We start from the raw sequence: 72,089 nt of genomic DNA on the forward strand, positions 1-72,089 counted from the left end.
GATATCTTTCTACTAATGAAGAGTGTACAAAGAATGATAAAGGTATCTTCCTACAAATGAAGAGTGTACTAGGAATGATGTAGATATCTGCCTACTAATAAAGATTGTACAAAGAATGATAGAGATATCTGCCTTCTAAGGAAGAGTGTACTAGGAATGATAAAGATATCTGCCTACTAATAAAGAGTGTACTATAAGAATGATAAAGATATCTTCCTACTAATGAAGAGTGTACCATAAGAATGATAAAGATATCTGCCTACTAATGAATAGTGTACTATGAATGATGAGAAATGATCTATAACTAGAATAGAGAGAAACTACTAGAGTGAATACAATTAGGGGAATGGAGGGTGTCAACACTGATTTATCTTTAACAAGTGTATTTATGCTTTAGATATTACTCAGGGTAGACATGAAGTCTGATGTAGGATAGGTAGGTTGGTAGACTTTATATATTCAGGGTAGACATGAAGTCTGATGAAGGATAGGTAGGTTGGTAGACTTTATATACTCAGGGTAGACATGAAGTCTGATGAAGGATAGATAGGTTGGTAGACTTTATATACTCAGGGTAAACATAAAGTCTGATGAAGGATAGGTAGGTTGGTAGACTTTAAATACTCAGGGTAGACATGGAGTAGGATGGAGGATAGGTAGGTTGGTAAACTTTATATAAACAGGGTAGACATTGAGTAGGATGGAGGATAGGTGGGTTGATAGACTTCATATATTCAGGGGAAACATGGATTAGGATGGAGGATAGGTAGGTTGGTAGACTTTATATATTCAGGGTAGACATTGGGAAGGATCGAGAATAGGTAGGTGGGTAGACTTTATATACTCAGGGTAAACATGGAGTAGTATGGTAGACTTTATTCATTCAGGGTAGACATGGAGTAGGATGGATATTTCTCCAAACATAGGATACAGGATTAATTTTTTTATTTCACATGTATCTGGCCGAAAATGTGACTTTTTATAAGTTTTGAATTGACACACATATTCTAAATGTGTTTATTTGTCAAATATAAAACAAAAGAGGAAATTAATTTTACCAATTGTGAAGCCATTCGTAAATGCGAACAATTTCAATTTAACAATTCAAAGGTTGACATTCTAGCAATAATTTACAGTACATTCATTATCATAAGGGTCTCGGTGCTTAAAATAACTTTTCCCAAATATTTTTTTTATTTTTTTTTTAAGTGATCAGCAGTAATTGGGATCGTCAACTTTGTGAAAGTTCACAAAAAACGCAAATTTCTAAAAATAGGTCAAAACAACCGAGCCAATACAATTTTCCATTTTTGTGTAAACTGTTTCGAGGATTCTGACGTGTTTCTAATATCAACAAATGGGGCTTTATCATATTATGTGTGTTTTTCAAATTAACCTTTAAATGACAAAAATATGAATATTTCCAATTCTAAAACCAAAAATCGATCAACGCTTTGAATTTACAGATCAAGTTGTTGTATGGTGTTAACCCTATTCCCGCTGGGGGGGGGGGGTCAATTTGACCCCCCCCTGTAGTTTTTTTTACATAACTCAAAAAGTATTGGTCTGAGGCTGTTGAAATTTTCTGACTTTTCTTACATACCCAAAAAAACCGGGCTTTAATACTAACTGCCTGAGTCCTCAGGCACACTGCCTGAATGACTGCTCTTGCCTGTAACAAACTAAATCTTTGTTTTGACCCACTTTCACTTGTCAGATTTTGATAAAATTTAGCTTTTTGGAAAGCCTTTGACATAAGGAAACGGATTGCGAAAAAAAGATTGCAAATTTTTTGCAAACAACCTGTCAAAGGAAATTTGCACATTTTTAGTTTTTCTTGATTAAAAATCAGGTTATTTAAAATTTTGCAAAAAATTTTTTCATATTTGAAATGGCATGGTCAAGGGCTTTTCAAAAATGTATAATTTTTCATTTTTTGGACAATTGTTTTTTTTTGCAAACATTTTTACTATATAATTTTGCGATAAAAAATTCAATTTTTCCAATGATGTATCATTTGTCATATTTAAACATCAAACATGGGATTTAGAGGGGGGGGGTCAAATTGACCCCCCCCCACAGCATACCCTGGTTTTCAAGTACCCCAGCAGGGATAGGGTTAATTAATGTAGAAATTGACTTGAGATTTATATTCACATTTATAATCCTATTCATTATTTAAAATTTTTGAATTGATATAATAATAATTTGAAGAAAAAAGTCGTTAATTTTACCGGGATGCAAAAGAAAGAACAATGTATCAAATGATAAACCCTAATTTTTCAAATTTTTCTTAAGGTAAATTAAATTTCTTTTTAAAGAACTGGTTTAAATTTATATTTAATTGCATAAAAAAATTTTGAGGTTTCCATGAGATTTAACGAAATTTTTGCCAACCGAAAAATCCGCTTTTATAATGGAATATGTATCTTATAATAAATATGGTCAAAGAATACAAAAGTTTGCTGTTGGTTGAAGTTTAACAAGTAGGATTCAATTTGAGGATAATCACCCAGGATATCAACTTTTAATCTCAACTTTTATTTACCCAACTTTTCTTCTTATATCAAGCTTAAAAGATGCATTTGTAAAACCAAAATACGTAAAATCGAAATCAGGATTTCATTTATTGGCAGGATTGAATATATTTTACTTAAAAGTTTTAATTTGAAAAAATAGGAAATTTTCTAAAGCATCAAGATTTATGGCCAATGTGGAATTATAAGAAGTTTTGTTAAACAAACGTTCTTCAGATCAGATAATTGGCACTTGCACTTGTAGTGGTAACAAGTTGTTACAACATGTAACAATCTGATAAAACATGTAACAATTTGTTACAACATGTAACAATCTGATACAACATGTAACAAGTTGTTACAACATGTAACAATCTGATACAACATGTAACAACTTGTTAAACATGGAAAAAGTTGTTACAACATGTAACAAGTTGTTTCGATTTGTTACAACATGTAACAATCTGATACAACATGTAACAAGTTGTTACAATATGTAACAATCTGATACAACATGTAACAAGTTGTTTCGATATGTAATAAGCTGTTACAACAAGTAACAACTAACAAGCTGTAACAACATATAACAAGTTATTACAACATGTAACAAGTTGTTACAACATGTAATAACTTGTTAAACATGGAAAAAGTTGTTACAACATGTAACAAGTTGTTACAACATGTAACAAGTTGTTACACCATGTAACAAACTGTTACAAATGTTAAAAGTTGTTTCAACATGTAATAAGTGTTTACACATGTAAAATGTTGTTACAAGTACGTTTACAACATGTAAGAAGTTGTTTTAACATGTAAAACGGTCACTACATGTAACAATTTGTTACAACATGTAACAAATTGTTAAAACATGTTACAAGTTGTTTCAACATGTAAGAAGTGATTACTACTTGTAAAAAGCTGTTTCAACATGTAATAAGTGTTTACACATGTAAATTGGTGTTTCAAATGCATGTAATAAGTGTTTACAACATGTAACAAGTTATTACAACATGTAAGAAGTGGTTACTACATGTAACAACTTCTTACAATATGTGAGAAGAAGGATTTATCATAATGTTTAAACAAATAGTTACAATGTTTGATTACTGTTACAACCTTTAAAAACTTGTTAAACCCTGTTACAACTTGTTACAAACATATATAACAACTATCTCAAGGGTCAAATTGTCAAACACTTTTTTTCAGTCCAATTCTCGCCTCATTCCGAATCTTCTTCTTTAAACACTTAAATTCACCTCATCCCCTACTTTAATTCTGTAGCCCCCCCCCCCCTCGAATCTTTTGTATGGGTTTGTACGATTGTTAAAATTTAAAATGTGAATTTGAAATTTTGTAGAAACCAATTTGAGTTTATTAAATAGTTTCCTGACAAGAAGAATTTTCAACTTTTTCTCAAAATTTGAATTAAATGTGAATTGGAAATAGTCCCGAGGGGGAATTCAGAAATCTTTTTAAAAATATATATGTATATTCTAAATCAAAATAGATATTAGCACTTTCCAGCTTTGTGTGACAATTCATTCAAATTCTTGTAATATTTCAGACATTTTATAATTTGCCCAATTGATGTAAAGGGGAAATAGGGGGGGACTACACGAGTTAGGATTTTTTGTAGAGGGGGGGGGGATTACTTGCATTTTATTAATTATTCTACCCAGGGCAAAGTAATTTAATTCTAAAGCGAGGAAAAAGAATAAAACTTTAAATCCTTACATTTTGTTTTTACTAATACAGGAAATATGTTGATTTCTTTAAAAATTTTATATAAATTTCTTTTTAGATCCTTTTTGATTGAATTGAATTTCAGGAGATAATCTTCCCAAAACCATGTTAGCTTAGTAATGCAAAAGTAACTTTGTACTTGAATTCTTCTTAAATCTTCAGTTTATTTCAAAGGAATATTCAGTATATTTCGGAGGAATATTAAATTTATTTCAGATTATTAATCAGTTTATTTCTGTGGAATATTATGTTTATTTCTGCTTAGTTCGGAGGTATATTGTGCATAGTTCGGAGATAGATTCTTCTTAGTTTGGAGGTATATTGTGCCTAGTTCGGAGGTAGATTCTGGTTATTTCGGAGGTATACTGTGCCTAGTTCGGAGGTAGATTCTGCTTATTTCGGAGGTATATTGTGCCTAGTTCGGAGGTAGATTCTGCTTATTTCGGAGGTATATTGTGCCTAGTTCGGAGGTAGATTCTGCTTATTTCGGAGGTTGTGTTGCACTGAACCCCCCTTTAAACATTTTATTATTTAACCCGGTAGTTCAGATGAAATAGGTTTGGAATTCCAAGATTGTTCCCAGGTTCAAGATTCTCAAACAGATTTAAACCAGAAATTGGCAAAATTTACAATTTTCATCTATTTGAACAATTTCCAAATTCTTACGAAATAGTTGGAGCACAGCCACACAAATCTAATGGTGAAGAACAGTTTTTCACTTAATTTTTTTGTTTTTTCCTTGTGTTGATTTTAAAATAGTTTTTTAGTAATCTATATAATAAAACAAGACACTTGTATATATATGTTGTCTAAAGCCGGCTAAACGGCTGGACCGATTGGCTGAAATTTTTTGTGGACACTCATGAGTGGCAGGGGGATGTTGTAGGCTAAAAATTCGATTTTTTTTCAAAATATTTTTTTCAAATTTTTTTCACGGACAACAGCGGGCCCTTCAGGCTTCAGCTATTTTTATATAAATAGTTACTCAAAATTATTTATTTTTATTATGAAAGTTCTAATTTAAATGGCGCCTCATTAAGAGACACAGAAAAGATGGTATTTAAATTGTGAATCACGGCAAAGAAAAGTTCCATACGCGCATAATACAATAAATTTAAATTCATAAATTTAGCAGGAGAAATCTAGTTAATAAAAGATAATCAACTCTTTTGATTTCTTAATTATTAAATTATATTGATGAACCCTTTTCAATAGTTTCATTGTTACCTTTAGAATGAAAAATTTTAAGATATTAAATTAAATATCTTTTGTCTTATTATTTCTTACAAAATATTTTCCACTCAAAACTATATCTTCTTTTCTGCAAGAGAAAATGCGTAAATCTATCCTTCTTTGCACTTTTTTTAAAAACCTTCGAATTTTCATCCCCCCCCCTCCCACAAAAAAAAACTCCAAAATTCAGAATCGGAGACTTTTGAATAGACAAGATTAAATCTGATTCTCTCTCTTTTGATGAACTCCGGTCAATCCAGTTCAAATATTTGACAAATGGGAGATCACTAAAATATATTTTGAAAAATAAAATGTTAACTAATCAATAAGCTAAATTTATGAGTTTGCTGATGAAGTTAAAGTCTTCTATGAGTATCCTTTAAAAGGTTCCAACTCTTGATTTCAATATTTGGTTTCTAAACTGTTTCTGTAATTAAGGTTTATGTTTGGTTTATAGATAAACTAAACATGAGAGTGATAAACTAAACCAACTTATCAATAAATCCGGGGTTATCTCTCAACTCCTGTTTATCTTTCATTACTCTATCTAAATACTTATCTATCTATCTAGCCATCTACCTACCTACCTAAACCAACCTATCTATCTATAAACGTATCTATCTATTTAGCTTGAACCATCTACCTACCTCAATCTACCTATCGAGCTAGCAATCAATTTATCATATATCTTTTTTTTATCTATCCAATAAGCTAAACATATCTATCTATCTAGCATACCTACCTACCTATCTAAACATACTAATATTCTATCTTCACATCCATCTATTTATTTAGCTAGTACCTACCTAGCTACCTACCTAAATCTACCTATCTATCGATAATATATATATATATCTATCTACCTATATCAATATCTTTTATATTTATCTAGTAAGCTAAACATTTCTATCAACCTGCCTACCTACTTACCTATACCTACCTAAACATAGTAATCTATCTTTATATCTAGCTTGCTAGCTAGCCACCTAACTACAGACATAGACCTACCTGTATATCTTTATATCTATCCAGGTAGTATTTTCCTACCTACCTACATGTATGTCTACCTACCTAGTGTTTAAGCTTCCTGATTTTTATACATATTTAAGATCCTTTCTTCCTTTTTTTCTCCATTTTTTTCTCTCTCTCCTTCCTTTGATATTAACCTACCTATTAATATGAAATGGGTCCAAATTTATCAAAAATTAATAATCTTAGTTTGTTGGTGATAAAATAATAAAAAAGTATTCTAAATACAATTTAAAGTAAACCTCTAAAACTTGTTTTGTATGCTCACTGTCATCTCACAAACTAATAAAAACAAAGATACTTTATTTTTAAACGACGTCAACAAAATAAGCTTTGTACTTTGTATAAATATTTAATATTACAACTGATTATATACAGGTTAGCGTTATTAAAAAAAGAAACTGAGTTTTTGCTACAAACTCTGATTTTATAATCTTCATGTTTTTGTGATCTTTACACCATCAAGGATTCAATAATATAGAAATAAGTATATTTGAATTTGTGGCAAAGGCTCGTTTCCTTTAATTGGCAAATCGGGTCTCACGCGTTTATCGCGTCCGGGAAATGTTTGGCACAAAAATTGATCGAACTAAATGATATGAAAAATTTACTGATTGCAAGTTTTGATTGGAGATTCAATTTTCTTGAAATTTTTTTTTGTAAAAATATGTTTTTTTACATTTTAAAATATCTAACATTGAATTGAAATATTAAATTGGCTTAAATGGTTGAATATATATAAATATTGAGAAAAGTTGATTTTATAAATATCGCTGGATTTTTCATAATTGGTTGAGCTTGTTTTTTTATTATTAAACTTGATAAATGGACAGATGACGACATGAAACAATATACAACAAAAACAAATATCTAAATATATTCCAAACATTACAAAGAGGGATTTTCAATCCAGGGATTTATCCCCCCCCCTCTTCACTTTATCCAGATGCATAATCTCTTTGAGAACTTGATTGCTTGGAATTCAAGGAACAAATAATGTTTTCTAACAATTCCTAGAATCAGAAAATCAGAATTTCAAGAGCGCAGAAAAACCGAACGTGTGTTGGCCCTTTGGTGCTTTCTTTTTGAAAATTAACGAAAATTTCGTCAAAGAACGGTACTAAACAAACTAAACAAACGGAAAGATAAAAATACGGACAATATGTAAATATTATTTTATAAAAGGCGAAAAATCTGTTTTGCAGGGAAAAAAGTTATTTCGTTAATCATGGTAACCATTAGCAAAAGTGTTAAAAAAGTACAAACTCGCCCAGTTCTAATTTTCCGGAAAAATAACCCCAGTCTGATTTAAACACCAGGCCCAGAAAACGCTCGATTTTATCAAATATCCAGATCTTAAATTCCTTTTTTTCTGACCAGGTAAACATTTCTCATCATTATAAATACGACTGTTTTGAAAACCAAAGTTTTAAAAAGACTAACTGTTAAAAAAAATGGCTGCCCTGGAAAGGTTTAAACTGTATCGTGTTATCTCATCTAGATTTAGTTGTACACAAACCAATATTTACTGAAAGCACCAAACTGATGGAAGTTTCATAAAAGAATTTCCCGCAAAAAGAGAGGATAAAATCATAAAATAAAAATGACTTATTTAACTTCATAAAATTTAGAAAAGCTTTAAAGAAATGTATCCAAGTAAATACCCTTTATTTTAATAATTCATTTTGTTCTTATGCTCGAAGTATATATTGTAAATCTAAAGCAGTCTTTAAGTGCAAGCGAAATATATCGGTGATCAGAAATCTTTTATTGTTCACACGATGTTTTGGCAGATTTGTTCAAAATAACGAGATTAAACATTCTTCTCAAATAACAGAGATCCTTTGGATAAAACAAACAGAAAGCGATTTTTTTGCTATTTCATAAAAAAAATGATGTTTAGCCACTCTCTAGTCTCTACGCCATTCAGATTTTGTATAAGAAATACACTATCTCGTAGTTTAAATGTTAAAGCAAGCATATTATGATCCTGAGTACAAAACGTTACAACCAGCAACTAACAACTAGGAACAGATTTAAAGGGACTGTCGACATAATTTGTACTGACCCTTCAATATGCAATCAAATACTGTCATCAAGCTATTGATAACAATATCCATTAAAGGCTTTCAGACATTTCGTCGCAGAATTATAGTTTTTATAATCTTGAATTTTCTTGCTTGTTTGTAGAAGCAGACGACAAGTTTAAAGTGTTTAACAAAGCTGCACTTTTGAACTGAAGGGTCACATAAATTAAGTACACAGTTCCTTTTAACCCTATCCCCGCTGGGGTACTTGAAAACCAGGATACGCTGGGGGGGGGTCAATTTGACCCCCCCCTCTAAATCCCATGTTTTATGTCCAAATATGACAAATGATACATCATTAGAAAGCTCTTGTGCTCTACTTTTAGAATCTGCAAAAAAAATTTGCAAATTTGCGAAAATTGAATTTTTTATCGCAAAATCCAGTTCTATAGTAAAAATGTTTGCAAAAAAAAATTTGTCCAAAAAATGACAAATTATACATTTTTGAAAAGCCCTTGACCATGCCATTTCAAATATGCAATAATTTTTGCAAAATTTTAAATAACCTGATTTTTAATCAAGAAAAACTAAAAATGTGCAAATTTCCTTAGACAGGTTGTTTGCAAAAAATTTGCAATTTTTTTTTCGCAAAACTTGTGCAATCCGTTTCCTTATGTCATAGGCTTTCCAAAAAGCTAAATTTTATCAAAATCTGACAAGTGAAAGTGGGTCAAAACAAAGATTTAGTTTGCTACAGTCAAAAGCAGTCATTCAGGCAGTGTGCCTGAGGACTCAGGCAGTTAGTATTAAAGCCCGGTTTTAGGCCTAAAGGGAGGGCTTTGGGTATGTAAGAAAAGTCAGAAAATTTCAACAGCCTCAGACCAATACTTTTTGAGTTATGTAAAAAAAACTACAGGGGGGGGTCAAATTGACCCCCCCCCCCCAGCGGGAATAGGGTTAAACAAAGTGTTTTCTTGTTTTCTTCCTGAATTAGAACCTTGTTGTATTGAGATCATACACCATACCCTCTTCACCAATTATCTAAAAAATAGTTTTTTTTTTATAAATATTTAATATAACTGAGTTCTTGCAACAAACTCAAATTGTATAATCCGTATATCTTTTCGACTTGGTGGTGAACACATTTATTATTTCAAACTTATACTATTTTATGTAACAGAATTGCACATCAGGGTGCAAATATGTAGAAATTAAAAAATCTGAGCATAAGGCAAGAACTCAGTGCCTTCATAGAAATGCAGCTATAAATTTGAAATCTCCCCCATCATGAAAATCACTGAATCAAATTTATAGAGACCATATATCAAGTATATTCATCCCTATAGATCTAAGTTATAGCTCTTTCAGACCCACTCAATCAAACCGTTCTCTCACACTCTTAACTCCAGGGGTAAAAACACTACGTACGTTGTCAGAACATTGTGTTGCACAAAATTGAAAGGTGAAGAATTTAATTTGCTGTTGTTCAAAACTTTTTTATCTATTCTGAAGAATTCAAATAGTTTGCACTATAACTTAAGTTTATTTTAAAGACAGTACCCGTATAATCTTTAAACTCGACAAATCCATCTTTTGTTCAGGAAATTCTTTAAAATTCAAAATGATCTACAAAATTAGAATTCTAAAAAACGTCTAATTATTTTTAGACTTTTTTCTATCATTCAATATTTCTTAATAAAAATTCACGTCGCTTTTATTTATCAAAAATTAGGGTTTTAGGATGCTTTCTGTCTCTATTCTTTTTATTTAACATTTTTCATTGCACCATGAGATTTTAAGATTCTGGAGGTTTTACTTGTTTTGTGGATTCTTTGAATTTTAAGTAATCTAAATCTTTGGAAGTGCCTTTTTTTTGTGAGGTTCCATGTACATGTGGAGCATGTGGCCCCGATTAGTTATGCTACGTAAAGTTTATTGGATACAAACAAATACAGAACCGTACAGGCAAGCTAAATATAAGCCTATAAGAAAGTGTAATTCCCAGTGAATAAAATTAACCTGTAGGAGTGACGAGGAGGAGTTGGGAGGCGTATCCGCAAACTCAGGAGGGGCGGGGGCAGGACCAGACTCATCCCTAAATCAAAAAAAAAAATCAGAGCGCAATTTTTTTGGGAAAAGCAGGAATACCAGAGCAGCGAACTGTTATGAAAGGTGTTCTCAATTAGTCCTTAGTCTGATAAGTAAATTAGATTATCTGAAAAGTGTTAAAAAAAAATAACCAATTAATGCTTGTCTTAGTTTTCAATACCTCTTTTTTTCTATTAAAAAAATCTCTTGCAACGGATTATTCAAATATTTGGACAATGTAAGAAGTGCAAATTGCTAAACAAGTGCATTGAATCTACTCAAAAAATGATTTTGGCCACAGTAATTTCCAGATTTTTTTCTGTAATTTCAATCATTATGCTTCGAAAATTCTTTTCAAAATAGTAAACACATGTGAAATCACTATTTTCGTTTTTTGGTGGATACATATCAATGACGCATAATCCTCTCTTTAATTAATGACATTTCCCAACTATGTGAACAGTCCCATTAAACTAACAAGCAGAAACAGTAAAATATGCACCGTAAAACACCCCCCACTTCTATATTCATAACGACTTGTAAATTTCCATAAAAAGAACATTAGTTCCTTTATTACGGATCATCTCTCTATTATTGATATAGTTGAACTCAAACTATACCTCCCTCTCCAGAATTGTAATAAGAGATCAAAAGAAGATATTTTGTTTAACATTTTCTCTTTTCTATATTAACCCCGAAAATACCGCAGTAAACTTTCTTGTGCAACATATAAACATATATTTGTAATTATAAATCTATTTCGAAAAATAAAAATTGGCGGTTTTTTTGGTTTTGTAAATTTTTCCGACTTTTTTTTTTGGGGGGGGGGAGTTCTGACCTGAGATTAGCTTCCCGTCCCTGCTGTGTTAAATCTTCAGCTGAGGACTCCTCACGGATTGAAAGTGAATTCTGCTGAAACAGCATTGGAAGCTCTGACGGAGACATCTGGAATACAAGAAACAACAAATCTTTTGAACAGGCAAATACTAAGTAATCATAACAATCATAACACCATTGGAAGCTCTGACGGAGACATCTGGAATACAAGAAACAACAAATCTTTTGAACAGGCAAATACTAAGTAATCATAACAATCATAACACCATTCAACGGAATATAGTATTACTATGATCTACTATAATGTACATTGAAGAGTGAATGTTGATAAAGTTGTTAGATTAACAAAATTAACGATTATAAAACAAAAATCCAATTTATATTATAATGTCTGGCTTCATAATCATTGGCAGCAAGATATATTTCTATACTGAGTCTGGTTATTGAAGTGAGTATGTACAATGTATGTTTATCTGCTGATGTAATTATTATACAGAAAATCAGATTTACAAATTATTCCTGTTGTTATATGCACAATACTGTTGTATGCAGGACCTGCAGTTCTATAGGATGCAACTTTAATTAGATCCGTACACCCAGGAGAAAACATAGAATTATTCTATATATAGGGGTATACATTGTACATTGTACATTGTACACCCAGGAGAAAACATAGAATTATTCTATATATAGGGGTATACATTGTACAATGTACATTGTACATTGTAAATTGTACACCCAGGAGAAAACATAGAATTATTCTATATATAGGGGTGTACATTGTTCAATGTACATTGTACATTGTACATTGTACACCTAGGAGAAAACATAGAATTATTTTACATATAGGGGTATACATTGTGTAGTAAAATTGTGATGAACTGGTATCATATTGGGTCAAAAGCAGGTTAGCATGTTTATCTTGGTCAAGAACAATCTATTATTTTTGTACTTCTGCTGTATACATACAGGAACCTGTAAATCTGTAAGTAAATTTCGGGATAAAAACGTCAATAACATTGGTTTGGGGGTAATTTATAACACTGGTTTATATATTCATCTATGCAAACAGTTTCTAATTCTGTTTTACGATGTTTACAGTGTACATTTATATACAAATACAATATAGATATGCAGGTCTTACATCTAGATATAATCAATTCTCCGGATCTAAGGATAAACCGAACATCAAAGTTTTATAAAGTAGAATGTTGTATAAGCCAAGTTTATTTCAAAAAAACTTATTTTAACCCAAATCACAAAATTGCCTCTGTATACGTTTTAGATTTAAATTTAAAAGGACTTGGGAAAATAATTAAATCTTATTTTTTTGCTTACTAACTTACAATTGTACAAAAATTGCATAATTATAATCAGTATTCAAGTATATATAAGTATATAAGTTAAAGTACATAAGTACATACAGAGTAAAACAAATGTATAAAATATTATCATAATCATAATTATTATTGTCATTATTATTCTTTTTATTATAATTATACATGTATGAATGTATATTCAGCTAATAATCTAACTTTTAAATATGTATTTCTATGCCACACCATTATTATTCTTTTTATTATAATTATACATGTATGACTGTATATTCAGCTAATAATCTAACTTTTAAATATTTATTTCTATGCCACACCATTATTATTCTTTTTATTATAATTATACATGTATGACTGTATATTCAGCTAATAATCTAACTTTTAAATATTTATTTCTATGCCACACCATTATTATTCTTTTTATTATAATTATACATATATGACTGTATATTCAGCTAATAATTTAACTTTTAAAATGTATTTCTATGCCACACCATTATTATCTTCGTACTTCATAAATCTAGAACATTTCGCAGATTTTTCTGTTATATCTGTGGACTTAAAAATATTCCCTTTCTCCAATAAATTTGAACCTAATCGGGATAGTTTTGGTGTTTATTGGATATAAACAAATCAACAAAATGAAAAATACGAAAAAATGATAAAATATTTCTACCTTGGCTGATGATTTGATTATCCTGTAACTAGATCTATCCACAGTACTCTTCTTTGGTAACGTACAGTACATAGAGTTCAAACATACTCTCTGCTCTCCTGTACAGTACATAGAGTTCAAACATACTCTCTGCTCTCCTGTACAGTACATAGAGTTCAAACATACTCTCTGCTCTCCTGTACAGTACATAGAGTTAAAACATATACTTGCTGCTCATCTTTGCAGTACATAGAGTTCAATCATACTCTCTGCTCTCCTGTACAATACTTAGAGTTAACATATATACTTGCTGCTCTCCTGCACAGTACAAAGAGTTAAATCAAATACTTGCTGCTCTTCTGTACAATTCCTAGTGTTCAAACATACTCGCTACTCTCCTGTACAGTACATAGAGTTCAAACATACTCTCTGCTCTCCTGTACAGTAAATAGAGTTAAAACATATACTTGCTGCTCTTCTACAGTTCATAGAGTTCAAACATAGTCGCTACTCTCCTGTACAGTACATAGAATTAATACTTAATTTCAGCTCTCCTGTACAGAACATAAAGTTAACACATACTTAATTTCTGCTCTTCTGTACGGTGCATAGAAACACATACTCTCTGCTCTCCTGTACAGTACATAGAGATAACATATACTTGCTGCTCTCCTGTAATTATTATAGCTGTGCAACCAGTGGTCAAAGATCCACAGTTAATATCATCAAGTTAAGATAAAGGGATTATAAAATTAAAGTTTTTCGAGTAATCAATTCCTTTACTTTTATTCTAAGCTATGTACTAAAAGGAAATAAAGCCTGTATTAAGCCTGTACTGCGGGCCCTGTCCTAAACAAGGAAAGCTTTAACAAATCTTCTAATCTGGAGAAAAAGAGTTAAAAGAACTTCTATCTGGAAAAATTTAATTAAATTGTTGAGAGAAAATCTTTACCATTCCTGGTCCTCACTTCCACTTGAGAAGTTCGTTCAGTATTATACGAGTTTCTCCGAGGTTTCCGTCTCTCATCAGAATTCCGGTCTAAAAGTACATCATGATATTTCAAACATATAAAAAAAATAAAAACGGGAGATAACAAGCAATCTTACAGCGAAGATCATTATAATGTCGAGGGGCCTTTAAACATTTCAATGAATCAAGAAAAATCAAAATGAACAGAAATTCTTTATAACGTTTACAAAATTTGCAGAAAACTCCAATTTTCGGAGAAACACGTTTGTTATTTTAACGGATATAATCTATCATTTTTAACCTCAAGAACATGATTAAGTGATACGACTGGCTTAGATGATGTTCCTAAATTGATCGAAGAATTGGAGGTATTATTTGCCTTTTCAAATAGATAATAAATCCCTTTATAGTAAAAGAAGAGAATGAAATGGTTTCATACAATTAATCCCCAGGTCCGGGTCCATTGCAGTTTAAATTCTACACTGTGTAATCTGTATAATTGATTACACACTGAATATTCAACTTTTCTCAAACCATCATCAATCTTAGTGTCACAGAGAGAATCTTAGTGTGAACTCTAAAGGGAAAATCTCAGTGTGAACTCTACAGGGAGAATCTTAGTGTGAACCCTAAAAAGAGAATCTTAGTGTGAACTCTAAAGGGAGAATCTTAGTGTGAACTCTAAAGGTAGAATCTTAGTGTGAACTCTAAAGGGAGAATCTCAGTGTGAACTCTACAGGGAGAATCTTAGTGTGAACCCTAAAAAGAGAATCTTAGTGTGAACTCTAAAGGAAGAATCTTAGTGTGAACTCTAAAGGTAGAATCTTAGTGTGAACTCTACAGGGAGAATCTTAGTGTGAACTCTAAAGGGATAATCAAAGGAAGCGTCTTATTGTAAGAAAAAATCTTAGTTTAAGCTGTCAAGGGAAAATCTTAGTTTCAGCTGTCAAGGCAATAATTTAGCTTAAGCAGCCAAGGAAAAATCTTTGTTTAAGCTTGTAAGGAAAGATATTAGTATAAGCTATCAAGAAAGAATCTTAGTTTAAACTGTTGAAAGACCATCTTAGTTTGAGCTGTCAAGAAAGATTCTTAATTTAAGCTGTCAAGAAAGATTCTTAATTTAAGCTGTCAAGGAAGAATCTTATTATAAGCTGTTTATAGAATCTTAGTTTAAGCTGTTTGGAGAGAATCTTAGTTCAAGCTGTTAAGAAAGAATCTTAGTAGAGTGTGTAAGACAAGAGATACAAATATCCTGTTGTAAAGTTTGCTCCAAGTCTAGTTATTTACTAGTATTGAAGTGAATAGTAGCGTAACCGTCAACATAAATCTAACCCTAGTCCTACTAAATCACTATATACCAAACCCAACCAGAAAATCTAAATACCTCTTTGGAGAAAATATTTTTACAATCACGAAACCTCAAGCATGGTCACAACTATATTCTTAATATTGTAAAGGATAAAACTTTATCATATTTTGAGACCTGAACTGTAAGGAAAAAAAAAACAATCATCGTACAAAAAACGTACTGGTTAAAATAGAATAAACAAACTGTTAATGATAAGATTATTGAAGAATCAAGGCACTGATCAGTCTACTCCGCCTCGGATGGCAGATGGATTTATCTTTTATAAAATTAATTATTTCGTCGAGACTACTGATCCATACGGCTTATTCAGGCAAAATCCTCTCACTCCATCGCGTGAAGAGAGTGTTGACCTGGATCTTTAAATAAAACGCTTGAGATTGGCTTGGATTTGTCAAGCAGCCGGAACGTATTCTGGGTCGGTTTTTTTTATTTCCAACGGACAAATCTTGCTTCAGTTTTAGAAATTGCGGCAGTCGTGGCAACCGACCTACGTCTCATCCGACCTATATAATGAACTAATGAGCCTCTATGCTCAAAGACAGAACTACTTGCAATCCGAGCTTAGTTCTGGGTCCGAATCAGAACTAAAGAGGTTACATCAATGGAACTATCCCCACTCCGAGCTACTGAGCCCGTGCTGGTTACAATATGATCCCTCTTTCTATCTGTACACATAATTTCAATTTGGCCTTCATGTCCGATATACAACGGTACTTTTGAAGCCTTTGGCTAATAATTGACATATCCTTTTTTTCTAACTGAAAATTGAGTGTTTATAGTTCAGCCCGCCTTATTCCGTTGCATAAATCGCGTTGGGTCTACTTCTTACTGGTTAAACTTACTAGGCGGGCATCCTTGCACCGGCTCGAATTATGTAACTTTTAAACTGGTATGTCGTAGGTGGTACTCTACAAATGGTTGGTCAATAAAATGTTGCCGTCAGTTTCTTGTTATGAAATCCTATACTTTTATACACTTTTTACACGAAACATATGTCATACAACTCCTTTTCCATTTCTGGTTTTAAAAACTAGGAATCTAGAAGGAGAAGACGCTACTTTACACAAAATCAAACATTCAAAACGTGTTAACCTTTCTCAGCCTTGTTTAACAGGGAAGGAAGATAAAAGAATTGAGTCGTTGCCACAAATTCAAGTTTTCTAATCCCTTCAACTTGGTGTCGTAGACTACGGCATCAGGTTGTAAAGATAAACGGATTAGATATTTCAAACTTTATATTCTGTTAGATCAAATAATCTAAGTTTGAAATATCAAAGGTATATTAGGATGCAAAGTTATAGGGATTAGAAAATTTGAGTGTGTTCCTTTATATATAAAAATTATATTCTGCAGCAAATTTTTCCTTATTTTTTGATGCGTGTAGTTAATCGGAAATAAATCTAATGAACATAGAAATAATTATAGTCCAGTAAGTATATTATGGGGATATGACAAAACACATCCTGGTGACATGTATTGGTATTAACGAGTATACACTGCAGTCCTGATTAATCTCCAGGGGGGACGAGGGAGGGAATGCAGGGCCTCCATGAGCCCCGCGAAATGACCTCCGGAGCCTCCTGATACACAGAATGCCCTCTAAGTCCCGTGAAACCGTCTCCGCGCCTCTCGTTATCTTTTCAAACCTCCGCCATTCTGTCTCCATGCCCCGAATTTTGGTCTCTAATAAAAGATATTTGGCCTTTACAACCAAAAAAAATAGTCTCAACATGATGACTTTTTGCAGAAATTTTATATTATTGTACAGGTGTATCTTGTAAGAATCAAATTTTACTAGCACCAATTTACAAAACAAAATAGTTTTTGTGAAATACTTGAAATTGTGCTTTTATCGTATGCTTTGTGTAAACTTTTCACAAGAAAACAAGTTAAGATCAATTGAACGAATTAATGTTTGAACTTTGTGGATTAAAAGATTCTTAAACTGTTTAGGATTCAACTTTGAAGAGATATATTTTGATTTTTGGTTGGTTAAACCATAAAAAGGTAAATAAAAAATGAATACAATAAAAGTGGAGATCAAAATGCGGAGTATTGGAGACCTAGAAAGAGGCACGGACACGGTTTTTCGAGGCTTGGCGGCTCTGCACCCCTTCCTTCAAGGGACACATGATGGATAGTAGGATTCTACCTTTATCCGGGATAATATCTGGATTATTCTGTATAATCATTAGGTTGAGATCTTCTTTTCTCTCTGTTCTACTCGTGGCATTCTCTCTAGCAGATACACACGGTTTCTTTACATTCTGTCTCTTCATCCTGCACGTGCACAATAATTAAACATCAAATCATTATTTTTTGAAACAATTCATAAATATTTATACTGTTTTTAGATTAAATTGTTAATCTAATATACTTATTACAGTGTCCGAATTTAATGAGTTTAAGCCGCGTCTGCAATCACCCAAAAACCGGTTTCAATTGAGCGTCGGCTTAAATCTTGAAAAACTTTTTAAGTTGAACCAACCATATTTGAGCCGCCGCTCAAAATCTTTAAATTCGGCCTCAGATTACATGAAAAGGGACATTTTGTCATTAGTGACGATTAGGTGGCCGGTTTATGACCTATAAAAAAATTATTCTTCAAAGCTTTCCCTGAAAAAAACATCTAGCACTTTTGCGGACATGATGAGCCAAAAAGGATATAAAGACGAAAAATACATTGGCCTAAAAAGAAATGATTTTGAAATTATTTTTAAAACTACATAGGTTCTTCGTAGACAAATTATTGAACATATGCTAGGACGGTTTTGTGCGTCTCCCTGCTCAATAATTTGTTTCCCTTGAGCATCAATGACTTGTTCTTAATCCTGTGAACTGTTGGAGAATAAGATGGAGGAAAGGGATAAAAGGATCCTGCTGTTAAACAACAATATTTCTTTTCTCCGGACAGTCAACTGTCACAAGAGTTTCAAGGAAAGCATAAGCTTTAAAGCGACTTTAGGCGTTACTTCAAGTGATTCTCCGTTTATAGAGTGGCATGTTCAATTCTTCGTTTATAGAGTGGCATGTATCGACGGTATTCAAAAAACCTTTGTTCTGTCAAGAATATATGAGATATTTTCTCTAAGAAAAATAATTATTTTTGATTAAAGAAATTGTCAGATTTAAAGACTCTACACGCTAGAAACACGACAATTTCTTCCATATTATTGAGCAGATAAAGTTAAAGGAAACTGATGAGCATCGGACATTCCACTATTTAAATAACAGGTAGCTTAAAATTTCGAGGAAAGTTCCTTATTTTAGGATAAACATTTTCGCAGATTTTATTCATTCGAGTCAGCTGTTCCTAGTTGATTGCTATTTACCTTGTATATACAGTGGACACCCTAAAAATGACTCCTGCCACGGCTAAAAGTAGAACTAGGAAGGAAAGAATGCCGAGAAAAACCCAGACCAATGACGTCATCTCAACAGGGATAGGACCCTCCCGTACTTCACTAAAATAAAAATGTTTTATAAATTTTCATTTTTAAATTTGATATTTACGTACCTGACATGTTTTTGGTTCTCTACGCTAAGTGTAAAAACTTTCAGTTCCACGATATCACTTTCACCGTTATCATTGAAAGCATTGATCCTAAAACAAGCAAGATTAAAAAATATACTTTATAAAAGTCTTAATCAAAGCTAGACGCTCTGATTGTAAAACATATACATAACAATGTTTATTCCTTAAACGATTTAAACGATTGTAAGTTTGAATGCTTAATCAATTATTCTCTCGAAATTAAAATAGTTTGTCTTTAGTAAAGAAAATACATAGAAACAGAAGCCAAGCCTTTTAGTGTAAAATAAACTTTGTTAAAAGTTGGAAGAATTCTACAAATTGTTTATATGAATGTAAACTAGAATTAAACTCTACTCTACCTGAAGCTAAAGCCAGTGCCTGAAGTTAAACTTTTGACGAGAAAATTTGGTGATTCCTGAACAAATGTCAAATTTAGTAGAAGCAGAGCAAACTTGACAATTCAACAGACCCCGGAGACGAAAGAATAAATTAAATGGAAAGAATTTCAAAATATATGAGTAGGATAGAAGGATAGTAGGATAGTAGGATAGTAGGATAGTAGGATAGTAGGATAATAGGATAGAAGGATAGTAGGATAGAAGGATAGTAGGAAATAGAAGGATAGAAGAATAGTAGGATAGTAGGATAGAAGGATAGAAGGATAGTAGGATATTAGGATAGTAGGATAGTAGGATAGAAGGATAGAAGAATAGTTGGATAGTAGGATAGAAGGATAGAATGATAATAATATTGTAGGATAGTAGGAAAGAAGGATCACAATAGAAAGGTAGAAGGATAGAAGGATGGGATAAGGATAGGAATATAGGAGGATATTAGGATAGTAGGATTAGGATAGTAGGATAATAATATTGTAGAGATAATAGAGGAGAAGGATAGCAGAATAGAAAGGTAGAAGAATAAAAGGATGGGATCAGAATAGGAGGATAGAAGGATAGTAGGATAGTAGGATAATAATATAGAAGGGTAAAGTAGGGGAGAAGGATAGCAGAATAGAAAGGTAGAAGAATAAAAGGATGGGAGGATAGATTGGTATTCTTCTTTTTATACCACAATTTGCATTTTTGGGGAAACTAAAGAAAACAAACTGATGGCCAGACATTTCAGTATATTTCTATTATGATTATTCTCTAAACATACATAAGGAACCAGAAAACAGTGGCATGATTGTTCTAAAGAACAATATTTTATCAATGTAAAATGCAAAAAAACTAGCTTAATTTACTACATTTTTCTGGCGATTTTCTCTTTAATGATGAGTCCTGTAAACCAACCTTGTTTATTAGTTTTGAAGGTTGAAGTTGAGGTTCCTCCAGATGGTTCGGATAAACCTGATACAAAGGTTCATATTACAATATCATCTTTTATTTTAAGTGCACTATAAATGTATTTATTAAAAAATTAAATATTCTGGTAACAACCGAGTATTTGTTTTCTTTTTCTTTATAGCTTTATCTTAAACTAACTGAAGTGTCCGGCGTTGCCCGTGGAATTTTAGAAACGCTTGAAAAAAAATTATAATTTTGAAAAAACAAATTCAATTTTTTGGGCCTATGTTAGCCATGGGGTACTCTAGGGTTCCCTCAAAAAATGTCAACCTTTAGCCGTTTGGGCAGCTATAGCTAATATAAAATAAATAAATATATATATATGAGCGATGAGCTTTATTATTTAGAGAATATGTGTAGGTCCACACAGATTACATAAAAAGCCTGTGTAGTAATTAATCTAGCTCATAATATAATTTTTTTTCGTTGGTCAGCCATCTAGGGTCCGGTCACAGTGGAGAAGTGGAAGTTATTTATCTGAAGATTATGCAGTGTTAAAAGCATAATTGTGAACGAAATTACCAATAATCTCAGAAAACTTTGATTGAATTAAAATGTTAAAATCAAAAGCAGAAACATGGCGCTATGGTTTTATCACAGGGAATAAAGAACTTTTATTTTTTCAATTTTAGAATCATCATCATTCTGAGATGTATAAGAGAAAAGGTGAACCACAGTAAACTAAAAAATAGACCGAATTAGACCTGCAATGCAAACTGTTGAGGAGCCCCATTGTCAGCTCCGGACAAACAGCTGACACGTACACTAGTTGACGTCACGTTGTACAGAGTACAGTTGAAAACTGGTTCTGGTTTCCCTAAACAAATATTTTCAATTCTAAATATTCTGTGTACCAGGATATACATGGTTGTATAAAAACAATAAAATGCACGAAAATAATATTTGCTTAAAGATTGTGATAAAACTTTCCGAAATGTTGACAATATAATAAAATTATATTTTCAAGAAAATGTCAACTCTTTGCTTTCAAAAAGTCTTTGCAACAAATATATTTATTGCATCTGCCGATGGTGCAACTTATATATTAAAAAAGTTTTCTGTTTCTTATCCCAAAGGAAGGAATGGAAACAGAATACAGAACAATATCTCACAAAATATTATTCGGGAAGCTTTTCTCATTGAGGGATTTTTACAGAATAAACTTAGGAGAAAATGTCTCAAAGAGACCATTTTTCAAAATATATCTGATGGGTAAATTTTAATCTATCAGATGTGTAGATGTTAATCTACCTGATGGGTAAATTTTAATCTATCATATGTGTAGATGTTTATCTACCTGTTGGGTAAATTTTAATCTAGCAGATGTGTAGATGTTTATCTACCTGATGGGTAAATTTTAATCTATCAGATGTGTAGATGTTTNATCTACCTGATGAGTAGATGTTAATCTATCTGATGGGTAGATGTTAATCTACCTGATGGGTAGATGTTAATCTACCTAATCTATCTGATGGGTAGATGTTAATCTACCTGATGGGTAGATGTTAATCTACCTGAGGGGTAGATGTTAATCTACCTGATCTACCTGATGAGTAGATGTTAATCTACCTGATGGGTAGATGTTGATCTACGTGATGAGTAGATGTTAATCTACCTGATGAGTAGATGTTAATCTACCTGATGGGTAGATATTAATCTACCTGATGGGTAGATGTTAATCTACCTAATCTAACTGGTGAGTAGATATTAATCTACCTGATGGGTAGATGTTAATCTACCTGATGGGTAGATGTAAGTCAATCTAATCTACCTGATGAGTAGATGTTAATCTATCTGATGGGTAGATGTTAATCTACCTGATGAGTAGATGTTAATCTACCTGATGGGTAGATGTTAATCTATCTAATAGGTAGATGTTAATCTATCTATAATAGGTAGATTAATCTACTTGATTGGTAGATATCAATCTTCCATTAGGTAGATGTAAATCTATCTGTTGATTAGGTGTAAATTTAAACTGTGTATACTAAGGAGTAGATGTTAACTGATGGGTAGATGTTAATCTATCTGATGGGTAGATGTTAATCTATCTGATGGGTAGATGTTAATTTATTGAATGGGTAGATTTTAATCTATCTAATAGGTAGATGTTAATCTATCTATAATAGGTAGATTAATCTACTTGATTGGTAGATATCAATCTTCCATTAGGTAGATGTAAATCTATCTGTTGATTAGGTGTAAATTTAAACTGTGTATACTAAGGAGTAGATGTTAATCTACCTGATGGGTAGATGTTAATCTATCTGATGGGTAGATGTTAATCTATCTGATGGGTAGATGTTAATCTATCTAATTGGTAGATGTTAATCTATCTAATTGGTAGATGTTAATCTACCTGTTGGGTAAATGTTGAAAAGACAAGGCTGTATTTGCTGGCCTAGTTGATTGATCCCCCAGCAAAGTATAGTTCCGAAATCCATATCTGAAAAATCAATTTTAACAGAATTAAGAGACCATCATGTATTTTCTACATTCATTGGATTCTGATTTCGGTTTTGAAATAAACTGAAAACTCGCCACGAATTCGTATTTTAGAAATCTTATTTCTTTGCTACCTGATGTTGTAGACATGGCATATTTAAAATTATGATTTTTTTCAGATAAAAGAGTCAAAGTTGGAAATATCTAAGGTTTACACTAAATATCAAGTTACAAATATATGAGGATTTCTTAGTTTTAATTTCAGCAAGTTTCCATTTTGTAAAGGAGTAAATTTGTAATTGTATTGTTTGAATTTGTGAGAAGTAACCCTAGTTATAAGAATTGTTGATATGAATAAAGTTTAAATATTTCCAGTTTACAAATTACTTTGCCCCGAACCACCAACTGGTTTAAATCATCTAGAAAATTAGAAATTATATTTTCCTATTTTCATTCCTTGTTTCATTTACATTAAATTTGCATTTTCATTTTTATTTTCCTTCCAAAATATAATCTCAAGATATTTTCAGGATAAATGCTGCCTTGTTATAATTAAAATACGGAGAGTATAACTAAACGCGATGGAAGATAGACAAATCAAATCGTCTTAATTCATCCAAAGAGCGTGTTTTTTGATTGAGACCATTGGGTTTTATTGGGTTTTATCAAAAATTTAAATTTTGGCATTTGGAACTTTTTCAAAATCTAAATATTGGTTTTTATCAGGTTTTTATGGGAGATAATTTTTCCAATAAAATTAAGGTGATGTACTTGAAAGTTTTTTTTTTCCGTTTTCATAATGAAGAATCTTTACTACAAAAGTGTTCAAGAAAATCCGAAAGTTTTATTGATGAAATTTAGTGGAATTCTTAAAAAAGGTGAGAACTAGTTTATTTATGTGTTATGTATATGTTATTTATGATAAGCTATACAATATAAACCTATTAGTTTATTTATGTGTTATGTATATGGTATTTATGATAAGCTATAATAGAATATAAACCTATTACTTTATTAAGTGTTATGTATATGTTATTTATGATAAGGTATAGAATATAAACCTATTAGTTTATTTATGTGCTATGTATATGTTATTTATGATAAGCTATAGAATATAAACCTATTAGTTTATTTATGTGTTATGTATATGTTATTTATGATAAGCTATAGAATATAAACCTATTAGTTTATTTATGTGTTATGTTTATGTTTTTTATGATAAGCTATAGAAAATACACCTATTATTTTATTTATGTGTTATGTATATGTTATTTATGATAAGCTATAAAATATATAGACCTATTACTTTATTTATGTGTTATGTATATGTTATTTATGATAAGCTATAGAATATAAACCTATTATTTTATTTATGTGTTATGTATATGTTATTTATGATAAGCTATACAATATAAACCTATTAGATTTCAAACTGAACTCCAATGGAGGTTAAATTCCAATTTGCATAATCCTGCTTCAAAGAAATAAAAGTTGAAAACTATATTTTGAAATAACCCCGGTATAATTAATTTTACGACGAAGCAATAACAACAAAATGGAAATATATGAATTAATGTCTAAAAGAGGGGGAATATATAAAGGGATTGTTGAAAAACAGAAAAAATGGTTTCCCGCAGGCGCGCTTAACAATTTGTAATACAGGGTGTCCCACTAAACATGACAACTAAAAGAGAGATCGTTTTTATTAATGAAGGCTTTTTAATGAAAAAATGGGTTTCAAAAATAATAAATAACTTCTCAAGTTTCCAAAATGTGCAGTGTATCCGTTGTGAAACCCTTTCTTTGATACAAACTATCACTATCAAAAAACAAAGACGACCTTTAACTCGTATGTTAACTATCATGTTTAGTGGTCCACCCTGTCTATACTGCAGTCACAACTGTCATTGGTTTTAATAAGTTATAAATTTGGTTTTACACAAAGAATTAAAATAGTTTCCGGGAGTCATATAGGGTGGCCCCAAAAACCGTAATTAGGGTTTTATGGTTTTAACTTTGAATATGGTCATGAAAGCAACATTTTTTCAGCTATTTTTCTGTCAGCTATATATAATATCATAAAATCTTTCTGTTAACTTGGAACCATTAATAATTCTTATTAGATCATTCAAATATATATTGCTGGCTAAAATAAATACATTTAGCAATAACAATTGTAAATACATTTACAAACATATAAATTTTGATTACAATAAGGTTTATTTTTTTAAATCATTTGACAAAATGGCCCCTTTTTGCTGCCATAGAAAGAATTCTAAGGTTTATCTAGGGCCTGAGCACTCAAGAAGTATAGGGCGGGGATTGTCTTCAGATCATTCAGAGTTCTGGGATTAGAATTATTATACACCTTGGAAAGAAAGTTCAATAAAAAGAAATCTGGTTAAGATTTATGTATATATTTCTTGATAAACTTTGCTTTGCTGAAGTTAGCAGCAGAGAGTTTTTCGAATATTCTTTATAGTTTTACGCAATATTAAACCATTAGACGACAAAATGTTATTTTCATGACCCATTCCTAAATTAAAGATTTTTCACTTAAGAAAATTATCGTTCTTTTGAATTGTTTTAAATTCTTAAAATTCCTAATCGCGTTTTTTGAAATATCTGGCGTTGGCAAGGTTTAAATCATTAGAGATCTCGTCTGAAACTTATGATTTTAATTGTTATTGTCTCAACATTATGTTTTATGCTATGTAATCTTCAGGATTTTTATATACATCATATTTATAAATGAACGAAGCGCGTTATTATATAGATAAAAACCTGTAAACGGAGTATAGACTGCAATTCCTGAGCTGTCTGGATGAAGAGGACGGATTGTATTGCTAGAATTAAACTCCCACCTTAAAGAGATAAAATATATAATTCCTAGACAGAGTAACCGGATACCCTGATTTCTGCTACTCCTGCTGCAATCTCCTTCCTCTGCTACTCCTCTAATCCTGTTACCAAATCCGTCCTGCCATTCCTCTAACCAGGATACAATCTTCGTCCTCTGCTACTCCTCTAGCCCAGATACAATCTCCGTCCTCTGCTATTCCTGTAACCCTGATACAATATCCGTCCTACTACTTTTCTAACCCTGAAACAATCTTCGTCCTACTACTCCTGTAACCTTGAAACAATCTCCGTCCTACTGCTCCTGTAACCCTGATACAATTTCCGTCTTACTACTCCTGTAACCCTGATACAATCTCCGTTCTGCTACTCATGTAACCCAGCTACAATTTCCGTCCTGCTACTCCTATAAACCTGATACAATATCCGTCCTGTTACTTCTGTAACCCTGATACAATCTCCGTTCTGCTACTCATGTAACCCTGATACAATATCCATCCTGTTACTCTTCTAACCATGATACAATGTCCGTCCTGCTATTCCTCTAACCCTGATACAAATTATCCGTCCTGATACTCTTTTAACCCTGATACAATATCCGTCCTGCTATTCCTCTAACTCTGATAAAAATTATCCGTCCTGATACTCTTCTAACCCTAACACAATCTCCGTCCTGCTTCTCATTGTTTAATTTTTCTTCATGATTTGAAAGTTTCTTTCAACAATCTTCTTTTCTAGGATTGTAATGTGTTTCAGGAAAAAAAGTTTACAATTTCCTTTCATTGTTGGACCAAATGTTTGTTTGATTTCGACAAATAAAAGAAGTAAATAAAGTTACTAAGTTCTGAAAGGAGCTTGATAGAAAATCAAATATTAAAAGAGTACATTTAAACTTTTATCATCTGACATATTTAACATATTTTGCAATAATTTCTTATAAAATATTTTCTTATTAAAATGTGAACAGAAATGGAACATTACTAGTACACATTGTACTCACATTATGGGACTAGAAGGGTAATTTCATATATCCCTTAATTTAAAATAATTGCAAGTATGATTCAAATCTTTATTTGACCAGCAATAGGGAAGATATCGTCGTTTTCCCAGCTTAAAATGTGTGCTTTTTGTAAATTATGTTCCTTATTATTGCTGCCTAAAATCCGCCAGACACTTTTTTGGAAAACCTCGATTAGAAAATATTAATTTTTAGCGGAGAAAACAAGAAAATCTGCTACATGTTTTCTAATGGAGCTAGGTCAGCATCTACCGGTAATCTACGGAGGGTGGGGGCATCTACCTTTGATCTTCGGAGGATGGGAACACTCAGTACAGCATCTACCTGTTATAAACGGGGGGTGGGACGGCATCTACCTAAAACGTGCGAAGGGTGGGACGGCATCTACCTGCAGTCCACGGAGAGTGGGACGGCATTTACTTGTAATCTACGGAGGGTGGGATGGCATTTACCTGTAATCTACGGAGGGTTGGATGGCATTTACTTGTAATCTACGGAGGGTGGGACGGTATTACCTGTAATCTACGGAGGGTGGGACGGCATCTACCGGACACTGTAGTTTTATTGATTCCCCCCGGCTCACTCTTCTATATTCAACCTCAGCTCGACATCGCGGTAAATCTAAATTTTAACAAATATATATAAAATTAATAAATGATTTTGAATTTTCAAGATTTACGAAGAAAACATTTAATTTTAAACTTTATGTCAGGGTAAAATCTAATTTAGAATTCTAAATTTTAGAAAACAAATTTAAGCAGCCGGAAAATGCTGTCTCGTATTTTAGCGTCATCAATTGTTTTTCTCTCTGTCTACACTGTGTAGACCAAGGTACTAATACAAGGAAAGTTATTTCAGAGGTGTACGCATTTTTGTACTGCTGTGTACTGTCTTTGGGCGGAAAAATAAACACAAGACGGATGTCGAAGCCTGACATGGAATCCATTTTCACAAAAATAACCTATGAAATATTCTGGTCTTATGAAACTATTATGTGAATTTTCAAAATTATCAAAATTAAATGTTTTTATCCTCCTCGGATACTAGACGAACACTGATGTATCTATTTTTGTTTTCAAATTCCGCCCACAGAGAACAGGTTTCAATATGTACACAGAGTATACGCGACCGAAATTAACTTTCCTTGCATTAGTACCTTGGTGTAGACGATGTAACATTATTTGACAAAATTTCGACGGATTTAATCCATATTAAGAAGATTTAAGGGGTTTAGAGACATTTTAGGACAAAACTTAGCTCATCATTTCTATTTACAGTTTTCTTTACACAACAAAGTAATTTGAAGCTATATACCATGACGGAGGGGAAAAAAATTTATGCAATGCATGTTTTGATTTTTTAAAGGAATCCCAAAATATATTCAAACTAGTTTCATGAAAAAACTTTAATAAAGTAAATTAAGTAATAAATTGAATAATACTAAAAAAGTTTCAAATTGTTTTAAAAACTGTAAGTAAAAAAGTCTATATCAGTTCCTGTATGATGCAGAACTTGAAATAAAGTTTCTAAGAATTTAAGAATTATCTAGTATATTCCTCCACCGTGATTTTTTCATAAAATAAGTAATAAATGTTTTGAAATTTTGTTGTTTTCAAGAAAAAAATAATTTAAAAAATCTAAAGCTCGTAAAAAACCTTGGAAAATCTGAATCAGGATTTACTAAACTTTTTATTATTTTCAAGGAGAAAATGCACTTTCTCAAAATTGTATCTATTGTTGCATTACTAAGTATATAGGGCTCACAATAACCCAAAGCCAAGCCTTCCTGAGGAAACTTTTGAACAAGATGTATTTATAATCAATAGCGTCATTTAACTACTTTAACTTTGGAATTTAGAATTTTAGCCTATTTAGCTTTGTAAATATCGAACCGAACAATCTTTCAATGGTCAAATTTTGAAAAGGGAAATGGAATACAGAACGTTTCAGTTAATTCCACATCAGGTGGGGTTGAATGATGAAAATTAATTGTACTTGAATGTTAAGCAAATAAATATTACTTATATACTACGGTTTTAAATTGTACATACATGCTATGAATATCAATTGTCCTTACATGCTACGGATATAAATTGTACTTAGATTTTATAAGGATATAAACTATCCTTACATTCTATGGATGTAAATTGTACTTACATGTTAAGAATATAAACTATACTTACATGCTACGGATATAAACTGTACTTACATGTTGAGGATATAAATTGTGCTTACATGCTACGGATATAATTTGTACTTACATGCTATGAATGTAAACTGTACATACATCCATATGGACATAAATTGTATTTACATGTTAAGGATATAAACTGTACTTACATGTTGAGGGTATAAACTGTACTTACATGTTAAGGATATAAACTGTACTTACATGTTAAGGATATAAATTGTACTTACATGTTAAGGATATAAATTGTACTTACATGCTATGGAAAGAAATACAACATTACTCATCCCTGTTCCTTCGGAGTTAGTTCCCTCACAACTGTACTTTCCTATGTAAAAATGTTATTTAAAAATTACAAAAAAGGGACTGCGTGCTCTTTTTATACCTACATCCAACTTAAAAAGTAGTCCTAACTACCTTAAAAAGTAGTCCCAACTACCTTAAAAAGTAGTCCCAACTACCTTAAAAAAAACTAACTCCCTAAAGGAGTTGCGTCTTTGCCATAAATTCAAATTTTATAACCCCTATACCTGTGCAACCTGATGTTGTAAACTTTTGATATTTCAAATTTAAATTATTTGATCTGACAGAATTCTTAGTTTGAAATATCTAAGGTCTACGACACTGGGTTGCAAAGATATAGGAATTTAAAATTCAAAGCTTGTGGCAAAGAATCAATTCTTTTATACCATACTATGAAATGTCCTATCAATGAAATGTCCATGAAATATTTTCTATGGAATGTCTTTTCATGAAATTTTCTATCTATAATTGTCACGTCTATAAAATGTCCTTTTCTATAAAATGTTTATCTTTGAAATGTTAAAGCAATAAATGCCTACCTATATAATCTGAACTAATATTTCTGATGATGAGATTTTCTTTATTAATTTTATATCCTGAACCCTCCAGGCCATTCACAACTTTACCCTAAATATAAAATATAATTAAAATATAATTATTGAGAAAAGAAATTAAAATGGGATAAAATTAATTAATGGTTTTTCTCAAGAATTATTTAAACTATTGGCCAAGGTATTTTCTGCATATTTCATTCTAAAATTCAATATCACTGACGGCTTGTATTGAAAATTGTGTTAAGTTTAATTACTCTCTAAAATTTTATAATATTAGACAAGCAAAACATCTTTTTAGAAATATATTTACAAAGGGTTGGTAAATAGAAATGTTTACGCTTGTTGCAGAATACAATTTTCTTGTTTGTTCTCAATTATCTTCAAAGCAAAATCTCGCTGGGCCTCAAACTTTTCCATAAAAATATTAAAATAGTTTTGAATTTATTAAATAGTGAACACTTAAGTAAACATCTCCGGAAATATGAAAAGACGACATTTTTATTTCCGCGGATTTCACTTACATTATGCGTCCAAACAATGTGTGAGATTGGTGGATTTGCAGTAACAGAGCAGCTCATATAAACATCATCCCCTTCCTGTATAGTGAATAATGAATATGAATTTTCCTAAATTAATGTTTGAAATATGATTACGCCATCAGGTTGCAAGAATATAGGCACTAAAATATTATAGTTTGTGGCGAGTTATCAGTTCCTTTCAGTTTTAAAATGATCATAGAAGATCTAGTAAATCATTAATTATAGTTTTAAAATTGTAAACAAAAAAATCATTTTGTTTCTTTGAATATGATGATATCAAAACTCTGTAAATAAGAAGTTTTTCTCGTTTCAGTTGAATGGTTTATTATTCGAGTTTTGGAGAATTGTAAGGAATCCTCAACTTAAAGAGAAAAAATATTTTTGCACAATATTAGGAATTGACACCAATTTCCAGGAACAATAAATCATTTCAATTTCTGCTTTCAGAAATTCTTTGCAAAACAAAAAACTAGGTTTTCTTTTCGGTGTTATTTTTTTGTTTCAAGTTCTAAATTAAAAAATTAACTTTCATCATGGCAAACTCATTGAAAATAGACTCCTTAAAAACCATCTTCTTAAATAAAAGCTCCTTAAAATACAAACTTATTAAAAACAAACTCCTGAAAAACAATCTTCTTAAATACAAACTCCTTAAAATACAAACTCATTTAAAAACTATCTTCTTAAATAAAAACTCCTAAAATATAAACTCCTTGAAAAAAACTTCTTGAATAAAAACTCCTAAAATACAAATTCCTTGAATACAAACTCCTTGAATACAAACTCCTTAATTACAAACTCCTAAAATACAAACTCCTTGAATGCAAACTCCTTAATTACAAACTCCTTAAATACAAACTCCTTAAATACAAAATCCTAAAATGCAAACTCCTTAAAAATCATCTTCTTGAATACGAACTCCTTTAATACAAACTCCTAAAATACAAACTACTTTAATACAAATTTCTAATATACAAACTCCTTAAATACAAACTCTTTAAAAACATCTCCTGAAACACAACTTGGAGAAAAGCCGAAAGAAAAATTTCAAAATGTACAAAAAACGAAAAAATATCAACAAGAAATTGTTAAAATAGAACAATTCTCTGCTAGGGAAGAAAAAATTCAGGATTTTGTCTTTTCTAAAGTTGAGTTTAAAAAAAACCAGTTTTCTCTAAAATTTTCGTCTGCTGCGTACAGATTTGACTAAGTTGTCAGTGTGAAAACTTCGAGCACAGAAAGTTAAAAATAAAGAATTAAAGTTTACCTTTATGCTTTGCTCTTCTATTTTCCTACCCAGGCGTAGAAATAATTTAGGTTTATCTGAAACAAAATTATACATAATATATATATTTACTTCATATATACACAGCAAAATTTTAGTTTTTAATATTGGAAGATGCAAAACATTTAACGTCAGTAAGAAGTAAATAAGTCAAGAAATTTGTAAGAAGGGTAAATTAGTAGACTAGTAAGTTAGTAAGTTAGTAAGTTATTAAGTTAGTAGGCTAATAATTTAATAAGTTAGTAAGTTAGTAGGCTAGTTAGTTAGTAAGTTTGTTAGTAAATTAGTTTGTTAGTAAATTAGAGAATTAGTGAGTTAGTAGGCTAGTAAATTAGAAAGCTAAATAGTTAGTAAGTGTGTAAGCTATTAAATGTTAGTAGTAAGTATTTAATAAATTATAAATTCGTATAACTTAATAAGTTGGTACATTGAAAAAAATGAATGAATAAAAGGTGAATGAAAGGATGAATGAATGAAAGCATGAATAAATAAATAAATGGGCTGGAATGTTCTATATAAAGTAGAACGATGTATGTGTGTTGTATGTTAGTTATGTAAGGGTGTGTGTAGTTACAAGGTTGATATCTTCCTTGACATTTATCATAATATTCCTTCACAGACCAACACCAACTAGAGGGGAGACAACATTATTATATAAACACAAGAAATCCAGTATAAATATCCTGCTGTTTCTTGGAGTTTATACTCCTCCCGGAAACAGTAAAAAGAAATCCACTATAAATATCCTGCTGTTTCTTGGAGTTTATACTCCTCCCAGAAACAGTAAAAAGAAATCCACTATAAATATTTAAACGTTTATCAAATAATCTCACTATGAATGCTTACATCATATTTCAACGTCAAACAAAGAACATAACGATAATTTTGAAGATGTAAATCATGTTGTAATAGTTTCAAAATATCGGTAAAATTTTATTGAAATAAAAACTTACATTTAAGTTTGATGATTTTCATGACTTCTAGTTTATTCTTGAGAGCTGGATGATCTGCGCGGCATGTTAGATATTTTCCTGCCAAGGAATGGAATATTAGGGTAAAAGTTTAAAATGCAAGAATTGGTTACTCTTCTCATACAAAGATTTAAAGTCATTATGTTTTTGCAACCTGTTGCCCAAGACCTTTGATATTTCATTCTCCGAAGGAATTCTGATAAATTAAAAAGTCTACATCTGAAACATCAAAGGTTTACACCAATAAATTTAATTGCATCTATGAAAGAATTATAATAAAAGAAATTGAAACGAGTAATCAGAAAAAGATAAGATTCTAAACCTTAGTAAAGTATCTAACACTAAGATAAGAATCTGAACCTTAGTAAAGTATCTAACACTAAGATAAGAATCTAAACCTTAGTAAAGTATCTAACACTAAAATAAGATTCTAATCCTTAGTAAAGTATAAAACACTAAGATAAGATTCTAAACCTTAGTAAAGTATCTAACACTAAGATAAGAATCTGAACCTTAGTAAAGTATATAATACTAAGATAAGATCTAAACCTTAGTAAAGTATTTAACACTAAGATAAGAATCTAAAACTTATTAAAGTATCTAACACTAAGATAAGATTACAAACCTTAGTACAGTATTTAACACTAAGATAAGAATATAAACCTTAGTAAAGTATCTAACACTAAGATAAGATTATAAACCTTGGTAAAGTATTTAACACTAAGATAAGAATCTAAACTATAGTAAAGTATATAACACTAAGATAAGATCTAAACCTTATTAAAGTATATAACACTAAGATAAGATCTAAACTTTAGTAAAGTATATAACACTAAGATAAGATCTAAACCTTATTAAAGTATATAACACTAAAATAAGATCTAAACCTTAGTAAAGTATCTAACACTAAGATAAGATATAAACCTTAGTAAAGTATATAACACTAAGATAAGAATATAAACCTTAGTAAAGTATCTAACACTAAGATAAGATTATAAACCTTAGTAAAGTATATAACACTAAGATAAGATCTAAACCTTATTAAAGTATCTAACATAAGATAAGATCTAAACCTTATTAAAGTATCTAACACTAAAATAAGATCTAAACCTTAGTACAGTATCTAACACTAAGATAAGATCCAAACCTTAGTAAAGTATATAATACTAAGATAAGATCTAAACCTTATTAAAGTATCTAACACTAAGATAAGATCTAAACCTTAGTAAAGTATCTAACTGCAAGATACGGCGCTAACCAAAGTAAAGTATATAACACTAAAATGAGTGTTTGAACATCTTAAAGAGAACCCGGAGCGCGGGCCGGGACCAAATCATAGAATTCACATCTAATGAATTAAATTTTTCTGAGAAAATCATTGTTTAAAATTTTGTAAAATTAATAAAGCTAATTGCATTTCATTGTTAAAGATAGTGAAAGGAGCTTAGTAAGAATTTTTATGAGCAAATTTCTGATTATAAAAGTGGTTCTGAGATAACGCAACGACCTCTATAGATAGTTTTATTTAAAGACAGAAAAAAATATTAAATATATTTATATATATAAATCTTGCATAAATGTAATAACCCAGTCATTAAAATACTTTTGCTTATCCTGACTCGGTAAGAATAATTTCATAAATTAAATTAAGTTTTAGCGTTACTTTAATAATGTTTAAATATATTTAATTTCTGCATGCATATTCTGTATTTGTGGATATATTTAGAAATATATATAGATAGATAGATAAATGTATATATGCATTTCATTCCTTCGTCCTTTATAGCAGCAGTAAAGTAAACCGTGGAGACAGAACGATTCCCCTCTTCAACATTCTAAACAGAATTATGTTCAAGAAATCCATGAAACCTGAACAAGAAACAGAATTATGTTCAACAAATCCAGGAAACCTGAACAACAAGCAGAATTATGTTCAACAAATCCAGGAAACCTGAACAACAAACAGAATTATGTTCAACAAATCCAGGAAACCTGAACAACAAACAGAATTAAATTCAACAAATTCAGGAAATCTGAAGATCTCTATCGTCTCTCTTCTGAGTTAACAAGATCTTTATCGTCTCTCTTCTGAGTTAACAAGATCTCTATCGTTTCTCTTCTGAGTTAACAAGATCCCTATCATCTATCTTCTGAGTTAACAAGATCTCTATCGTCTCTCTTCTGAGTTAACAAGATCTCTATCGTCTCTCTTCTGAGTTAACAAGATCTCTATCGTCTCTCTTCTGAGTTAACAAGATCTATATCGTCTCTCTTCTGAGTTAACAAGATCTATATCGTCTCTCTTCTGGGTTAACAAGATCCCTATAGTCTCTCTTCTGAGCTAACAAGATCTATATCGTCTCTCTTCTGAGTTAACAAGATCTATATCGTCTCTCTTCTGGGTTAACAATGTCTCCTGTCCCCGGCCCAGGCCCCAACTTTATTTACAGATTGATATTGTGCAGTGTTTAAACTGCCCCAGAAACCTGTTTCAAAAGGATTATGATTTATATAGGGGTGCTTCAACTTTGTACAAACTAAATTAAATTTATAATTAAATAATATGGAGAGAAGTGCATAGGGTATCTTTTAATAAAACGAGAGTTTGACAACAAATATTGTGGGAAATTTTAAAAAAGTTTAGTAGTGGGACATTATGGCTTGCAAAAAAAAAGGTCTGCTCTTTTAAACAAACATGACATAAAATGACAGTTCAGGATCGATTTTTTTTAAAATGACAAATTTTAATGAAATTCATTATCAGAAAAATAATCTGAATACTGAACCTCCTTTTAAAAAGCGTCTGGTACTGTATTTAATTGGATGATTTAATGTAGCTGAATTGTCTTAGAAATCTGCTTGTTTAAGTACACTATACAGTAGAAAACTTTCGACACAGAAAGTATTTCTGAAAACAACTATCTTAGGGAAATTTTTAATAACTGTGAATCATTTTACTTTCTGATATTGTATTTACTTCTTATGTTAAAATTCAGTTTATGCTATATTTGAATTTTTTCAACAAACTATAATATTCTAATCCCCATTTCTTTACAACCCCTATGTCGTAGACCTTAGACCTCGGTACCAGTACAAACGTCGGACTAACTAACGTCGGACGTTACAAAGGTCGGACAGTACAAACGTCGGACTTAAAAACGTCGGACTGGTACAAACGTCATGATAGTACAAACGTCGGACTAGTACAAACGTCGGACCAGTACAAACATCGGACAGGTACATTTATAAAGAAAAATGACGCACTTTGGTTGAGTTTGAAAAAAAAAACCATTGCTATCACCAATACATTAAACATCACTCATTTATTGTGATAAAATCAAAGACAACTGAATAAATTCTTATGCTTTTAATGTATCACAGCTTTATAAAACAACAGACCAAAAGGAGTTGAGTTCATTTGTCACATACTCTGATGTTTCAATATGCCTAGATCTTTGCAACCCGACGTCGTATCACCTTTGATATTTCAACCTGTGAAATCTATAAGATCAAACAGTTTAAGTTTGAAAAGTATTAAATGCAAATGCCATTACCAGGTTGCAAAGATATAGGGATGAGAATATTTGAGTTGTTGGCAAGAACTCAGTTCCTTTGGTTAGATTTTAATTAGACCAGTCGATAAATTGAAATAACTTTTTTTTGTTAAATCTTAAAGTTAAAATATTTTTTTTTCCTTTGTCCGATGTTTGTACTAGTCCGACGTTTGTCCTGGTCCAACGTTTGTCCTGTCGGACGTTTTTAAGTTTTGAACTCAACTTTAAATGCTCAAATTTTTTAAGTTTACTCTTGGCACAATTTATTTTATTTTATGAGGGTGGGGTAACCTTAATTCATGCTTCTTGCTTTTTGGTCAAAGTCTGTTCTGAAACAAAATTTGAATTTGGACTTCTTAAAAGCTGTTGATGCTTGGAATTTTTATCACAAGAATTAAAAGGCACTGTAAGCGTAATTAAATGTAACAATTAATGTAATGTAATAAAAATGTAATAATTGATCAATAATGTTAAAGAAATTGTCGTTTTTCTAGGTTTAAAAGGGTTTATTTTTGATGATCCCTATATATTTTTCTGGAATAGAAATGCCCAAGTTGCTTAAGTAGAGGACGACTCTCAGTTGAAAAAGTCAGTTTTTAAAATTATAAAAATTGATATCTGATTTATATTCAAGCAAACAAACCTTTTAAGGGTACCATCTTGAGATGGGCATTATAGCCATCTTTAAATTTTTATATAATTACGCACATTTAGTTGGACGGATAGAGTGAGTTATACATTTTTTCCATTTTTGATTAAAACATGAGCCGTGGTGTTCTACCATTTAGGACGTTTTTTCGATGTACTTAGCACTTGCACGTTTGGAAATCTTTGAATAGTTGGCTAGCTTTAATATTAAAAGATTGAGGAATTGAGTCCTTGCCACAGCTCTGATTTTCTTATTTCAAAATTCAGTTAAATCAAATAATTTAATTTTAAAATATCAAAGATTTCCACCTTCAAAGATTGCAAAGAAATAAGGATTGTAAAATTTTAACTTGTGGCAAAGACTCAATTCCTTTGAGTCAATTTTTACAAAATGCAATCAAACCCCTTTTCTAGTGATGCATAATGCTTGCTTCCCCCTGGACATCAATGCACTTTGGATACAATTCATTGTTTATTTTAACAAACTTTTCTTGCCGACTACCACTGGTTTAAATCTTCCATTTCATTTCTTTAAATTTGTATTTTTGATTGATTCTAGCTGAGAAATATAAAATGCAATGTACATTTTATAAAACAATTTGCATTAACAATTCTTTCATAAAAAAAAACATTAAAAACTAATTTGTATCTGTTTTGTGTATTTGTGCAGTGACTACAAGTGTTTGGAATACAATTTTTCATTTGACTTTTAAGTTGATTCCATTTTTAACGTTTGATTTTGTCGCATTTAGGTGCAAAATCGGACCGTTATTGTACATTTAATTTATAGGTTATAATGCAAGAAAAGTTATTTCAGAGGTGTACTGTCTCTGGACGGTAATGTAAACACAAGACGGATGTCACAGCCTGACAGGGGATCCATCTTTCACATAAAAAATCAACGAAATATTCTGGTCATAGGAAACTATTATGAATTATCAAAATTTTCAAATTTCAATACTTTTATTCTCTTCGGATAATAAACGAACACTGATGCATCTATTCTTGTTTACAAATTCCGCCCAGAGAGAATTGGTTTCAATATATACGTAGAGTATACGCATTTTAACCTTGATAGACGATATTTAACACTAAACAGTATACTCTGTACAGTTTATAGTGTACTCTGAAGACTGTAAAGTGTACATACAACCATGTTGTATAAATGGGCAATATTTACATAAATAGAACTGTAAAAGTGTAGAACTGTGTGCTGTATTAATACTTCATGAGCTGGACATAAAATAGCACTTAATATGGAAATATCTTGATATCCGATGTATAAAAAGGAACTCAATTTTCCTAATCTACGCATAAAAATATTTGATATTGCCAGCAGTGTAGTGCATACAGCCTGTAGGTGCTGACTTCAAGGAACTTGCACCAGTTCCGGAGGAGGGGGGGGGGGTGGAATAACAGGGGAGGGGTTGAAGTTACAGTGGAGGGGAAAAGTGCACTATTTGCTTTGAAATTGGGTTTTAGAACAAACCTTTCTGATAGTTTCAAAACATCCTGGCAAATTATTTCAAAACTTGATAATTCTGGACAATTTGTTTACATAAAAATAAAGAGGTCGGGGTACACGTGGGGATTGGGTTTAGTGTTTTCAAGAATTTAAAACAATGTTTAAAAAAAAACATTGTTTTCAAAACATTGAAAAAGGTGTTTTAGAAAGAGGAGATGATTGAATATAATTGTTGTTTTTGTTACGAGTTAATTCTGTTCAAGAATCTGATTTAAATAAGTTTATTAAACTCTCAAAGAGAAGATTGTGGAAATCTGATGAATTCTTGATCAGACACAGCTTTCAAGGTTCCCGTTGTTAATTGGACATGTCACTTTTTTAAAATGGGGAGTCCCTTGAAATTACGTTTACAGGTCTGCACTTATTACTCCAGAGCTGAAAACTTTAGAATGGTGGATATCGGGATTAATGCTTAATCCACTCTTTTTCTTAATCTCGAGATTAAATATTGCTTGTTCTCCTCTCATTTTTAATCTCCAGATTAATTATCCGATCAGGATTAAGGATATCCCATTCTAAAGTTTTCAGCTCAGTTTATCTAAAGTGCAAGACCTACTTTAAGCAGTTAAAGCAAGCTATAGTATACTAAATACTGTAAAACGGGACTGTCAGCCAGTGACAGTAATGTAATTAAGAATCATATTTTAAAAAATAATTTTTAATTAAATTCAAATCTGACCTGTTGAACTGAAGGTACCTCCTGACCCAACCAGTTCCACCAGGTCAAGGTTGGAGGAGGGTTTGCTCCTGTAGCTGAACACTCCCAGGTATACTCCTGGTCTACAGACAACCAGGAGTCATCAGCAGAGATATCCAGAGATACAGGAGATACTAGAGATATACAGGGATACAGGAGATACTAGATATATACAGGGATACAGAAGATACTAGATATATACAGGGATACAGGAGATACTAGAGATATACAGGGATACAGGAGATACTAGATATATACAGGGATACAGGAGATACTAGAGATATACAGGGATACAGGAGATACTAGAGATACAGGGTTACAGGAGATACTTTATGTAAACAAGAATAGAATCATCATATATTTCAATTCTTTGCGTACGCTAAAGCATTTACAATCTAAATGCCGTATAGTTTCTAGCCGTCATTGCAATCACATCCTTTATGGGTAACCCTGTATCTTATCCAGAATAATGGAAATACCAGATAAATATAAACCTATATATATTTACAATTTACATATGTCATTCCTTTCCGTTTCTAAATATCGAAAGTTTTATCGTATTTTTATAAAAATACAAATATAGAAAGAAAAGGAGAAAATGGATTATATGCAATGAATATGTTTACGTATTAATGATATTATTATCTATATAATAAAACATTAATTATTCTATTATTAGTCTGTTTCCTATTAATAGTTTTTATACAACAAAAAATGTGCAATTTCTGGTGAAAAGAAAGGACCTCGTTCTCTAATTGTCTACTCCAGTGATCAGTCCTCTCTTATTACAAAATGTACTTACACTGCATGCTGATTTTAACTGAGCTGAAAACCGGTTTAGTTTGATTGTTATTGTTTCCCAGACACTTGAGCACGGCGTTCAGATCACTTCGACGCAAAGGTTCAATCTTTAACGTGTTCCTAAACAAATATGACCCTGAGTTTTGTATTGTTCTGTTAACTGGATTCAATGTATAATACAACTTTGGATTTTGGAATAGGTTTGCACCAAGCGTATAACTTACTCAGGTGTTTAGGGACTGTAAATGTAATTTAAAATATTTTTTAACCCAATTGGGCTATAATTTTATTATATAGATAAGGGGGGGGGGGACTTAGATTATGCCGTTAAAGTTGAGATATATGTGATAAAGGGTGATACAGTTTTCAAGGTCAGTTCATTAAAAAATTCGGAAAAAAATTAATTATTACTTTGGACAAATATTAGCATTTGGCACTTTTTATGGAATTTTCAAATAAATAAATTTTAGATCTGTAGATTAATTAATAAAAAAATATGGACTATTTTAGATTTTTTTGAAACGCCGCAATGCGTCAAAAAAAATAGCAAAATTTATTCACTATATTGAAGTTTAAAAGTGAAGAAATTTGAACGTGATATTGTAAGCTATTTTTGAGCTATGGAGAAAAAACACAAGGAGAGGATGCCCCCCCGTCGTGAAATGGTTAATCTGGCGTTTAAATCAAGAAATCATAATTCAGATTGAAGTCAAGCTTTATAGTATTGTTTACCAAATTCTTAAATAATTCTATGATTTACATTAGCCCTGGTTACAGAATAATTGTTTACAATTGAGAATAATACAAGATTCTCAATTTCATACATTTTAAATATGCATTTCAGTTTTTTTTTGTCAAATTTGTTTCTTGTTTATACAATCTTGTTTACCTCGATTTGCCAGGCGATATTTGTTCCCAAGATGAATCAATCCTTTTCTCATCCCTCCACCAAACAACCTCGGAGGCTGGCCAACCTATATAAATATACATGTATTATTAAACCAAACAACCTCGGAGGTTGGCAAACCTACAAAAAATATATTCGTATTTTTAGACCAAGAAACCTCAAAGGCTGGTAAATCTATGTAAAAATGTATATGTTATTAAGCCAAACAACCTCAGAGGCTTGCAAACCAATACAAATATATGTATTTAATTTAACCAAACAACCTCGGAGGCTTGCAAACCCGTATAAATATATATGTTTCATTAAACCAAACAACCTCCGAGACTGGTAGTGGCCAACCAATATAAATATATATGGATATTTTTAAACCAAACAACCTCAGAGGCTGACCAACCTATAAATAAATATGTACCATTAAACCAAACAACCTCAGAGGCTGACCAACCTATAAATAAATATGTACCATTAAACCAAACAACCTCAGAGGCTGACCAACCTATAAATAAATATGTACCATTAAACCAAACAACCTCAGAGGCTGACCAACCTATAAATAAATATGTACCATTAAACCAAACAACCTCAGAGGCTGACCAACCTATAAATAAATATGTACCATTAAACCAAACAACCTCAGAGGCTGACCAACCTATAAATAGAAATATGTACCATTAAACCAAACAACCTCCGAGACTGGCCAACCTATATAAATGTATATAGATATTACTGAACCTGACAACCGCCAAGATTGACCAACCTATAAAAAATGCATCATTAAACCAAACAACCTCGAGGCTGTCTAGCTTTCATATATGATTATGCTATCCATTTTTAAAACATCCTTTAATGCCTCCACTATAATGACATGTTATAAAACCAAACAACATCCAATAAAACAACTTAGAGAAATCAAGATTCCAAATAATCAAACCAAACTTTTAATTATTTGATAATTCAGACCATAAAAATTACAGTTAAAGACAGTAATCAGTTCCTTTATGAAAGCAAAATTTACTTCTTCAATTTAAAACTAAAAATGTGTTCCCATTTTCCTCTTTATTCTAAACTATTTTATACTTAGTTTGGGATTTGTTATTCATTGAATCTATCAGGTTCAGACATAAAGTGGAATAGCGTTGATGCTTTGGAATTCTAAACAGAACCATACTCCTATTATGTTTAAAGGGAACGGTCACGATTTATTAAAAGGTGTTCGCGAAAAATGAAAGGGGTATAGGCTCACGTTAATCCCTTCTAATCTGATTTCTATCTGTTGCATCAATAAGGAGAAAATCGTTAAAAAGAACGTAGCGTCCATAAAAATTGAGAAAGTTGCACCATACGACTCGGATCGTAAAAACATCAATTTAAAACCTAACAAATCAATTAGATATTTAAAACTTTAGTCATCCATTATTTTTCGACGCATTTGTATAGTTAATATTTCATAATATTTTTTATTTGTTTTATATACCATGCAATTAACACAACATGATTTCCCGCTAGGTGTTTCTGCCACGTGTAATCATTCAAAGCATCGAGAGCAGAGACACCTGGTGGACAAATATTTTGGCGTTTTAAGTGCATTGTAAATAAAACAAAAAAAAATTATGAAATAATAACTATACGAAAAATAATCGATGACTGTAGGTTGTAATACCTGAATGATTTGTCTGGCTTTAAATTGATTTTTTTACGATCCGATTCGTATGTTACAACTTTCTCAATTCGCAGGCCAGTCCAAAAAAGTCTGGTCAGAAATTTTGACTTTTTAAAAATAAATTTTATAATTTAAATGCAGTTTTATTATAATATGATTTACATTCTTGTGACCGTTTTTAAAACCCTGTCCAGTCCCTTTAATCGGTACCCTGCACCCATATTCTATACTGGGTAAAGTTTCAAAGAAATATCCGCATTGGATTCCTAGATCATAAAACCTGGTCAAATAAACAGTAAAACAGATTGTTTCAGACATTTAGATTTTAATCTCGCAGTGCCTGGTTATTGGGATTTAATTTGAACAATAAATATATAAAATCAAGAACATTGGACACCAAAACCAAATCGACAAAACAGAAAATAAGTCAAGGATATTTTGTCACACACTCCCCCCCAANCCCAGCCATCGTTAGTTTATGTTTACAGTACTAATTCACAATTTAACATAATAGCATGACATCACATAACACATAACACTGTCCTAGTCTGCACTAGGGGCTAGAAAGAATAATGAAGCTTATAACAACATGGCAGAAAAGTTTTAAAAGTCTAACTAGAAAAAAAAGCAATATAAGGAATCTTTTACGCTTGAAGATCACTCTTAGGAAAATGTAAAAATTCTTATTTTATTTTCTGCAAAGAAGGGTTTTAGATAGGATTTAAAGCGGTTATATAATGCTTGTTACGGCTTGTCAAATTTTTATTCGACTAATTAAATAAAAATTGTAATGTAAAATTCTATGCTTGTTATGAGATCCAAACAAGGAGGATGGAATATAAGGGAGTCAAACCTTGTAGAAACACATGAACATATAGAAATCGCTAGGTATAGCAACAAGGAGTAATTTGCGGGAGAACATTTTTTATATTTTAGATAAATTAAACTTTTTTGAAAAATAATTAATGTAAAGTAGATATCATTTTCAAAAAATCCTTTTATGAAATGGTAATGTGGAATTTTATGAAAGCATATTTCGGAGAAAAATGAATTGTCTCTGACATGCATGATATGTCGCCGGCATTTTCTGACATCTCCCTCTTCTTGTTTGTTTGCTTTGTGACAACAACGTACTGTAAGTGCTCAGTCCGTTAGGGTCCCCTAGTTTGCTGTACTAGATTAAACCAACAACATAATCATTAAACTATATCGCTTCTTTAATGTCTAGAGTATGTTAAAAAAAATAATAATCATAATGTTAAGCTACAATAATTTACAAGAAAGTTTAATTTCTCTAAAATATTAAAAATGTTCTCCTGCAAAATACGCCTTGTTGCTATACCTAGCGGTTTCTATACGTTATGTTTCTCCGAATATAAGGTTTGACTCCGAATATAAGGTTTGACTCCGAATATAAGGTTTGACTCCGAGTAGAAGGGAGATGGAATCGACTCAGTCCGCCCTACCATATGATTATACATTCTTTGCAAACGATACTTAATTTGAATAAGAAATAATTATCTGATGTACAATTACCGCTTTTAAAAACTCTTTTCCGACGCAGTACCCCGTCTGCAAAGCTGTTATAATAATGTGACAGGGCGGGCTGGGTCGATTCCATCTCCCTTATTTTTCATGCTCCTTGGATACAAGCGGATTTAGACTTTTTTGTTGGTGTCAGTTTGCTTTCGTTATTCTAGCTTTGTGTCACTTTTGTTAAATCATGTTATAAATGGTTTTGCTTTTCATTTATGTAAACAAAATGATGCAGCGTCATTAAATCTATTTTTGAATGTTTCACTCTTCATATCTCTAGTATAGTATTCATCATATTTGATTTGATTCTAATCATAATTATTTCTAAATGCTAAAGGCATATTTAGATGAGGCATTGTTAAAGGTGCATTTTTAAAATTGAATCGTTATTTTTTATACCAAATAAAAACAATGTTTTATATTGTATTTCTTGTCAATTTTATTTCATTTTTGGAATCTGGTCTTCTGGGGCCCCCCTTCGGAATCTTTAATGTAAGAGTAGTATGCCTTTTTTCAAATAAGAGTGGATATAACTCTAATAAGAAAAATTAAAATTGAGTATTTTAAATTGAAGCAGGTAAAATAGCTATAAAACTATTCAGTTAACACAATATTTTTGAATTTTGAATTCAAGATCAGCAGCATGATTTGGCACAAAAGTTTGAAAAGAAAAATAGAACTGTGTTTAAAAGTTTCCTTTTTAAACACCTAAAAAGACCATTCGAACTCATTTTTGTTTTTTAACACTTTGTTATTAAAAATGTAGATTAAAATATTATCTATCAGAATTAGATTGAAATATTTTCTTCCAGAAAAAGATCATAAATTGCTTTAAAAAAGTACAGCAATTTTTTTTATCATAGAGTAATAAAACGAAGAGGTGAAGCTTAGCTCAGATATACACAACCGACCTGTCTATTAATTAATTAATAGAGTGGTCGGTTGTGTACATCACAATATGTTTACGTATCTAACGTTGTACACTTGTATATAGAGCGATCGAATTTCTAAGGAGTGGTTTAATGTAGATATTTGAATATTAGTATTGATAATTAGATAGACACTCAATATGGATTGTAAAAACAGGAGTGTATACTGCAGTACATTCAAGTTCAGTTGTTTGTTTATTTCAATACAAGCATGTCTAAATATTGCATCGTGAAAAACTGCCAAAACAATTCTTCTTGTAAAAATGTGAGTTTTTTGCAAAATACCAAAAAATTGTGCATGGCTAACCCTTTTAAGGTTGGGAGACTCAAGAGTCAAATTGTCAAATGTTTGCAGTCAACATCCTCGAATTCTCTTTAAATAAAGAAAGAAAATCTAAAAATTGGTCAATTCCATAAAATCCCCCTTTAGAAATACGATCGCTCTATACAAGTGTACAGCGTTAGATACGTAAACATATCGTGATGTACACAACCGACCAATCTATTGATTAATTAATAGACAGGTCGGTTGTGTACATCTGAGTTAAGCTTCACCTCTTCGTTTTATTACTCTGTGGTTTTTATGATTCTTTTCTTTTCTTTAATGAATTCTATTTTTAAGAGCTTTGTTTATTAGCTTATTAAAGCTACTCATACAATCATGTATTCTTACAAGTATAATATATTGCCTGACAACCTGACAACCATTCCAATGAAATTAAAACTAAAAAGAGAGGACGGAATTTCGGCTCGAGTTTTTCATTTTTTCTGTCCAGTTTAACGTACAACATCGAAACTATGTTATTTTTCAAATTTTGGTTTTCATTGAAACTAGTTCTGACACTGACCCTTCGCATCCTCGTACTGCGTTGTCTTATTGTTAAATGTAAACAACACCTATCTTGTAAGTTCTAGCTACTCTCAATTAATATAAAAATTAAGAAGTGGAGATGAACCACCTTTAAACCTTTCTAAGCTCTGATGTCCAGCATTCAGTGTAATTAATCAATGAATTAAGTACATACCTCCGATGACATCACATGTTATAACCAGAGTCGATCCTTCCATATATGGTCCAACCTCATCTTCCACAGGAGTTCCTTTCTCATCCAGGAAAACCACTTCTTTAGGAGGAACTAAACAAAACTTCTTTAGGAGGAACTAAACAAATCTTCTTTAGGAGGTACTAAACAAAACTTCTTAAGGAGGAACTAAACAAAACTTCTTTAGGAGGTACTAAACAAAACTTCTTTAGGAGGAACCTAACAAAATTTCATTAGAAAAACTAAACAAAATTTCTTTAGGAGGTACTAAACTAAACTTCTTTATGGAGGAACTAAACAAAATTTGTTTAGGAGAAACTAAACAAAACTTCTTTAGGAGGTACTAAACAAAATTTCTTTAGGAGGTACTAAACAAAACTTCTTTAAGAGGAACTAAACAAAACCAGGGGTCCATATAATTCCCTGATAGCTGATTTTCTCGATCCCAAAATAATTGTTTGCCCCCAACTTAAAAAAAAAAAATGCCCCCAATTTAAAAAAAATGCCCCCAATGTTTTTTAAATTATCATTTAAAAAAAATTGCCCCCATTTAATAAATTTGCCCCCATTTCTTTCAAATTTGTCAATCCCAAATGGGATTGAAAAAGGAATTATATGGACCCCTGAACAAAACTTCTTTAGGAGGAACTAAACAAACTTCTGAAGGAGAAATTAAACAAAACTTCTTTAGACGGAACTAAGCAAACCTTCTTTAGAAGAAACTAAACAAAAAACTCTAAAAGTTTTGCTTTAGTCTAAACTAATGATGATTAATTGACAGAATAAAAATACGACTTTTGTTTTTAGAATAATGGCCGGGTTTATGTGTACTACACTGCAGTTAATGAGAGAGATTGCTGTGTCTAAAAACATGTTTTTGTGAGATAAAGCAGTAGAAGTGAAGCCAGCTTTTTATAAACTCATATTTATTCTAAAGACAGAAAACTTTTCTAAAAATTTAAATGAAATTTCTAAAAAGTTTTCGCTTTCCCTGCATATATATTGCGACTTTTATTCAAATTCTCAGTAAGTGAACAAACTTTAAAACTAAATAAATGTCAATAACTTTTTGAAGCGGAGGGGGTGAGGGGGGGGGGCAGGGTGCTAGAGCATAAAGCAAAAAGTATGGCATCAATTTTTAACTATTTTTTAGCCATAAACGGATTGAATTCTTATTTTTAGAAATTGAACATTTTTTTAGCCACAAACTAAAATTTGCTAATCCCTATCTTGGCAACTTACGGCGTAAAGCTTTGATATTTCAAACTTGTCATCGGGTTGCAAACTAATAAGTATAGGAATACAAAATCAGAATTTGTGGCAAAACTCAGTTCATTATCTGACTATACCTGTTATAGAGAGATTAACATCTCTAAATATACCTGTTATAGAGAGATTAACATCTCTAAATATACCTGTTATAGAGAGATCAACATCTCTAAATATACCTGTTATAGATAGATTAATATCTCTAAATATACCCGTTATAGAGAGATTAACATCTCTAAATATACCTGTTATAGATAGATTAATGTCTCTAAATATACCTGTTATAGAGAGATTAACATCTCTAAATATACCCGTATAGATAGATTAATATCTCTAAATATACCTGTTATAGAGAGATTAACATCTCTAAATATACCTGTTACAGAGAGATTAACATCTCTAAATATACCTGTTATAGATAGATTAATATCTCTAAATATACCTGTTATAGAGAGATTAACATCTCTAAATCTAGTCGGAGATTTCTTAAAATCAACTCGACACCTACAAATTGAAAAATTTACAAAAATAATGTTTCAATCTTTTTCTTTATCTATCTATATCACAGTGAGCTAAAAAATCTATAAGACTTTTGCCAATTATTTCTTGAAACTAAAGCTTAAAACAAGTGTTTTTATATAGTTTTAAAATGCGTGTGTTAGGGCTACACAAAAGTGTTAGTGAGTCAGTGCTCGGTAAAATCACTTTAAGAACCCAAAGATATAAATTGATGCAACTTCTCATAGCAGTCTGGATCTATGTGAGATACGGAATATAAAGTGACTTAATGGTATAAAGAATAACGGAGGTTGCCAACATCTTTACCAACTTGATATATATAGGGATATAAATGCTTGATGTCAATGTAAACACTTTTAATACATATAATGCTTAATCAGGATTCTATTCCCTGATATTTTTCTATTGGATTTAATCTTATGCTTCATTTTGTGGAGATCAAAACTTAAAATATAATTTTTGACAAAACATTGAAAAAGTCCTGATGAACTTGAATAAAAAAAAATTATAAGTTGAAACTTTTCTAATTTTAGTATGGAGTAATTTTGAATAATGTAGACTTATTTTTCAATGCTGATAAACACTTTACAATTCATCTACATTGATTAAATATTCAGACAACATTTCCTCCAATACAAATAGAATATGTTTATTTCAGAAACCATTAATATTTAAAACTATGATTTTTCCTTTTTTGTATTTGGAAAATGAAATATTTAATGTTCTAAAGCAGCTTCTTTCGATAAAACGAGAATCATCAACTCTGGGGTCATGCCAAGTAAAAAAATTGGACAAACTATAAAGGAATTGAGTCTTTGCCACAAACTCTGATTTTATAATCCCTATATCTTTGGAATCCAATGTCGTAAAACTTTAATATTTCAAACTTATATTATTTGATCTAACAGAATTCATAGTTTGAAATATCTAAGGTCTACGACATTGGAATCCAAAGATATAGGATTTAGAAAAGCAGAGTTTGTGACAAAGCCTCAATTCCTTTATGACTTTTATATAAAAAAAAGGTTCAGCACTATATCCTCTAATTTTCTGGGTCCGTTAATATTACTATCGATCATTAGAATGATATAAAAGCAGAATATACTTTACAATTAATTCTAAATGTAGTTCATAAAAATAATTCTGAAAATAACTCATTTTTTACTTTGGTGCCGAAAATGTGATAATGATGATAATTACATTATCAGATGCAATTTTAATTTCTTTTCTTCCTAATTTAATTAGAAAAGAGTTCCTTTGAAAAGGAAAAAGATATGATACTTTTATTGTATATATGGTAAATAAATAACCTAAATCTGGATATAAATTTAATGTCATATAACCATGGAGCTCTGAAATGCATTCTAATTGCATAAATTCAATATGAATATTCAGCTGAAACTTAGCGATTAATCATAACAATTACAGGGCAAAGGAAGCTAACAGAGCAGAATAATATCTTTCTAAATCTAGAATTCTGTAAAATTTAAGGAAAACTAATATCTTTGATTAAAAAGATAAACGCCGTGCACTAAGCCAGCTGTGTCCGGTATCTGGTACTGTTTCATTCTGTGACTTTACGGTACTTTACTGTACTTTTTAATCAGAAAACGGTACTTTACTGTACTGTTTCACCAGAAAACGGTACTTTACTGTACTGTTTAATCAGAAAACGGTACTTTACTGTACTGTTTCACCAGAAAACGTTACTTTACTGTACTGTTTAATCAGAAAACGGTACTTTTCTGTACTGTTTAACCAGAAAACGGTACTTTACTGTACTGTTTAACCAAAAACGGTACTTTACTGTACTGTTTAATCGGAAAACGGTACTTTACTGTACTGTTTAACCAGAAAACGGTACTTTACTGTACTGTTTAATCAGAAAACGGTACTTTACTGTACTGTTTAACCAGGAAACGGTACGGTACTGTACTGTTTAATTAAAAAATGGTGCGGTACTGCACTGTTTAATCAGAAAATGATACGGTACTGTACTGTTTAATCAGAAAACGTTACGGTACTATACTGTTCAGCTAGGCAACGGTATGGTACTGTACTGTTCAGCTAGTTGACTGCAAAGAACGGTACTGTTCAACTAGGTATCTAGTTGACAGTACGATACTGTACTGTTCAACTAGTTGACGATACAGAACGGTACTGTTCAACTAGGCTATGGTATGATACAGTACTGTTCAACTAGGCTATGATACAGTACTGTACTGTTCAGCTAGTTAGTACAGAACGTTACTGTTCATTTAGGCTATGGTATGACACGGTACTGTACTGTTCAGCTAGTTGACGGTACAGAACGGTACTGTTCAACTAGGCTTTGGTATGATACAGTACTGTTCAACTAGGCTATGGTATGACACGGTACTGTTTAACTAGTTTATGGTATGACACAGTACTGTTCAACTAGGCTATGGTATGATACAGTACTGTTCAACTAGGCTATGGTATGATACGTTCTAAATCCGGAATTTCCAAATTTCTGAATAAAAACATTCCATACCTGTACATCCCTTTGTCCTGCTCCTCTACCCCCATAAACGTGAGGAAAGCTGTTGGATCAGATTTAATGTTTAGATTGACCCTATCACGTAGCTCGCTAGCCCAGATAACATCAGCCTTTCCCTGCACAACCATCAGTAGTAATATTTCAATAGTATATCATATATTTTTGAATATTTTCAGAGTGTAAATTTTCTGTAAATACTGGTGAATAATTTAAATAAACAAAACTGATTACTCATCCTGAACTCTAATTTTCTAAACCTGATATATCCTAAACCTGATATCTTCTAAACCTGATATCTTCTAAACCTGATATCTTCTAAACCATTATATCTTCTAAACCTTATATCTTCTAAACCTGATATCTTTTATACTTGATATCTTCTAAACCTGATGTCTTCTAAACCTGATATCTTCTAAACATGATATTTTCTAAGTCTGATATCTTCTAAACATGATATTTTCTAAACCTGATATTTTCTAAAGCTGATATTTTCTAAACCGATATTTTCTAAACCTGGTGTTTAATAATAGTGCTAGACCATATAGATAAAATTTTAAGTATCAAAGTTGTATAGCTTGAGGTTGCAAAGATATAGTGTTCAGACAATTAGAGTTTTAGGCAAGTAATCAGTAATCCTGATATTTTTATTCTTTGTCTTTTTTTTAATTTCGTCACTTTTTACAGAGAACTTCAAATTTTAAAATTAATAATTTTCTGAGATGAGGGTTTAAGGGATATTGCTCGTCTTTAAACAGAACTGTCCCATTTAGATGTTACTATTAGAGTGAATCTGGTGAAAGGATGGGTGTACCTGAATGTTTCTCAGATCAAAGCTATACAATGGTTTCCCGTATCCGTCCTTGTACCAGAGAACCAGGAGAACCTTGTCTCCGGGTAGTGCCGGAGTCATGTTACAGGGTAGGTTAGTCAGCATACCTAGCACTGTTCCAACCTCAGTTACTGGAACTAAAATATAAATAAAAGTCAGAATCAGTATTAAGACAAATGAAAGTCGTCTTTATTAAGGTCTTTAACGTCAGAAAGAATTATTTAATTTGTAACTACATAGTATATAATATGAAAATCATTCATTGCAAGTAGTGTTTTCTAAAGCAAAAGTCTAAATAAAGGCTTTTAAAGTTTTTTATTTCTATTTTTGATAAACACAACAATCTTTTGTGAAGTATTTTTTTAATAAATTGAAGAAATCTCTCGCAAGTTGTCTCAAAGGAAATGATGAATTAATTTTAAAATTAATATCATGAATTAAAAGATTGATGAATATGATGAAAAATATTATGAATTAAAAGATAAATGAAAGATAAAAAGATAACTCTCATAAAAGTTAGATGTTCAAATTTTTGTACATTTTAAAAATCTTCGAAACATTTACGATCGCTTAAATACTATTTAGAGTATATATAGTTCTAAAATAATTAAACTTTTGATTTATTTAGATCCTAGTTTTGTAAAATAAACCTAAGATTTTTGACATAATTTAGAGTTTTTTTTTTCTATTTCAGACCCTAATAATGTGTTCGAAATACAAAGAAAAGAAATATACGAACTTAACAAAATCGTATACTTTAAGACGCTTCAATGTTCTCAATTTTAGTGCTAACAAACCCTCAAATGGCATCAAATTATAGAAAATCGATCGAAAATTTTACAAATTAAAACAGAAGTGTAAAATTTCTCAGCTGATGCTTTTTATTTGCCCCATTTTATTCATAGGCTTGATATATTTGATCTTGATATTGCCAGGTATCAAACTTACTTAATATTATAAAAGAATTTATACTGATGTGAATTGATAAAAAGATAATTTTGGAGGATTTTTTATGGGATTACAGGATGGGAGGGAGGATGATGGAAATGGGAATGGGAAGGGAGAGTGGGAGGAGGAGGAGGGTGTATATTGACACAGAATGATTCAGCACTTTTGCCTCAATAAAAACACTTTTTCTTTTTAGGAGAAGCCATAAAGTGGGTTTTCAATAGTGTAAATAATTTGCACGGGACAATTAAAAATGCGATGAAAAGAAATTAGTTTTATTTCCTGATGTTCCCTGTAGTAACCCATTAACATGTTTTATTAACCCATGAAGGGACTGCTGAGGTAATTTCTAGTGACTCCATTTGTAAAGGGGCAGATTCAAAAGGGTAACCTTGTGGTTTCTCTGTAAATGGACTTCTAAACTATGGAAGAAATCGTTTGTTACGCGAGCCATGCTCCGTGTATGAAGTCTATTTGATGCCCCTGTGAATTTCTGAGTTCTCCCTGCGGATCTGTACAGAACGTATTGTGAAAAACTTGTTTTAGAAGCTGTTTACAGACTGACTATGCAGGCGCAAGATTTCTCGCGTGGGAGTGAACAGTTTCTGTATTAGTATATGTTTATTTGTCTTGCAAGTGTAACCGTGCTTAAATTTCTAGGATCACTGCGGTAATTATTTCTTATATATATGTATGCTTATCGTTTGATTGTATTATGATTGATATTTATAAATGTGTTTGTTGGTTCCTTGCCACAGTTTTTTAATGCCTGAGTGGATTATTTGTTGTATTCGTATGATTTATCACTCAAAAGCTTTTTCTGTGGGTTTATTAAACTTATTTAGATTGAAGTCTCGGAGAAATAAACGTTCGGAACCTTATTATTATCCTTTGTTATGGAGAGCGTTGAGAAGAGGAAGGCTTACAATCCTATCTTGAGAAATACCGCACGGTACATATATTAGGACTTTAGGGAAATCGCTAAGTAGTGAAACATTCAATTGCAACCTTGTAGGGTACCGGTTAACAAATTGAGATTTAGCAAAATTTCTCGTCGCCGCTATATTGCCTGAATTGGAAAATATACGGACTGATGTAGGAATAAGCTTACAAGGAAGCTTTATTAAACTGAGATCCTTTAATAATCCTAACTCTTATCATTTATTAGATCTATATCTAGTAAATTGAGGCGGGACATTTAATTCAATTATAAACTGGATTTGTTTCTTGTTGTCAGTATATTGGCCAAATCGGAAAAATATAGTGACAAATCGAGTGAACAAGTTCTAAGTTATGAAATTGAATGTTAATGGAATGTTCATGATTGGATGAAGTTTACCTGAGATTTATGTTCCACCGTCAGTACCTTCTTGGTCAATATCTTGAAGGGACGAGCACTGGACTATACCAAGAGATTTAATTTATTGAGCTATTCCCTCACTGTTAGTGTATTTGCCAGATAGAATGGGTGGTTTAGGGTTTGTCCAATCAGACTCTGTTCTGCCTAGCCTAAATACTCCCAGAGTTCTGCAACCTGAAGGAGTAACCATCCGGAGATCGTTAGATCTGGACCTGAACGGATCTTTAGAGGAAGTAATATCAAGACTGTCTGCAAAAGGATTGAATGCTGATAGTCAGAAGGATCAATGGGTAAGATTGATGAATCAACGCCAGAGTATTGTTGAGGAGAAGGTTAACAACGTCATCAGTGGGATGGGGAAGTTATCCACAACAGTGCATGGAGCGGAAGCTATGTATTTGGAGCTGCGAGATAAGATTGGGATCCTGGAGAACAGTAATTCCAAGATTTGGGAGAAACTGGATCTGGAGGTTCAGAGGTTTGATAGGCTAGAGGCTAGAGTACACAATCTGGATACTAAGCTGGACGAGAAGGTGGAGATGATCCAGGATTGGTTTGTACACATTTCTGCTCAAGTGCACACGGATGTTCCTGCAGAGCTTGTCAATTCCATTCAAGAAGTGATTGCTGATAGTTCTAACTTCCATCCTAATGCACTAGGATGGGATCAGAAGAAATATGAGAATATACCTGCTCCATCAATAGATTCGGAGACGGGACGGATGGATACTATATCTCCGGAGAAAATTATTCATGAAGTACCTGAACATTCCTGCTATTTAATGCAAACCATCAAGATTGGGAGTTCGGAGGCTCTGGTGTTTTTTGACAGGGGAGCAAACATCCACATCATCGATGGATCGCTGGCAGAGAAGGAAGGTTTGCAGAAGGTTTCAAGTAATCCCACCAACCTCACTGTGGTAGGAGGCAGCAAGGTTAGATCGAACCATGGTACGTTTAGATTCAATCTAGGACCTGGAGAAAGAGGAGAGTATCATGAAGTAGTATGTGTAGGCATGGATGACGTCACCGGAGGTTTTGGAACCTATGAACTGACGGAGATTTGTCAAGAGTATCTGGATCAAGCCAAGGACGAGGAGAAGGATGTAGTTCTTCCAGAGAAGGTGGGTGGTTCTAAAGTTCATCTATTACTGGGAATAAAGAACACGAACCTGGATCCTGTGCTGATAAAGGTACTACCGTCGGGAGTAGCTGTGTACTTAAGTCCGTTCAAAGACGTCTACGGTTCAAGAATAATTTTTGCAGGCCCACATAAGTCCTTCTTTAGAGGAAATGATGAGAAGTATCCGGAAATGTCAAATGCTGTTTTCTTGATAAGAGAAAGGATAATGGAGAATATGGATGATGAGGTTGAGCAGCGTTGTTATGCAATAACAACAAATGAGAAATTAGGTCTGACGGTTAATCCACACCCTATAATTGAGGAAGATATTATTGATTGTAGCGGAGAAGTGGAAGACGACTTTGAATCAAGCCTAGATGATCACCAAAGGTTGAACTCAATCCTTGAGTCTCAAGGAAAGGCGTGTAGGGTGCATATGGAGCAGGAAACCTGGAAATCATTTCAGCAGATCATCAAGGAGCAGATAAACCTAGGGAGTGTAAGTGGACCCGCGGGGGAGTGTAGTTCTCCAGTACGTGAGTCCAATACAGCCCTAGGATGTGCAGTTTGGGCTCAACCTAAGAATCTTGCTCCGTTGTCTGTATTTTTCTGCTGGAAAAAGGAGCATGCAACTTTAAGAGCTCCATTTAAAGAGATGAGAAGGGACCTGGAACAGTACCTAGGGAAGCTGGGAACGATGATCGTGGATGCATCAATCAAGTTTGTGGTCAACTATACCTACCAAGTGTTTTCTATGGGACCTGGAGCTAATGCACTAGGATGGGATCAGAAGAAATATGAGAATATACCTGCTCCATCCATAGACTCGGAGACAGGACGGATGGACACTATATCTCCGGAGAAAATTATTCATGAAGTACCTGAACATTCCTGCTATTTAATGCAAACCATCAAGATTGGGAGCTCGGAGGCTCTGGTGTTTTTTGACAGGGGAGCAAACATCCACATCATCGATGGATCGCTGGCAGAGAAGGAAGGTTTGCAGAAGGTTTCAAGTAATCCCACCAACCTCACTGTGGTAGGAGGCAGCAAGGTTAGATCGAACCATGGTACGTTTAGATTCAATCTAGGACCTGGAGAAAGAGGAGAGTATCATGAAGTAGTATGTGTAGGCATGGATGACGTCACCGGAGGTTTTGGAACCTATGAACTGACGGAGATTTGTCAAGAGTATCTGGATCAAGCCAAGGACGAGGAGAAGGATGTAGTTCTTCCAGAGAAGGTGGGTGGTTCTAAAGTTCATCTATTATTGGGAATAAAGAACACGAACCTGGATCCTGTGCTGATAAAGGTACTACCGTCGGGAGTAGCTGTGTACTTAAGTCCGTTCAAAGACGTCTACGGTTCAAGAATAATTTTTGCAGGCCCACATAAATCCTTCACCAGAGGAAATGATGAGAAGTATTCGGAGATGTCAAATGCTGTGTTCTTGATAAGAGAAAGGATAATGGAGAATATGAATGATGAGGTTGAGCAGCATTGTTATGCAATAACAACAAATGAGAAATTAGGTCTGACGGTTAATCCACACCCTATAATTGAGGAAGATATCGTTGATTGTAGCGGAGAAGTGGAAGACGACTTTGAATCAAGCCTAGATGATCACCAAAGGTTGAACTCAATCCTTGAATCTCAAGGAAAGGCGTGTAGAGTGCATATGGAGCAGATCATCAAGGAGCAGATAAACCTAGGGAGTGTAAGTGGACCCGCTGGGGACTGTAGTTCTCCAGTACGTGAGTCCAATACAGCCCTGCATGATCAAGATGTGCAACCAGGGAGTGTGGTTGTAAACACGGTGGAGTGTAATTCTCCAAATTGTGTTATCAGCACAGCCCAGCACAGCACAGCCAAGAGCAGCTCTGAGGAAAATTACGGAGTGTTCAAGGCAAAGGTTCCAATGGCAAAGTTTAGGAATGCAATGGATGATGAAGACTCTGAAGAAGGAGGAGGTTTTAGGTGTGCAGAATGTTCAAAATGTTTAAACTGCAAAACTTCTAGTAAGCGTACTGCAATCTCTCTCAGAGAAGCAAGAGAGCAGCAACTTATCGAGGAGAGTGTCAAGATTGATGTGATCAACAAGAAGATTACAGTGAATTATCCGTTCCTGAAGAATCCGGTTGAGTTCCTGACAGCAGTTCACAGCAACCCGAGTAACTACAGTCAAGCGTTGAAGGTCTACAAAACCCAGTGTAAGAAATCAGAGGTTGTCAAGGATGGAATGAGGAAAGTACACAGGGATCTGGTGGAGAAAGGATTCATGGTCAAGCTGGATGATATCAAGATCTATGCGTTAGTTATAGTATGTCTGCTCACTGGAGCTACTAACATAATGGCTTTGGAAGGAATTGAAACTCAAGATGTATGTGCAGCTCTGGAGCGACATTCAAACCGGTATGGAGTACCTAGTTTTGTATATGTGGATAATGGAACCCAGCTCAAGGCCCTGCAGTACGCGAAGTTCTCCGTGAGGGACCTGGATGCGATGGTACAAGACAACCTAGGGATGAAGATTATTGTTTCCAGTGCTGAGGCGCACTCTGAGAGGGGAAGAGTTGAGAGAAGGATCAGGGTTCTCAGAGAAACTATGGAGAAGATGGGGGTGAATAGTTCTCATCCCATGACCTGCCTACAGTGGGATACATTATTCTCTAGGATATCCAACTCGATAGATAACCTCCCCCTAGCTTTAGGAAATACTTCAAATGAAACTGCCCTGGGTTATGAGATTATTACCCCCAATAGATTGAAATTAGGGCGGAACAATTATAGATCTTTGGAGGGAAGTGGGATTGATTTGGAAATGAGCTCAAATTTCACAAAGATTCTTGAAAGAAACCGGACCATTTACCTACAATGGTACCAGGGTTTTATTGATAACCTTCATTTTTTGAGTTTGAGGCCTAACAAATGGTTGAAGTCTGGTCGAACCCCAGTGATTAATGATATTGTGTGCTTTGTGTTTAATGATTCTAGCTGCTCCAAGGAGTCTGTGTATTGGAAACTTGGGAGGGTAACGGGAGTTAGTGGGTCTAAAGTTACTCTCAAGGGAAATGAGCAAACAGTGGTAAGGAGTATGAGGGACGTCAGTATAGTTTATGCAGTGGGGGAGTTTTTAAGCAATACCCTAGATCATTTTAATGATTGTGCAAAAGGTCACCAGACCTCGGAGCATTAGCTCCGAGTGCAAAATTATACTGATGTCCAAAGTTTGCTGCATGATGGGGGGGGGTTAGTATCTTAATAAACAGAGCACACATAATTTTAATCACTGGTATGATGGATGATATTTGGATAGGAGTTGTCAAAATGTTAAAGGTGTATTTATCTAGACTGCTGACGAAGGAGGATTTCGGGAAGGCTGTGAAGGAGAGATGGACAGCGGAGCGGAGTATAGAGTTCGAGGAGAGGATGAGGATGTTGATCCCGGCCCAGGTTCCCAAGGTTTGGGGAGAGACCAGGATAGCCAATAAGATTGGCATGGTAGGAGAGTTGGCGGGAAACACTCACAGGATTAATACAGGAGGAGATGAGAGGTACATGGATCTGTATCTCAGGAGAGTATCTCACTCTGGGTTGGACTGGCCTAGCAAGCTGACCCTGGACCAGTTTTTGCCTCTTCATGCCCCTCTCCTGGATTTCTTGGTGGAGGATGCCAAGCGGATTGATGCCTGGAAGTACCCTAAGCTGGAGGAACTGGAGAAGTATCAGAGGATTAGGGGACTGGATCTAAAGATGCTGGACAGGATTGAGGTGAGAGAGTTGATCTGTGGAGTATCCTCAGCCTCTGAGATATTAGAGGTGAGGAAATGGGTTGAGAAGATGCAGGATGCGGATCAGAAAATGTTTGGAACCCGGATTGTATCTCTGGACGTGGAGGATGTAAAGGCAACATACTTTGATACTCTTAGGATGGCCGGGAGAGCTACGATTGATCCCAGGAATGCGGTTCTGAAGAGGAAGTGCGATCCTGAGATGATGGTGGGTGCCTCTAAGGATACTTTTAAGCAGATTCCTGTCAAGATTATGTTCGGGAATGGAGTGTCAAGGACTTGCCTAGTTTCACTTGATCTGAGGAGAAACAAGAGGAAGGAGTACGTGTTGGAGAGGATGACGGTTCAGCCAGAGCTTCTTGAGTTACTCCGTGATCTCCCTGTATCTGCCGGACTTGCAATCCGGAGAGATATTCGGGGAGTGGAGGAGTTTTACTCCTTGATTGCTGGTGAAGAAGTAAGGTTAGAGAGAGGTTTTATTGATCTTACGTCTCTAGCCGTTCTAGCCGGGTATAAGTTCCAGTCAAGGAACATGACAGCTATGGGAGTGCAGGTGATTGGAACCCTACTGAACAAGAATGTTTCTACAGGTGATGACTGGTGGGGAGAGAGGTGGCAGCTGATTCCAGAGTCCCTGAAGTGTTACGCGTTAGGGGATATCCAGTTCGGGTTCATGACCTACAATATCCTGGCAGGATTGTTGCTGAGAGATGTTTTCCCGGACCCTGAGATATTGTGTAAGTACATGAAATGCAACCAGAAGGAGGCGGCGGACTGGTTCCTGGAGTTCCTGATGGTGTCGCTGGAAGGAGTGGAGTATCACCAGAAGGCAGAGGAGCAAGCTGAGACAAGGGAGGAGATGGTTCTTTCTCTGAGGTATAGAAATGAGAGGGAGAAGCTGTGTGAGTTATCTCCTCCTTTGATCAGGTTATGGACTCAGATCTTAGGGAAGTGGCCTGCCCCTACTTCTGGAGGATGTCGGTATGTACTGGAGGTGAGGGAGTGGTTTTTGGTCCAGATGGATGTCCTGGCCCAGGTGGGATATACTTGGTCCAAGGGAAGGAGGTTGGAGCCCCCTGGGAGAGAGGAGAAGGAGTATGCTAGGTTTGGACTGGAGCTTGGAGAGCTGGAGAAGCAAGTTTGGTTGAAACCTGTGGAGAGTTTCAGAGGATTGGAGAGGCCGAAGGGTTTGAGGATCCCGTTGTTGGTATTGGATATGGAGAAGGTAAAGAGTAAGGAGATAGGGGAGAAGTGTACGAGGATAGGGAGATGCCAGAGATGGTCTCTTTTGGAGTGGGCCAGGATGAACCCTCAGGATCTGCACAAGTTCTTTGAGAGGATGGAGAAGAATGTAGGTTTCCAGCAATTTTATGGAGGCCTGTATGATGCCATGCGGTTATGTTACCTAAGGATCATGGACAAGAAGGCTCCGGTGGTGGAGATTACGGAGAAGAGGCTGAAGCTTGCAGTACTCCAGTCGCTGGAAGAGGAGTCTGAGGGTTTGAGGAAGTGTGAGGAGGAGTTGAGAGTGAGAAGGATGAGAGTTGATCGATTGACCAAGCTCTCAGAAGACTGGGAGTATGAGGAGCGAACTCGGTGGAGAGAAGAGGTTCCTCTACCCAATCCCAAGGTGAGGTCTGGTGTGAAGCGGAAGAAGAGCTCTAAGCCGGGGAAGCTGAAGAGGTTGAGGATGAGGAGCTCAAGGGAGAGTGTGGCTGAGTCTAATGCTGAGGAGCCAGTTGGTCTCTCTCCGTCCCAGCCTTCTCCTGGTTCATCCAGAGGTAGGAATGGGTTCGGAGAGAGTGTCTCCGGGCCTCTGCAGGAGGATGGATCTGAGGAGGTGGTGATGTTGGATGAGGAGGATGATGTGTTCCTGGAGGCTGAGGAGGGGAGGACAGAAGAGGTTGCCTCTCCTAAGAGGATGAGAGCAGCTTTGAGGTTCTCCAGGAGGGTTGTGGAGCGAACCCCGACCTATGATGAGATGATTGAGGGATCAGTTAGGGTTTCGCTGCTTGAGGAGATGGATCTAGAGTTGGATGTTCCCTGGGAGGACAGGATGTTTTAAACCGTGTGTGGTTAAGTGAATCCAAAGATCCCAGTGTTGTATTTCAGGTCTGGTCTAGTTGCCAGGAGTTCAGGTCGCAGGGTGCAGAAGAACTTTTTCGTTTGCTCTTGGCTGGGCGAGTGTTACGCGAGCCATGCTATGTGTATGAAGTCTAGTTGGTGTCCCTGTGAGTTTCTGAGTTCTCCCTGCGGATCTGTACAGAACGTATTGTGAAAAACTAACTTTAGAAGCTGTTTACAGACTGACTACACAGGCGCAAGATTTCTCGCGTGGGAGTGAACAGTTTTTGTATTAGTATATGTTTATTTGTCTTGCAAGTGTAACCGTGTCTATAATTCTAGGATCACTGCGGTAATTATTTCTTATATATATATGTATGCTTATCGTTTGATTATATTATGATTGATATTTATATATGTGTTTGTTGGTTCCTTGCCACAGTTTTTTAATGCCTGAGTGGATTATTTGTTGTATTCGTATGATTTATCACTCAAAGCTTTTTCTGTGGGTTTATTAAACTTATTTAGATTGAAGACTCAGAGAAATAAACGTTTGGAACCTTATTATCATCCTTTTGTTATGGAGAGCGTTGAGAGAAGGAAGTCTTACAATCCGGTCTTGAGAAATACCACACGGTATATATATTAGGTCTTTAGGGAAATCGCTAAGTAGCGAAACATAGTGTTTGTTACAAAAACAATGCAATGTTTTACCCTTCCCCAGACTAAAAAATTGTAATTAAATATACAGCCTACAGCCTACATATTATAAAATGAAGATTATTTTTACCCTTTTTAAGCCACCATTCCGTATATCCTCCCTTAGATACTAATTAATTAGCAAAACAGATTTTTTTTTCTATCTTTATTTTAAGATTTTTGATGTCAAAATGTATAGGATTTTTAAGATGATTTCAAATCTACATGAACAGGAAACCTCTTTGGCTCTGTTCGGCATTTTTAAAACTCTATCTTTTAATATCCATATCAATATATTTCAAGAAAAATATTTTTTTCCTTCCGATGACTTATGCCTACCCTTGACCACCATTCAATGACCACCTAGAGAAGATCATGACCACTTAGAGAAGAGAAGAGAATTAACCTCAGAAATGAACTCCCTGGGCTTTTTTCATGGATTTAGATATATCACTTGCTATAACCTTGTTTTTACTACAGTTAAATCCTAGTCCCTAAATGAGCCATGCATCGAAATAATTTATCAAATGTCGTCTTGAAAAATGTTCAATGGGTTTTATTCTATTTTACGTATTTGGGAAAATAAATTGATAACTATTAATATGCGCGAACAGTTTTAAAGTGCTCCATATAATCATTTAATTAAAAAAAATATCTGCAACATTCCATTATCAGAGAGTGAAGAATACGACATTTGATGCATTCTTTCGATGTATGGCTTATTATGAGTTTAACTGTACCTATGACAACACTTGACCACTTTTCAATGACCACCTGTGAGGTCACGACCGCTCCAAGAGAAAAAATAACCCCGAAAATGAATTCCCTAGAAACATGTATATATTTAAGCTATAAATAGTTGTGGCATTTTTTGCAAATACTAGCCCACTGTGCGCCGGTCCAAATACTAGCCCACTGTGCGCCGGTCCAAATAAAGAATAATGTCTTCAAAAATTTTTATCTTAGAAATCTAACAATTAAAACTGTTAAAAAATCCACGAAATAATTATTATTATTTATAATGTTGAAATTAAAGTAATATATTCGCCCTGAGAGCTAAATATTGATTATCGATTCTTTTAGAATTAAATGAATTTAATTTTCGTTTAAAACCTTGCTGGATACTGGACACTGGGGGTTGGGCGAGGTTGGGGAGGTGGTTGGTAGTGAAAGCCTGGGAGGTATATAAGTATCAGGGGATATATTTAAATTTTTTTCATCTCTCTATTCAATTGAAACATAAATGTAATATTTTGATGATAGAACGGCAGGGGGGGGGGGGTGGACAGGGTAATTATAATATTTGTTTTCTTTGTTGCAAAATTACTCTTTTTAATTTTAGCATTTGTGAAGAAATGTTTATGAGTTATTCCCTTTGGCATGTAAATCTAATCTTAAAAGGGAATGCAGACATAATTTCATGAAACTATGTATTAGCAGATGACAAGCTTGACATCGGTATACACAGATCTTTAATTGTAAAACCGGTTATTATTGTTAACACATTTAATTGCAAGGAGTTTTATTTTAAAAAAATGATTATCTATTTTGTCAGAAAACATAGAAAATAAATATTTGCATTCTAATTTTCAGAAAACCAGGTTTGAAATAGAATATTTAAAATTTGGTGTTGATGTTTGTTCAAACCACAAAAAAGGAAATAAAGCAGACTTTAACAATCAACATTTGGAATTCCAGACATTCTGGTTTGGTAGAAAGGAATTTAGTCTTCGTAACAAACCGAAATTTTCTGATCCCTATATCTCTGCAACCTGATGGTATAAACTTTTGATATTTCAAATTTTGAATATATAACCTGACAAAATACGTATTTTGAAATATCTAAGGTTTACCCCATCGGGTTGTAAAGATAATGGGATAGAAAACCAGAGTTTGTGTCAAAGACTCAATTCCTTCCCATTAAGTTCAAACTGTACACTAGTGTACACTATTGTACACTAGTGTACATTCCATTTTCCCGGTGTAGCGTTACATCCAGACCGTGCGTTATATTTGGTCCGGGTGAGTGTTACATGTGAAATCCATGTACAAAATTGATAGGAGGGGGGTCAAAAAATCGCATATTAGGAAATTACCGCTGGTTATGTACAAAAATGATAGAACGGGGGGGAAACAAAAAATTTTAACAGTTTCAATAACAATGATAATGTGCATGCTTTGGGTCCATCAAAGTAAACAATTTTTTGACCCCCCCCCCTTCCCCCTCCAATCAATTTTGTACATGGATTTCACATGTAACACTCACCCGGACCAAATATAACGCACGGGCCTTATTTAACGTAACACCGGCATTTTGGCATTCAAATTTTGCAAAAGAAAGTTCTTCCGCCGGGAAAATGAAAATAATGTTCATGTTGGCCCTTTTCTCGTGCTTCTGTATTCCATTTATATTTTATTAAGAATATTCTCTCTTAAAATTTGTTTTAGAATAACATTTCTAAAAGAAATATTTTCTTTTCAATCTTCCAAAGTTTTTTTTAATCTAACTTTGGTTAATTTCCATTGAAAATGATAAGATGGTTGAATTATGTAGAATGTTTTACTGGATATTTTTAATGAAAAATTGTAATTAATTTTTTCAAGCATCATCATTTTACTAAGATTTCACGTTAATGACAACCTAGAGTTCTAAAATACATCTTAAACCAAATCATTGGTATAATGTAGCGTGATCAAGATATCTGTGAAATATATGTCGTCTTTGTTTTCCTTTTAATTATTCGGAATATCGTCTTTATTTTTTCTTTTAATTATTCTAAATATTGTCTTTGTTTTTTGTTTTACTCAGTAAAATTTGAAATCGTTAAAACTGATGATATGAAACTGGTTTATATTTCTCACATACAGGGTGTCCCACAAAATGAAACAGTTTAAAGATCGTCTATTATATCTAAACAAATTTGCGGCATTCATTTGTCAGCATACTTTAACAAACAAACACTAAATTTCCCAAGTCCTGAGATTTCCAGAATGTGGTCTGTATTTGTACTTATAAACTTTATGTGCTCAAAAACTTGGTTAGGATTTCAATTAAAACAGAAATTGTCAAAATATGAACGAAACGAAAAAAGGCACATTTTGGAAATGCGAGTCATGGAATATAATAAATTGAAGAAAATCACTTCGAAAATTGTTTGACAAATTAATTTCCGCAAGCTATTTCAATGATTAACAACGACCTAAAGTCGTCTCTCAACTGTCGTTTCGTTAGACAGCCTGTATTCAACGTTGTGCACGAAGATGAATAATACGATATCGAAAACCGGCCACTTCAACGGTCAACCCTACTTTTTTGTAAGATTTGTTCTTGCTTCGAAGCCAGTGGATGATATCCCCCCTCCCCCCCCCCACCAGGAAAGTGTTCAACAATCTATATATTTTTGTTCTTAAATTAATATCCGCAGCTTAAAACGAAGTAAATCGTTTTTATAAAAAATTCATTACAAATATTTTCAATATCCGGAAAAGCTTGTCTCAAAAATAAAATCTAATATCAATTTAATTTACACTATATAAAAGCAAATCGAAATAAATGTTTTTTAAAACCTTTTAACTATTTTTATTTTTTAAATGAAACAATCTACAGCTTTGCGCTGGCTTGTCTAAAATTTAGTTCTGAATTTTTTTCCAAATCAAAACTTTCCGTTTTTCACTTCAAATAGTGTATTTTTTGTTGACTATAGAATACTGCAATTAATAAAAATTATTTTTGTATTTTTTTCAGTTATACATTTCATTTAATATTTAATTATTTTGCCAACTGTCAGTTTATCTAGTTTGGAAATCTGGATTTACAGAGACTATCAACGTTAATTCAAGTGAACATGGAGGCATTTCAGATTCACAACAGTACCCCTACCAAGTTTTAACTGATCTGGAATGTGCGAAATATCAATATATTTTTTGAAAATTCGTTATTTTTGGTGTTGATTGTTTAGTACCAGTGGCTTGCAGATTTCGTGCTTCAGAAACAGTGGAAAAAATTGTCATAATTCAACACTTTTTAAGCTAGAAAAACGAGGATATCTCCCACATTATTGATCAGATCAAAATTTAACGGGTAACGTAGTGAAGGGTCACTTAAAATTGCAGAACAGTCTCTTTTAGAAGTATTGTATTAAGAGTTATAAAGGTTATCTTTCATTCAGAGAGCTGTTTACAACTGAAAACTGTTTGTATAATGTCATTTGAATTGATTTACTGCATAATTGATCACTAATTGATTATCAATCTATTTTAGAGAGATTGTATATGCGTAACTGTATGTGCGTTAATCCACGAATCACTTTTACAAAAAAACCACAATTGACAATAATCAATTTTTAGAATAAAAAAGAATATCTTATTGATCCTTGATCAAACAAAGGTATAAAGGGTACTGCCACAAACAAAGGTATAAAGGGTACTGCCACAAACAAAGGTATAAAGGGTACTGCCACAACCAAAGGTATAAAGGGTACTGCCACAAACAAAGGTATAAAGGGTACTGCCACAAACAAAGATATAAAGGGTACTGCCACAAACAAAGGTATAAAGGGTACTACCACAAACAAAGGTATAAACGGAGCTGCCACTCAACTATTATAAATCTGAGATCTTGTCTTCGATCTCTTTAAGATCAAAAAGTAAAACGATAAATCATTCAATTTTTTTCTGATTTTGAATTAATGAATAAATGAATGGATTAATTAATAGGTTTTTGTTTTTACAAATGTTGCGTTATAGACATGCTTAATGATATCAATATATTCAGATTTGGTCTCGATATTTCACAATACATTTAGAACATGATTAACACTAGTAATTTACATATGGATATATAAATACAATATATTTAGGATATCGTTAACCCTAGCTTGTACTATAGATATATAAATACAATTTATTTAGGATATCGTTAACCCTAGCTTATCCTATGGATATTGATATATTTAGGATATCGTTAACCCTAGCTTGTCCTATGGATTTACGTCTCTACCCTCTGGATAAACAAGTTTGTGTTCTACAGATTGCCAGCTGTAAGTATCTTTATTATTTTTTATTATTAATTTTTGAAAACTATAATTATGGACAAGACTTTTTCCTATTTCTGGTTAAGTTTACACGAAAACAAAAAGAAGCTGTTAATTGACAGCTGCTCTCTGTTTCCATGTTTAAATGTATCCATGCTGTGTGAAAGCTTGGTAGAAATAAAAAATCGAAATCGAAAGTCGTCATTATTGTATTGATATATACGAAGACGACTGTATACTTACCTAAAAGTTCAACGCTTGCAAAAAAATTGGAAAATATACAAATAATTCGAAAATGAATTGTAAAAAGAATATTTAAAAATCCTGATAAATTTCTTAATCAAGTTTTGACTGAAAATAACTTCAGTTTAGAATTAAATATCATTATTATTATACATTTTTTACAAAATCAAGACTCTGACTCTGTAACGTTGATCTATAGAGCTAATTGTAAAATCAATTAAGGGTGATCTTGAAATGCAAAGTGTACTAAAATCTTTAAAAAGCAGGTAGAAATTCTTTTAAGATTGAAATAAGATCGTTTCATGAATATTCATCTAAATATAAACAACTGTTTCTTGGACTGGTAGAATTGCAAACTTTCTTGTTAATTGTATTCAAGAGACAAATTAACTTTGAACGGAAGAAAATAATTTGATATCGCCTCTCTCTGATTTATACATGATGTATAGTACTCTCTGATTTCTATATGACTAGAAATTCAAGGCGCTTCGCGCCCTTCTTTCTAGCCTAAGAGGGCGCTTCGCGCCCATCTTCTAAATTAGTTGTGAACATGTTCTCTTTGTGTACATCGTAAAACAAAACAAAAATAATTCGCGGATTTTTACAAAAAATTTCGCGGATTTTCAAAATTTTTAAAAGGGATGGATTGAAAATTGTAAGATTTAACAGACAAGTTAGAAATAAAACTGGGTTCTGGAGATAAACTTGTTTGCAGGATATATTTAGGATAAATACAATATCTCAAGGTAAACAAGATCAACATTTTGGTCCAACAAGAAACAAATTTCCCATATAAGAGGAGACTATTCCTAACACAAGAGCAACTATTCCCACAACAAGATCAACTTTTCCTACAAGATGATCTATTCCAACAACAAGATCAACTATTCCTACAATAAGATCAACTATTCCAACAACAAGATCAACTATCCATACAACAAGATCAACTATTACTACCAAGCAAGAACAATTCTGTTATAAAAAACGATCAGTCTACATTCACATATTCACATATTGGAAGAATAAAAGATTTTTCCATTTCCAAGACTTTGATTTAAAATCCTTTCCTGGATTAAAATAGAAAAGCAATCTAAAATCAGACATTCAAATTATTTCACAATTGATAAATTATTCGGAAAATATATAAAAATGTAATTCTATTTTTATTTACGTGTTAGTAACATTATATATTATACATTATATTCTCTGGGGACAGATCTTATACATTCACTGTATATCTAATTTAAAAACATTATAATCTTCTGTGGGCCACAGAAAACAATGAATACAACGAATTTTAACTTAATTAGACTGCTTTCAGGCGTCTACCTTTTACAGAGTTTTGTGCACTACGCTGAATAATAATTTTTTTTTGGTATTTCAAAGTAATTTTTAATTAAAGATTGTGATAACTCACTCTATATCAATTACTAGATAAACGTTACGTACATTTTTTTATTGAAAATAAGAAAAAAATAACAAAATAAAGTAAATTTTCAAAACTTTAAAATTTCCATATCGGCAAAATAAAATTTTTGCATTAAGGTATAGATTCCCTCTGGGGGTTTCAAAATAAACTTTTGCAAAATATTCTTAAATTTTGCAAAGATTCCTACCCAACATGACATCTTACACAATTTGTTATGTCAAGGATAAAAGAGTCAAACATTGCATAAAATATTCAAATTGTATTTGAAAGTTATGATATCTACATATTTCAAATTAAACTTCAACTTTCCTAAAAAACTGTATTTTCTTTAAGTAAAAATAACCTTCCAAATATTATTAAAATGACATTTTGATAACTAAATAAAAAGTAAGGAAAGATTAAGCTATGGAATGAATAAGAAAGGATAGAGTAAGGAAGGATTGATAAAGGTAGGTTTGATGAATGGAAAGATTGTGTAAGAAAGGATTGAGTAAGAATGGCTTGAGTAAGAAAGGATTAAATAAGAAAGGATTGAGTAAGAAAGGATTGAGTAAGAAAGGATTGAGTAAGAAAGGATTGTGTAAGAAAGGATTGTGTAAGAAAGGATTGTGTAAGAAAGGGATTGAGTAAGAATGGCTTGAGTAAGAAAGGATTAAATAAGAAAGGATTAAAGTAAGAAAGGATTGTGTAAGAAAGGATTGTGTAAGAAAGGATTGAGTAAGGAAGGATTAAGTAAGGAAAGATTGAATAATGAAGGATTGAGTAAGAAAGGATTGAGTATGGAAGGATTGAGTAAGAAAGGATTGAGTAAGAAATGATAGAGTAAGAAAGAATTAATTAAGAAAGGATTGACAAAGAAAGGATTGAGTAAGAATAGATTGAGAAAGAAAGAACTGAGTAAGCAAGGATTGACTATGAAAGAATTGAGTAAGAGTAGATTGAGTAAGAAAGGACTAAAAAAGAAAGGATTAAGTAGAAAGAATTGAGTAAGAAAGGATTAATTAAGAAAGGATTGAGTAAGGATGGATTAATGAAGGAAGGATTGAGTAAGAAATGATTGAGTAAGAAAGGATTAAATAAGAAAGGATTAAGTCTGAAAGGATTAAGTAAGGAAGGATTGAGTAATAAAGGATTGAGTGAAAATAGATTGAGTAAGAAAGGATTAAGTAAGAAAGGATTGAGTAAGGAAGGATTGAGTAAGAAAGGATTGAGTAAGGAAGAATTGAGTAAGAAAGGATTGAGTAAGAAAGGATTGAGTAAGGAAGGATTCAGTAAGAAAGGATTGAGTAAGGAAGAATTAATTAAGGAAGGATTGACTAATAAAGGATTGAGTAAAAATAGATTGAGTAAGAAAGGATTAAGTAAGAAAGGATTGAGTAAGGAAGGATTGAGTAAGAAAGGATTGAGTAAGGAAGAATTGAGTAAGAAAGGATTGAGTAAGGTTGTATTCAAATTATGCTGAAGCTGAGAGAAAGTTTAGAAAATGTTAAATGTTTCCAAGAATCTGGTTTGGTTTGGTTTGGTATAGAGGTCGTGGTGCAAACTTTGATAGAGATCATATTCCTGTTTTAGGATTATACATAATTAGATACCGAGGTTTAGTTCCCATCTAATTTAAGGGGAAACTAGATAAAATAGAAAAATAAACATTAGATTTCAGAATTTTCTTTTTCTAATATTATTTTGTATAGATGGGTGGGCAACAGATGATCTTGTTTACAAATGGAAGGATGTTGATCCTGTTCAGATTGTTCCTGGTCTTCATCTTCCAAGGTATGTACGCTTTAACCTTATGTACACATATATATGCAAAAGTATGCTTAAATATTGCAAGGATACGTTATAACCTTGCATGCAACTTTCGTACAACAGTATACTTTTACATACAGTACAATTGTACACTTTAATCATGTGAAGTTGGCTACAATCACTAGTTACCTTTGGGATGGATTGGGTAACAAACAGCAATATACGTTTATTTTGAGACCGTCAACGAACTGAAATAATAGTTCATGAAGAAAAATAAATATAAAAAAAGAACAAACAGATGTGTTTAAAAAGAACAGTTAATTCTTCTTCTTCAACTTGCATGAAACTTGCAGAAAATAATAGATAAAGTTGTTATTTTTTTATTTTTGTTTTCATGTTTTTTTTATAGTTTTTTTTTAACATCATCTTCTAATTTTCTCGCAATTTTTGCATGAAATAATCGTAAACGGCTCGTTAATGGCTTTAGCCGTTAACAATTGCTAAAATGTCTTTTGTTAATATCGTTAATAAGATTCCAGATCGTTAATAAGCTGTAATCTTTTAAAAGAATGAAAAATACCGTTAACTAAAAATGAACGGAACAAAAACGAACAGATACCTGAAAAGCTGGTCTTTTTAACGAATTTAGTTAACCATTATAGAACTGTTGGAAAATTGATAAATTTGCCCAGCCCCACCTTTAGTTGACGTTTTGAATTTGATTTCTCATTTACGGAATTGTAAGTATATGCACAAAACGTTGTATATTTTTGGCAATTATCACTTCTCAGTCGCAAACCATTTGTTTTGGTAGACATGAAGAAAAATAAATATGTTTCCTTGCAATTCTATGTTTACATTGCTTTGATTTTTCTTTGGGTTGTATCCATTAATCTCCAGTAGAGAGAAGTCTGGAGGCTTTAATTCCAGGCAACTTTTCTACTCAACATTATTTACTTTTTATCAAGGGATTATTTTTTATATTTATTAGCCTTTAAGCCAGAACTTTTGTGCTGTGAATCATATATTAATCCTCATCTTACGCTGATCCACGGATTAATTAAATTCACCCTTTGATATTTGATATTTACAGGCGACGTTGAGATTAAGTCTTGAAGATTAGACCATTTCTTTATTTCTTTGTTTTGGTTATTAAGTTAAAGACCTCCATATAAGAAGAAATTATTAAATCCGTACACACTGGACCTTTTGGTTCATTTGAAGTCCTTACAAGACTTGAAGTAAGCTATAGAGGAAGTTGTACGGTATGTATACAAAGACCACTGATAGCAAAACAAAATTTATAATTCCCTCCTATGAAGCTTAAATCGTATAGGGATCCCGTTTTCCAGGATTTACAAAATTTATACATTTTGTAAGTGAAATTATCTTTTGTTTAGATTTACCCTTGAGCAGTACAAAAGTGCGTACTGCAATGTAATAACAAATACTGGTAAGCATTTTTTTTTACAAATTCTTCATTTTTAATGTTAAGAATAAGATAAGGATGGTTAAAGAATAAGATAAGAATAATTAAAGAATAAGATAATGATGTTTAAAGAATAAGATAAGGATGGTTAAAGAATAAGATAATGATGTTTAAAGAATAAGATAAGGATGTTTAAGGAATAAGATAAGGATGTTAAAAGAATAAGATAAGGATGTTTAAGGAATAAGATAAGAATGTTTAAAGAATAAGATAAGGATGTTTAAAGAATAAGATAAGGATGTTTAAAGAAGAAGATAAGGATGTTTAAAGAATAAGATAAGGATGTTTATAGAATAAGATAAGGATGTTTAAAGAATATGATAATGATTTTTGAAGAATAAGACGAACATATTTGAAGATTAAGAATACTAAATGCAAGAGTAAATATATATCTCATATTTAAGAAACAATTGAGTATATTTAAAGGTTATACGCAGATTTAAAAAAAATCATATTTAACGTAAAACGTACAGTTTAAAAGTAAAGCTTTAAAAGAAAAGATGGATATGTTTTGTTAAAACTAGAATGGAGTATTCTAGTTTCTAAACAAGTCTTGAAACTTTCTAATTTATTTTATAAAGTTAGAAGAAGGATATTGACAGATTTGAAGTGTTATGAAAAAAAAAATTTAGTTAAACAATGTAGAAATAGTAAAAGTTTAAATCATACGAAGTAATATTTACATTTAATATTACAAAATTCTAATTTAAATTCAAATTCATAAATTTCATAACTTTTGACAACTTCAAAACATTAAAATAGAAAAAAATATTATAAACATGTTTCTTTAACAAAATGTTCAAAATATTTTATTGAATTTAGCAAAATTATGCAACCTTTTTTAAAAGTTTTTTTTCAAATATAAATATAGTTTTTTTA

At 32.6% G+C, this 72,089-nt stretch overlaps 2 protein-coding genes across 2 annotated transcripts in view; one reads left to right on the forward strand and one right to left on the reverse strand.

Moving 5' to 3' along the window:
• Window positions 1-9,454: 9,454 nt before the first annotated feature.
• Window positions 9,455-51,948, reverse strand: LOC111694913 (protein turtle homolog A). Its single transcript, XM_023463969.1, has 28 exons — window positions 51,933-51,948; window positions 51,265-51,419; window positions 50,448-50,569; window positions 47,856-47,917; window positions 46,127-46,237; window positions 40,959-41,043; window positions 40,071-40,189; window positions 39,251-39,402; window positions 34,616-34,679; window positions 32,827-32,904; window positions 31,856-31,911; window positions 30,571-30,645; window positions 30,035-30,122; window positions 29,449-29,520; window positions 27,520-27,625; window positions 25,912-25,991; window positions 23,042-23,128; window positions 21,387-21,499; window positions 20,629-20,685; window positions 19,696-19,751; window positions 19,319-19,405; window positions 19,134-19,265; window positions 17,954-18,081; window positions 14,415-14,501; window positions 13,484-13,581; window positions 11,475-11,581; window positions 10,568-10,643; window positions 9,455-9,589 (listed from the first exon to the last, which is right to left on the reverse strand). Exons 1-28 carry the CDS (start codon window positions 51,946-51,948, stop codon window positions 9,539-9,541), a joined length of 2,520 nt encoding a protein of 839 aa, XP_023319737.1. The 3' UTR covers window positions 9,455-9,538.
• A 14,255-nt stretch (window positions 51,949-66,203) lies between these two features.
• LOC111694914 (glutamate-gated chloride channel) overlaps window positions 66,204-72,089 on the forward strand; it is a 17,017-nt gene continuing 11,131 nt past the window's right edge. The window contains exons 1-3 of the mRNA XM_023463971.1: window positions 66,204-66,306; window positions 69,664-69,745; window positions 71,122-71,174. Coding sequence (XP_023319739.1) covers window positions 66,204-66,306; window positions 69,664-69,745; window positions 71,122-71,174 — 238 coding nt within the window. The remainder of the gene's footprint in view (window positions 66,307-69,663; window positions 69,746-71,121; window positions 71,175-72,089) is intronic.

Source organism: Eurytemora carolleeae, unplaced genomic scaffold (genome assembly GCF_000591075.1).
Source record: "Eurytemora carolleeae unplaced genomic scaffold, Eaff_2.0 scaffold204, whole genome shotgun sequence".
NCBI lineage: Eukaryota > Metazoa > Arthropoda > Copepoda > Calanoida > Temoridae > Eurytemora > Eurytemora carolleeae.

Bases quoted from the DNA above. Each gene is read 5' to 3' on its own strand.
- LOC111694913 (XM_023463969.1), bottom strand. The intron at 27,626-29,448 runs GTAAGTACAATT...GTTAAAATTTAG, and splicing joins TGTATTTCTTTCCATAGCAT to ATTTACCGCGATGTCGAGCT. The intron at 25,992-27,519 runs GTAATACCGTCC...TATCTCTTTAAG, and splicing joins CCACCCTCCGTAGATTACAG to GTGGGAGTTTAATTCTAGCA.